Raw genomic sequence first — 70,502 nt, 5'->3', positions numbered from 1 at the left:
CAGTTGCAGAAACCAAAACCCCCTTCCAGTAGTATTCTTTATGCCTTTATTATTACCAGTAACAACCAAGATCCTCAGCTAGTGACTTCTGTTGAAAGCTATTAAGCTACAGTTGCTTTCATAACCACACTGGCTGGGGCTTCAGTCTTCTTTTCTCTGGAAGAGAACGCTGACTTTTAGGCAGGTAAACAGGATTTCCTTATTTTTATTTATTTTTTTTATTTTTCCCAATTAAGCCTCACCAGCAAGGAAAAATAGATTAAATCAAATTCTCATATTGAGGTTGGAAAAAAAACAAAACAAAACAACAACCAAACAGGGTTACTTCTGAATTGTGTTGCAACTTAACATCTTTGATTGTACATATCTTTATTTCAGATTTATCATTGCCTCACTTGGTATTTTTCCTGTATGAGACAGATTTTCATAAAATAATTAACCGAAGCCCAGAGAAAAGAATTACTGTAAATGGTTAGGACTGATGGAGGGAGGGGGACAGTCTCATAAAAGTCCACATTGTGCTAATAAACATGCCAAGAAATAATAGGATTATTAGACAACATCATGTCCAGCCATCAGGATTTATTTCCTCCTTTCTGGAGAGGAAAGGAGAGTGCATGAGCTGATCTTGGAGCACTGCCTCTAACTGCTTCAAGGATCTGTTCAGATCTCAAGGTACGGGGACAAAGAAAGTAATTATTTCCTGAAATGTGTACGAAGCAGTACCTAATCGAACGTGGCTTTGGCTGCAAGGTTTATTTACTGTAACATACAAAACCGATGCTGTAAGACATTGTACATTTCTCCCAACATTACAAGAGGAAGCTGACAGTCAGTGTCAAGGCGATGTGTCACTTGGGAAGGAGCTACTCCTCCCAAAATAGGAAGGTGCGATTCATGCCTCAGTTTCTCCCAGGTATAGAGCAGTTTTATAAGTAGTGCTGCTGTTCATGTAGCTGATGGTAACAGAACCGTGATGAACAAACCTGGAAACTAGAGCCTGAGGTGCTTGCAGGGGCACATGCAGAGGCACGCAATGCTCCAAAGAGTGTATGGTATCATCCAAACCTACCGAAATAAAAATAGTCCCAGATCCCTTCCCTTGGAAGCACTCACAGAAGGAAAGAGATAAAAGCTTGGTTCTTGATCTTCAATAACAAAAGGCTTTCTTGGAAGGAAGAGACAGCACGGAAGAGCTGGTAGGCTCCCACAAGGAGACATGTCGTGACAATGTGCAGTGGGGTGTCCAATAAATCATCATAATGAGTTAAAATTATTATCTGCAACAACATTGTTTCCTGCCAGCATGCAAAGCTGGTATTGACTGGATAGGCCAAACCAAAACTGAAGGTGAACAAGTTTCTGATGCACTGTCGTTGACTTCAAAAGGCTGCAAGAAAAATCCAGAGCTAGCCAAGTTACCTGCTAATTTCCCCTGACTCTTAAGTACATGAAATATCTTCCTGAACATAAACTGCTGTCAGGTAGTCACACTGGAACGGCATGATTGAGTATTTCTGGGGGCTTTCTACTTGACGCAGACCCAGACTTTAATCGCAGAGACTGGGTAAAGAGTAAACGAGCTGTTTAACCTGAAAAATTAAACCTCCTCATATACAGACAGCATCCAGCTATGCCAGCTAGATGGCAAGTCTTTTACAGCAAACTGTTTATAGCCTACCTCTGCCAGGGGAACAACTTAAGTAGTAACAAAATAGGTTTTTTCTGTAATGCTTCCCATTCCCAGACTTCTTTATAAAGTCTGCGAAGAGCGATGCCAACATACCCCTTTCTGACCTACATAGAAAACAATTGGACTTGTGTTCCTGCTGCGTTATCACAGAAATGAATCATTGCTGCCTCGCCTAAACGTCCTGGCGAAACGGAGAATTTTCTGCTGGGAAGTGTCAGTTGTATCCCGCACCTACTGCTCTCACGACACTAACTGCATATTTTGTGTTTATCTCAGAGAAGAAAAACACACAGCAGAAAAAGGCTCAGCTTTAAAATCTGCTCTTTGCCAGTACAAACACGGGAGCAAGTGAAGCACAACTTTGAAAGCTCCAGCTTATTAAACTCTAGAAGAAAAAGAAAATCAGATCATCAATCTTTTTAGAAAAACAGAATAAAGATGCTAAAGAAAAATGTTCACTCCACCCTAGACATTCACATAAATTGCCCAAAGTTGGGGAATTGCAATGGCCATGTCATAACATCATGGTCCACTCTCTCTTTATCTGAGAATAATTTTGGGGTTGTTTCCTGCTATTATTTGAAGTCAGGAGGAAAAAACTTGCTGGGAATGGGGACCAGGGATGACAAACAGTTCTTCGCCTTCTCAGGCTTAAGAATCAGGTAAAACAAACAGATGACTTCAGAAGCCGCTGGGTCGGCTTGGCAATGAAAGGTCCCCACTGAATCAGAAAGATTAACTTCAGGGGAAGGCATCCCTACTGGGAGCGAGCAGCTGGCAGCCGTGAATATTTATAGTCTTCTGCAGCAGTGGTAGGTGGGGTCTGAAAAAGTCTAGGGGATTCAGACTAGGTGTCTTTGAATCAAGTCTGCATTAACCTATGTGATCTGAAGCTTCTCTCTTATCAGCATTTGGAGCATAAAATCATATCACTTATGCCTAACTGCCACATACTTGTAACCCTATACATGTGGGATAAAACTAAATCAAGACAAACTAAGAGGCCTGTATTCACCCTTTATAATTTATAAGGATAAAAGGCAAGTTTTTTGCCAGGGCAGGGTTCAGGAACTTTAGATATTCTGCTAGGAAAAAAAAAAAAAATCTTCTCTCCCCATTAAGAGATATCTTTCAGAGTTTGTCAGACATCCAAAAATATTTCTGCTCTCTTCATTAAAAACCATGCTTTGTAACTGACATACTCTTCACAGACCACCCTTTACTTAAACAGAATATTAAACATAAATTGAAGTTGGATCGCAAGAAATGCTGCATCTCTAATCATGACTCAGCGGCGGTGGCTTTGACCTTTGTTTTGTTTGGAAAATCCCAGAAGGTGAACACCTCTCGAGTGAATTTGAGCTGGCTGACAGTCAGGGTGGCTTTCTTAGGGTTTGTTTTCTTGCCTTTTTTGTGAGCTCTTCAGACATAGTTCCCCGGACCCTGAGGGATTCAGAGATCAACAGTTAAAACTCTTGCTCTGGGAAATGCATTCTCATTTCAGTATGCAACCAGCTTCTACCTGCATCCGAGGAAGGAAAGCACTAGATATTTTCTTCTTTATCTCAAAGACTTCAACAGGTCAATGGAACAGCAACTTACTGAACTAACACAGAGGAGATCTTTTACTTAATTTCGTATTTCCTCTAGGATATCAATAATAAACTGCTGCAGAACAATTCAGATTGAGAATATTGTCTATACTAAAGAGGGGACCTAAAATCTTATAAGTGGGAGAAGAGTGAAAGTTGGTTGCTATCTGTAAGCATTTGGATTTTTAGGGTAACCCAAAATGGCAAAATTCCACGTTCCTAAGCCAACTGCAATGCAAAGCCTCTTAAACGTGGGTTTTATTGCAGAGCTATAATAGCTAAGGTCTTTAGTGTCTCCACAGAAGATATCATGGTTGTTTCAAATAAGATCTTCCTTTCCAAGCTCATATATAAAAAGTATTTGCTATAATTGCTTGATAGGTGTCTAAAGATAATTTTCAAAATTGAGGGGTACGAATCACCTAAGGATGCACGGAGCCATTCTGCATACTGTATTTTTGGAGTCACTAAATCTCTGAATCTTATTTCAGGACGGAGTCAGCCTTGCTTCTTTTATTTACTGCAGGGGCTAAATACTCTCTCATATATTGAATACCATCATTTCCATTCAGTATGCTCTCTCAAATCCCATCCTTTTATAAAAGTAGTGCGTCACTGGGAGGACTACAGAAAATTAAGAGAGGAAATAAAATTGATTCAAAGAGACAAAGCAGTGTTTCTTTTTACTGCCAGATTGTTGTATGTAATGCTTTCCACTAGATGATTATTTTGGATGATTAATCTCATAGTAACTACCATTTATCTATGAAGCTTTTATGTATTCTTCCAATTCTTCTTTTCATCCTGAAATCCTCTGGCTCGTAGAAACGGACTTCAGAAAATCAAAGTTAAGATGTAAACATACAGAAAGTATTTAAATAATGCTGCTTTTCAATCTCACAATCCAACGTCTAAAGTACATACCTCCTCTCTGCAGCAACAGCAAAGTTTTGCCTGTGTCCAACATAAGAAGAGAGACAGAGTTACGGGAATTCTTCCATCCTATGGAGTGAGCAACACAAATGGGAGCCTATGCCTTTGTAATTTGTGGTGTTTTTACTTCCCCCATCGGGCTGTGAGGATAATACCTACAAGACATATTCTGGGAGTTGTTCCACGCAAGATTCCAATATAGGGCTGCACTGTTTACATTTACTACAAATTCGTATGCACAAGAGAGCTCAGCATGGGAACAAAAACCTATCTCTGAAGGCTTTCTGTAAAACTAATTGAACATAATGCTCCCCATAATAACAGGGGAAAACAGAAATCTTTTTAAAGGGCAAAGTATCTCAGAAAGTTTGCGTGAAACTTCTATTTTCTAATACCACAGGCAGTGTTAAACAAGTATCTTAAATGAAAAATGCTTCTTGAAAATGCATGCTTTGTATAGGCGAGGCCCATCGAGTCCAGCTAATTAATCTCCCTGTGGACCATGGAAAAGGCAGTATGGAAATTCAGTCTGCACAGGAAATGAAGCTGCAGAAAGTCGCACTGCAACGCGAGTGCCACATTTTAAAAACCACCCCGCTTTCCTTGAATGCGGCTGTATTCACCGCTGGTCCACAAACACTATGGGCCAAATGAAAATCTGCTGCTTATTGATCAGATTATATATGATGAGAAGAGAACGGCCAGGAGAAAAAGAAGTAGGAAGGAAGGGAAATATTTGAGATCAATAGCACTGAACAGAGAGAGTCCAAAAAGAACAAGTGAGGAGGGACTCGTGTACCTGCAGCAAACCCATCTTGCAAAGCAAACATGGCAGAGTAGCGTTTTCCAACACCGACGTTAAACACTTTAAGAGACAGTTAAAGTGTTTTAAAAAAAATCACATGTAATTAAGGATTTTTATAGTGTTATCAGTCGAGCTGCCTACTAGACGCAGAGAACTAGGCCCCATCTATTCATTTCAGAGTTGCAAAGAAGGTACCTTCTGGAGACCGTGATTTTATCTCCTGGCACAGGTTAGCCTTATATAAGTCCTAATCCTTGCTTTAAACTAACCCAAAATTACCCATGAAATTTAGAAGAATTTTGTACTAGAAGACAGCCTTGGTGATAATTTTGTGATAAGCAAGACAAAGCCTTTGGAGCAGCAAGTTTTCCGGCGAGCTGGATGATTTCACTGTTAAAACTTGCTAACTGTTGATTCATCAGATTTCCAAAGCAGCTCAGGCTGGAAATCCTAACCTTGCTTCAGCTGAACCCAGCACAGACCTTTAACTAGTTTCTTGGCAAAATTGTTGAAATAGAGAATTTTAATCTATCTTTCCTGTTCCAAAGGCACAGAATCGTGTCAAATAAAACATAGCCTGTACCCCCGAGAGAGTATAAATTAAACTGAACTTAGAAATAAAAGTTGCAAGGAGGAAGACACGCTCTGCTAGGAAGACGGCTCCTCGTCGGCCACCGATCCAGCGCGAGCACTGAGCGCAGCTCCGCTGCAGCCGGGAGAAGTAAAGCAGCAGCCACACGCCGCATCCAAGCTGGCAAGCTGTGCGGTGCAGCAGGGCTGGGGTGCGACACTGCACTTACACCTGAACTCGTGTCTCTGCGTGGTGCTGTGCAGCTCTGCAGCTGAGACCAGCTGAGGCGTGTGCACCAGGCTGCCCTGCAGAGGCACAAACAACTTCTGTCATGCCAACCTTGTATTCACCACCTCTTATTTTCCTACCAATCCTTTCAGAAATTGGATTTTTAGGCAGGATTTAAACGTCAAGGGAACTTCTTCAGCAGGATGAGAGTATTGGCTGTATGTTTCCAGGCCAAACTGGTGAGAACAGCTTCCAGCTATGAACAATAAGGTAGAATCATACAATATCCTGAGTTGGAAGGGACCCACGAGGATCATCAAGTCCAACTCCTGGCTCCACACAGGACCACCCAAAAATCAGACCCCTATATCTGAGAGCGTTGTCCAAATGCTTCTTCAACTCCAGCAGCTCGGTGCCGTGACCACTGCCCTGGGGAGCCTGTCCCAGTGCCCGACCACCTCTGGGTGCAGAACCTTTCCCTAACGCCCAGCCTGACCCTCCCCTGTTGCAGTCTCATGCCACTACAGCTCAGCAAACGATGAAGATGCTTCCAATATTTGACCAGTCTTAAATAAATGACTAAATCCAGGACAGACTCGCCAAAATATAAATGCTTATTTTACCAAGGGCTTTGATTTCCCTGGTTGGGAATGGCTGCATTTTAACACCATCTTAAAGAAAAGCAAAACTTGGAGCAAAACAAAGGAAAGATTTCATAACATGAGTAATGGCAGCCCAAGAGGAGCTCCTGGCAAAAAAGACACCCAAAGCTGGTTTGTGGTCTTGGCTTTTGCCACTACTCTCTGACCGCAGTAAACTCAAGTGTACAAAAGATGACAAGGACAATAAAAATATTTAAAAGTTTTAAAAAGTAAATCCAAACACCTTATAAAAGGCAAAGCACTTGACAAATAATGTGTGATACAAACAGGCGGATACCTTTGGATACCTCAATAGGCCCACTGCAATGGTCTCCAACTTAAGCAAGGAGGAGGGACGCAGCTCAGCCAACCTTTGGGCAACACCGCTGGCTGTGTTAAGGAGAAGAGAGGAAACAAGGTTATCCACGGAGGGAAAATGAGCCTGCGATTGTGTGGCAGCACAATTCCACTTGGAAAGTGAAATGGAAAGGGCCTGTTAAGGGAATGAAGATGAGAAGCACGTATGAAGGGCGAGGGAGTGCAGATCAGTAGGAAGGCAGCACTGAGGTGAGAACAGAACTGTGTAGGTGATTTCTTCTTACGTGGCAGGGTGACAAACCAGCTGGGTAGGTGACTAGTGTTTTTCTAACAGTCTCTTAGGTTTCTAACACCACTCATGGCTTTCTCACAACTATAACCCACAATTAAGTGAGGCAGTGGTGGAGAGTGATTGAGAGAAAGGATGCAGGGTGACGGGAACGAGAGAGACTTGATACAAAAGAATGAACAGAGAGCACCTCAAATGTATGGGTGCCAATGTGTGCAGCCTGGGGGACGAACAGGAGGAACTAGAGCTCTCGTGTGGTTACTACAGCACTGTGGGAGTAGCAGACGTGGTGGGAGCGTGGTGATGGATGGATGCAAGCTCCTTAAAGAGCTCGAAGGAAGGGTGACAAGGATGTGGGAGTGTATTACAGAGCAGCAGATCGGGGTGATGAGGACAGACAATCACTGGAACAGGTTGTCTGGAGAGGTGGTAGTTTCCACCCTCAGAAATTTTCAAGACCTGACTAGGTAAGAGCCTGAGCAACCTGGCCTGATCTCAGAGCAGACCCTGCTTGAGCGGGAGGCTGGACTAGATCCAAAGGTCTCTTCCAACCTGAATTATGCAGGGATCTGAAGTCCAAAGGACAGAATTTTTGAAACTGAGGCAGAGGAACAGGGCATCTGGTACCACCTACGAAGTCCCAGTTTTGCGGCCGTCTCAACCAAGAGCACCATGCACACGTCCTCACCCAGTAGCTGGCTGGAGACCATGCCTTCAGATCCGATGAAGCCACAGAGGAATGATGGAGCAGTGGCAACTGCAGCAGAACCCACTCCTGCAACTCTTGTGAGCATCAAATGTCTAGGAAAAAAAAAATCCCTAGCAATAAGTGTGACCTTGAAGTTAATGTCCCAAAGAGCATTTTCTCAGGGCAAGGAACTTTTGAACATTTCCAGTTTCCCTACCCAGTTCAGAGTCAGGGAACATGAGACTGCACTGAGAAGTACTCCCAGCGAGGGGAGGGGGCAGGGGGTTAAAAATGTGTTTAATTTACTGATGTTCCTTACATATGTCCTCCAACTGCACTGCCTGACAACGCAGCGTATCAGCACCAAGCCTGAGAAGCTCAGAGTCACGGCCTCGCTCTCACCGAGACAGTGTTTACATCTCCCCAGACCACGGGAGCAAGCTCTCCAGTACAGACTGCCTCCATCCTCCTCTCTTGACAAATACCCAATCCTTCTTTCTACCGACAGAACCACCCTGATCGTCTCTAACCATCTTCAGCGTGACAAGGCTGCTGCCCCCAGGAAATCCGAATCACATCTCCTCTCGGTTTGCTAAATACACCCCCTCAAACCTCAGTTCCCTTCCCCGCCTGGTTCTCCTCCCACAGGTGGCTGTGCTGTCCTGCGGCTCTTCCTCCAGCACGCGTTGTGGCTGGGAGAAGCTGACCGGCTGCTCTCCACCCCCACGAGGCAGCTTCCTCTACGAAAGCTGCCAGCAGGGCTGACTTACTCTGCCAACAACTGCTCCTCAACTCCTCCGAGCGTGGGTTTCACTCAGCAGCTGGCACCCGGAGCTTGCAGATACCTGGAACGATCACCTGTGCGTTTTCCTTGCTGCTGCAGTGCTTTGACTTCTGTCTTCTCTTTTCAGAACTTGGCCCGCGGCCACAACAGTTGTTCAGAGCTATTCCCAAAAGGGACAGACAGTCTAAACAGAAACGTGATGCTGAAAGGCTCTGTGTGTATACCAACCACGTCCTGCCCGGCCTTTTAAGGAACACCAAGCAGCCTGAACGCCTGTGCACATTCACAAATGAAGCGTTTTGACCAAAGTCATGTTTCAGAGCGGCTCAACTGTATAAGCAAATTGCAAAGTTTATTGGTATTTGGGTACAAGCATCCTGTGTCTGGGTGTTAGAATTCTTAAAGTCTTTCTTAGCTACATTAGAACGAAGCCTCCCAGCCCTTTCACCAGCCTCGTTGCCCTCCTGTGGATGCCTTGCAGCACCTTAACATCCTTTTTATATTGTGGAGCCCTGAACTGCACACAATATTCAAGGCGAGGCCGTGCCAGCATTAAATATAGCAGGAAAAACACCTCTTTTGGCAGGAGGCTGTCTTTACTGCACCCCGAAATGCTGCTTGCCAACTTGGCTGCCAGGGCACGCTGCTGCCAACCAGCACCCCTGGTCCCCTCCTGCTGGGCTGCTCCCAGCCACTCATCTCCCGCTGTGTACCTGCATCCAGCATTGCTCCGTCCCAGGTGCAGAACTTGGCGTTCTCCGTTGTTGAACTTCACACCATTGCTGACTGCCCGATGCTCCGACGGATCCAGGTCCCTCTGCAAGGCCTCTCACCCCTCCCGGGAGGCAACAGCACCTCCCAGTTCAGTATCAACAGCAAACTTGCTAGGGATGCATTTTCTAATCCCACATCCTGATCACTGATAAAAGCGAACAGAACCGGTCCTAGAACTGAGCCCTGGGGAACGCTGCTAGGGACTGGCCAGCGGCCTGATGCAGCCCCGCTCACTGCAACCCTTTGAGCTCTCCCCTTGAGCCCGTTCATCACCCAGCGAAGTGTGAAGCTGGTTGCCTCACAGCTGGACAATTTGCCCAGGTTACTGTGAGGGACAGTACCAAAGGCCTTACTAAAATCTAGAAGGCATCCACAGCCGTCCCTTCATCCACCACGGGGGGGGGGGTGGGGGGTGTGACCATGGAAGGGGATCAAATTGCTAAGGCAGGAGGACTTTCCCCTGATGCTCCCATGTTGACTATGCCTGATCATAGCTTTGTTCTTCAAATGCCTTTCAACATCCCCCCAGGAAATCTTCTTAACTCTTCCAGGGACTGAGATTAGACTAACAGCTCCACAGTTCCCTGGCTCTTCTCAGATGTTCTTCTCTTGGCTGCCTTTCAGCCAGCAGGGACTTCCCAGACTCACACCACCTTTGGTAAATATTGGATGTTATAGGTGGATCCCTCAACAAACTCCTTCAGTTCTCTGGGGTGAATCCCATCAGGCCCTCTGGACTGTGAACACTGAGCTGATACAACTGTTCCCTCACAGTTTTGGTGACCACAGATAGAAAATCATTGCTCCCCCCAGCTCAGGAGACCAGCAACCCAAGATTTATCATTAATATTAAACATCGAGACAAAAATGCATTACATGCCTCCACCTTTTCCTCATTCCGAGTTGAGGATTTCTCCTAGTTGCCTATGGAGTAACTCATCTCTGCTACCATCCTGGGCAGGTGATCAATAGAAGACACCCACGACAACATCTGCTTTGCTTTTCTTTCCCTTAATCCTCACCCAGAGGCTCTCCAGCACATCATCCCTATGCGGAGATCCCTGTGGTACCCATTTTGTTTGGCTGGAAAAAAGGAAACTTGCAAGTACTCAAGTACCACCCTGATCTTCAACAGCTTCAAAGTCTACGGCTCGGGAAACAGGAGAAAATTTATTTAGGTTCTCTAAAGATCAAGGTAGCAATGGACTGCTTACCACGCCAGTGCCAAGCTTGATATCAAAAGGTTTTGTTAGCACCAATAACAAGTTACAACAAACTTCATTCCAGCCTCTGAGAAGTTCACACAGTAGCACCAGGGATTTAAGTAGAAAGCTAAGTTTGAACTCCAATGCCCAAAGCAGTTAATACGAGAATTAATTCCTGTGACTAAGATAAAAACTGTTAAAATCATTTGATAAAATGTTTATGAACATGAAATGGACAGGTATGAATATTATTTTAAAGTCCAAATGAATTAACATCACATTGATCTGTAAAAGGGTGTTCGTGCCATTCCACGTCTAATTGATTAGGTTGCTAACTGCTGAACAGTGCTTCTCCCTGCCCAGTGGTATTTTACAAATACTTCATAATTACATGTTACTGCCCAAATTATTTCCGATAAACATACCTCTGGGAAAAGAGAGCACACTCTTTAACTGCTAATACCAACATACCAGTTCAGACTACACCAACAGAAAGTCCACACAAAATCATATACCGCTAGTGAATTAAAGAATCTAAATATACTGATGTTTATGAGTACTGTTTCTTGTTCAATATTGCATCTGTATGACAATATCTGAGTTACAGTAATCTCTTGCACAGAATTTCTTTAAAGAGTTCTTTTTAAAGTTCTGTTTTAACAAACAGCAGTCTGTAAGTTGTCCTCATCATGCCTGCCATTTAGTTTTAATGGATGAGTGGCTCTCAAACTGGACAGGTAGAATACTCCCAAATCTACCTGGAAAAAATCTGACATTTGACTGCTCTCTCTCCATTTCTCTTTCTGTCTTCCTTCCTTCCAGCCCTCTCCATCTTCCTCCAAAAACACTCTTTTATGGTGAAAGCATGGAGAACTCAATGCTTTCTTTAAGCCACCAATAAACATTTCTCACTGGTTTAGCTGATCTGGAAGAGGTACAGTCAGTACTCTCCTGAATATATGAAAAATAAGGCAAGACTGGGGACGGCACTCAAACCTGTTACGTGATTCCCCGTGGACCTCTGTAAAGAGCAGAGAGATACAGAGATCATGAGAGGAAGGCTTTGGTGTTGCCTAGTAGGCAACAACTTTGAGGGGAGTGATTAGGCAAGAAAAGCTCCTACTGGAACCTGAAATACAGGCTTAAAGTGAAGCTGAAGGCAAAACGAGAAACATGAGCACGTACGAGCGAGACCCAGCCCTATGGGTACAAATAATATAGGAGAGTGGATTGAAGAAGTTTGAGAACAGGTGGTAAACACAAGAGCAAACCCACATTTCCAACACAAAGCAGGTGTGCTATTTTTGGAGAGCAATCCAGTATGAAGCTGCAAACCCTACTACCTAATTCCATTCTCTTTATTTTTGTCCAGGCACTACCTACATGAATTGAAAACAATTACAAAAATAGATACACGCACTTTGGTTTTACTGGCTTCCAGAATGTGGTTGCAGTGGAAGCGATGGTTCTAATATTTGTCTTCTTTTAACATGTGGTTTCACTGGAAGGTGGTTGCTTCTTGAGCTTTTCCTTAACGCATCATTTGTATGCTAACCACAAGAATTCCCAAGGGCTTTTTCCCATGCTGCTCTTGTCAGTCCTTTTTTTTTTTTCCTTTTTTAAAGAGTGCCCAACTGAAGGATATTTCCAAAATATATCTGTAAAATTTGCATTTTAATGTTCTTCATTCATAAAACAGATGGAAGAGTGAAGAGTAAGGAGGAGACAATGTACAGAAGGAAAGCAGACCTGTACAAAGAACCATCACAATGAAAACCAGAGGTTACCTGACTCTCCATTTCACCATAATAGAAATATTAAAAGTAATGTTCTTCAGACAGTATCACATTCAATTCCTAAAACAGAATAGCAACTACCTTGGTTTTGTGCCGAAAGTCACTTTCCCACTGCTTTTTGTAGGTTGCTTGCATTACTTAACTTTAAGGAGTCTAAAAGGCTTCTGATTGTTTCACTTCCCAATCCCTTTGTCCTTCTCATCTTGTTTGGATTACTTTTTCCAAATGGTGTTAGTAGGGCTGCCAGTCCCCAGGGCTCTTTATTGATCATTCGCTGAGTTCTATCTTCCTTCTGTAAAATCCAGGCACTTTCTCGGGCCATAGCTACAAATTTCTCCAGCTGTGGCTGATTAACATTCTTGCTGATATTAAGGTCTTGTTCAAAGGGATTCCAGATATAAAGAGGAGACGATTCAGGTTTATTTACTTCCTTTCCCTGCAAATAGTGTAAAGGGAAAAAAAAAACAAACACAAAGTTGCACATACGCATTATATGCTGAGCTAGTAACAAATCACTGGAGTTATCACATCAGCGTTAAGAGAATTCTGACCTAGTAGAGAACTTTTTGGGAAAAAAAAAGTCATTATTAATCAAGTTAATTTTCCTGTCAATCTAACTGTATGACTCTATTCTCTAAATCCTCTTAGTGGTTGTTTTCCTTGCCACATTGAGATTAGACTTCCTTCAAGGCAAAGAATGTACGACAACAACTTACCCTGCCTTTTTGGCCACCCTCCTGTTTGCTTTTCCACAAACCTCAAACCTCACTCACTGCAATCTGCTCCTATCTCCATTTGTGTACGGGCAGCAGGAGTGTGTCATATTAACGTGCACAGCCCAGTCTGATAAGCTACTCCAAGCACTTACTCTGTTCAAACCATTCCCCTCACGGTGCTCACTAAGAGCTAGTATAACAAAGCAAGACCGCTGCCTTGGCTGAACTTCCCCCCCAGTTCAGTTTGTTTTTTAAGTACAGAGCTATTTGGGTCACGGTCCACTTTTGTGCACTCAAATAGTACAATACAAGTTGTTGACAACTACATAGTTTGCTACTGAAATGCACTTCCCATCACAGTGCTCATCAGTGCTCCTCAGCTAACTTGCTCTGCATTACAGAACCTCTGCAAGCTCTAGTAGGAACCTACCAGATAATGCTTGTCCAGGAAGAGCCCACATACTGACACACACCCTTGGCCCCAGGGCCAGGACTAGTTAAACAGAAAAACATCAGCAGCACAGACATTTCCCCTCTCCAGGTCAGGCTGTGGCATGTGGAGGCTTTTGCTCATCTCTTAAGCCTTAATGGCAAACAAAATTTACCCAGCTTAATTAATTAGTTTCTAGGATCAGCCTGTACTGGCAAAAGACCTTTCATGCCAGAAACCGGTAGTGCCCAAGTAGGAAATGGAACACAAACAAGGGTGTCTGCACAGCAGCACTGCTCCGAAACCCCTCATCCTCCTAGCAGTCCACCAAAAACAGGTGCTAGTTAAGGTACTTACATATATACACGTCTGTTACGCTTCCATACACACACACACACACACACCAGCAAATAACATGACTGATATATAAAAACCAAAGTGATAGTGCAGCCCTCTTGGCGAGCACAGAACGATCACGTTATCTGTCACAGAAATTCAATCAATAACGATAAGAGACTAAAATTCACTTACCCGTCGAAGATTTAAGGAATTCTTTCTGAAGTCAAAGTTTCCAAAATATTCGAAGAAGTCACAGAGCAGCTCATCTAAGGGAAAGAAAACCAAGAGCCAACAGTAACATCAAGGAATAATTCATCTTCTACACACTCAGAAAAAGGGAAGTTAATGAAGATTTACCTACCAAGTGTTTCTGTATTTTTTGTAGGGTTGATCTTGCTTAAATCACTAACAAATGAGCAATCATTTCCTCCAATTATATGCTTGTCTTTTTCATCTGAAACAAAGATCGCAAGCATGTTTTGAAGTGATAAACAATAAAGTGCCACTGTATGTAATCAAATTCAAATAGGAGACATGACTGAATTCAATGAATGCTATTACATTAAGCACAGCAAATGAGAAGTTCACAAGCGAATTTTAACCATTTAAGTTGAATCTTAACCCTAAAGATGGAAAAGAAAAAAATGTTTTGACAAGCAAAGCAAAATGAGCATGAGTAGATGACATATTTTCAAGAGCATCCAGGAATAAGGTATGTGATGACTTTCTATCTCCAAAGTTATTTTAAGAAACAAACCTGGTATTTCTGCATACAGAGCTTTATAATACACAAAACAGCACAAATTTCTGAGGTTAATAGCTATACAAGGGCATCAATAATCACACTCAAAATGTCCACACTTCTTTTTCTGTAAAGCTATTGAAATTTCTACAGAATATTCCTAAGACATGTTTCATTCCGCATATAAAAATTTCTGATTTATTTTGAGAACTTGTCTGTAACTGCTGATGGAAACATTTAACCTGATTTTAAAACATCGGAACAGACCTTTTTCTATACTCAAAGCTTCCAAGGAAGCATGTCAACAAGCAGAAGAAATAAGTGAGGAATCAAGAATTTGGGATGTCATTCTCCAAGCTTTCATTCAATTTACTGAAGATAACACATCCTGAAAGCTACGTATGAAACATCCAGAACACCTTGTTTGCTATGATATAAAAATTATTTGCAGTTGCTCTGAACAGTCTCAAGGATATTACAAATTGTGAGAAAAAAATAATATAGATACATCTGGTGTCCATAAAACAACAGACATCACATCAATCTGCGCAAAATCCTTAAAAACTGCAGAGACATGAGATCCTACAAGTCTGTAGTGGAACAAAATAAACAACAAACAGGCAGCGTGGGAGCACTGAGTAAATAAATCACTTCTAGTTGTCTGAGGCATAGAACAAGCCTAACCCCTGTAAGTAGAATTTAGCATTGCACTAGAAATGCAAAACTGAATCTATTTTAAGATGCATTCTTTTCACAAAAAATGCAAGTGAAACTTTTGTGTTCCTTCAAACTTAAGACATAGACAACATACAGTGGTATTTGAGAGCATACAGAAACGTCGTGGGTTTATTCATAGCTTTACAGAAGTTAAAATAAATGTGAAAGTCACTTCAACCTCTTTGATAAACAGCTATCCTTACCTGCCAGTTCTTTAAGTTGGTCTAGTGTTGGAATGATAGGTGGCGATCTCTTTTGCAGAAAAAACATGACCATCATGGTTAGAGAGAAGTTTGTAATCCAGGTACCAGGAACACTGTTGGTAAGTCCATGAACGCGGGCCCAACATCGCAAACTGAACACCAGGGCTCTTACACGGGAATCAAGATTGCCATAGATATACAGGAGTTCTGAACTTTTGATAGCAATACTGAAAAGAAAAGGTACGAGAGGTAAATAATAAGAGAATGGGAAGTACCAGCTGCAGTGCTGGCTGCTCTGCCCTAGGTTATCAATTATAAGGGAAGATGGTATCTATTAAACAACAACAATCAAACAAAACAACAATAAAAACCCCTTTTATCCATTAAAAAATAGAAAAGAATGTCTGAAATTGTCCAGGATTAAATATCTGATAGCTTTCTATAGTAAGAATGGTGCAGTTAAGGGTAAATAGTAATATTGCATTTGTGCTGTTTCCTGTTTCCTTGTTCCACGTCATAATGAAGAAGAAAAGAAAATCCAAAAACACCCATCACATTCTTGGAGTTAAACTATGCAGAATCAATGCAAAAAACATACACAGAATTTAGCCACAATTGCCTTTGGAGTGTTTTAGATAATATGTCTATTTTACTACATTATATACAATCTAGAACTTCTTTTACAATTTTATTCTAAGGACCTATCCTAATTTTCGGATGACTAACATTTGAAGCTTTATGTCCTTAGGTTTTTGACAGCGCAAAACGAACTTATAAATTTTAAACCATAAAGTGTTGAAGACATTATTAACGTGATCAGAATGAATTTGAAGTTGTTCTTCAGCAAATTCTTTAAACAAACACAAGCAGTAACTGCAGCTGAAAGCAGCAGCTTTGCTCCCAGGTGCTTGCTCTCATTCCCACACTGCCACATCCACTCTGTTGATAGTTGTTCGTAATATCCAAATCCAGGTCCTGCTGCAAAACAACTTATCTGGAAGGATAAAGGCTTTCAGATGGATCAGCTTTTATCCGTTTCATCACATGGTTGTACAAACATTCTTGCAGTCTATGAATGGGAAGGCAATGAAAAGCAGGGAAAAAAAAATGGAAGCAGGATGTAAGAGCAAGGCTTAATTTGGGGGCAATTTTAGTTTAAATTGTTTGTTGAACAGGAATTTTTACTCCCAATCTTACACTGAATTCCTCTAAAAATTCACCAAAGCATTTTGGGGAAGTTTGCCATATCAAAGTTTTGTAATACCTGGACTTGTAAGATTTCAGCTGTGAAGTGCTTCCCCCCTGTGTCCGTAAGATTTTGTTATTTCTCCAAAATAACAAGACAACACTAGTAATACTAGTATTGTATCTGTAAGTCATATCGAAACTATTTTGAAAGATGATCACTCATATTTTACCATTCCCTAACACTAACAAAAAGGGTTACATACTTTTTTTTCCAATTACGTACCTTACGTCAGTGCTACACGTGAACACTGGTTTAAGGTATGTATTTCAAAATAAGCGACAGCAAAACAAACTATATGCTTGACTATCACCCACTGGTCAACCACAAACTAAAAAAGTGAAAGAAGCTGGAAGAGGAGAAACAGATGCAAAGAGAAGTATTTCTAAGAAGCCTGCTCCCTCTATTGGGCACTACCGTGAAAGGCCCTAATGACAGTAACATTTCAGGCTGTTTTCTCATGTGGTGGGCTGATTTATCATTCCAGATACTTTGCCAGCAAACAGGCAGACACAGGCCCTTAAGAAATAAAAAAAATGGACCCCGAAATAACTAGAAGTCTAATGACCGCAAAGCAGCTGAAAGGCGATAATGAAAATTAGCATGATGCTTAACCTGAAGCAATCAAAACAAGGCTGTGCGTATACCCACATACATGAAGGGAAGTATGACTGAAGAACCACGTCTGCTTTCAATTCCCTACACGCCAAACTTACCATATAGAGTATTTTTCAGGCCTTCAGCTTCAGCTAGCAATTGTTTACTATACTGCAGAAAGAGATCTTAAGCACATTGGAAAACTGAGATCTGGAAGTCAAAAATATCCTTTTCAGACCCAACACTCACATTTAACAACAACACAGAACTGAGTAGACTAAATATTTTTCACGACAAGTTTCCAGAACATCAGTGCATTAGCATTCTGTCTAAAATTTTTAAAACCAGGTCTTACCTGTTGCTCACGGACAGATCACACTGGAATCCTGTCGGTTGATGGGCAAATTTCACCAGGGGGCAGCGAGCATTGAGTATCTTCTGTATGCTCATACATCCAGGACCAAAATTATCAAGGCAATCACCGATCACAGAAAGAATTTTCTGAGTTGCTAATCTTTCTGATGGTAATCTTTTCATCTGATACTCCATTTCAAAGGGACCTTTTTTCTAACACAAGATTTTTTTAAAGTAAGTTATTAGTTCTGGAAGTAAAGAGACATTTAAGAATAGTTCTGAAAGACAACAATTTGCAAAGGAATCTGCGCAATTACGGGCTAAAATAGAAATAAATTATTCAAAACAGCCTGCATAGCTTTAAAAAAGGTAGAAAATAAAAGAGAAAGTAATGTTTTTTCTCAGTGATTCATTTTTTCCAGGTTAATAGTGAGTAACTTACTGTAAAGTTACTTGTTTGGATGAGAGTATAATGCTACTACACCACTGTCTACAACAAGTCATTCTGGAATTCCCAAGACAGCAGACAGACTGACTGAAAAGAGCAGCACACAATTAAGTTAAAAAGTAAGAGGGACAAAACACAACCAAACCACTATTAATTTCTAACCACCAGTAATTCCATTTCATATCCTCAAAGTAGCAGTGTAAAGGAAAATCACTTTTTAATTTAAAAACTTAAAAAAAAAAAAAAAAGGCAGGCAGATTGCTTACTGCTTCAAAATGAAGGTAAGTTTCCTTAAAACTTAAAATAATCACTTCGCACCTGATGCAGTTTTCCCAACAAATAACAAAATTGTGGAGCTGCACTCTGAGCTCAGACATGAATTTTCCTATAGATCCTTGTATTTTGAATTGTCATATTTGCAGTTAACACCCAATAAAATAACTCCATACTGATGAAATCTCTGTTCTCTTTATACTCTGCCTCTGTTTTTAAGCCCCAACTAATTTTGCTTGCTGATCCTACACCTGACAGTGACTTATCCTCCCCTGTGAAACATGTAATGAATGTAGCGTGAATGGAGATGACACAAAGACCATTATGCAGCGACCTAATTAGTCTTCTAAGACATAAATAGAGGAGGTTACTCCTGTGTCACTGTGTTGGTGCACAGAAAACAGGCACTCAAACATAGGTGAAACAATTTGGGATCACGGACCTTGCAAATCGTCCCATAAACTTACTTCAGAAGCTGAATTTGTGTTGCTCTGATAACTAAGGTGACTCTTCCTGCTCTCCTCTTGCCCACAGTTCTCCCGCCAGCCCATGTGTTTGAACATAGCAGGAGAGTGGTCCCTAATCCCACTTGGCTACGTGACTGCATGCTACAGCAGGACCAGCTCTAAGTGAAAGAAGCCTACGGCTACAAACATTAGGGAAGATAACAGGAAAGGAAAAGATGGAGACTTGGCTGACACGTAGGTGTGCTGGTGCTCGTAGTTGTGTGACAAAAATAAAATCACAATGTGCCTTCCCAGGCAGCAGGTCAGTATCTCTAAGAACCTGGATGAAGACTTTTTTGTAATAATGAAAGAGATGCTCTTAATTGGTTGGACTTTCACATGGAGCTTTGGTTCCTCTTGTGCGAGAATGAAACACTGATACCACTTATTCACGCCCTGTGGAATGTTGCTCAAAACAACATATACGGACAAAGTAACTACTACCTTGGGGTAGACTGATATACACCCTCAAGCAAGAAGTGCAACTTTTAATACAATAACTGTTACTCTAAAACTATCACAAAGCTCTGTTTTAAGGCATTCCCTAATCTCCCTAACTGCTTGCAAGTCGAACACAGCACATCTGTGTTAAACACTGCATTGATCATCTGCTCTTGGTAAAGAACGCTCTGACTTTTACTGCCATCTAAGTCACAGTCGCTGACCTTTTTTTGCCACAAGATGTGGTAAAGAAATGTGATTTTAATGTAAATAGATGCTGAAATGCCTGGTCCTCTGTCACTGCTGGTATTTCCTGAAAGGCTGCAGCAATTCAGTAGTTCAGAAGATAACCTTCCCACTGCTGCTGCACCATCTTGTAACTAACGCTACCTTCCTCTGCCTCCGCTTGTCCTAGGAAAGACAATCAACTTACGGTTATTAGGAACACAGTTTGCCAGGGAAAGTATCATATCATCGTCCCCATAAATCACACTGCCACCTATATGAGATTTTTGCCTTCCTCTGAAGTATTAAGTTGTTGCCTATTGTGGGAGATACACCCACATCTTGTTTCCCTACGGAGTATAAAGCTCTCTAGGTGCTGGCACCTTCTTCTCCTGTACTCTCTGGCTGTGCTTGAATCAAGACAGGAGTTGCACTAACGATTTGCACGGTCCTTTGCAAGACAATGCTTTAAGAAACCTTACTTTTGTGCATACTTTCACTGTGATGGAGCAGATCTGCCCGCATTTTAACACTCGGAAGTTTCAACACCACCAGCAAGATCTTCATCTTCAGCGCATAAAGATGACATCTGCATACGGGACAAAAGCCTCGCTGCACCACAGAGCCTAAGTACGCCACGCAGCCCCCTGACCCGTCCCATAATTGGGAGACAGCAGTGCAAATAGCATCCCTGCTGGCCTTTGCTGCTGCAGCCCCACAGCACTAAGTCTGTCAACTGTCCACAAGTCCTCACAACTTCTAGTAACCCAGCCTGTTCTCACACCTCTCCGACGTTTACAACAGAGGTTTTGAGTAGCGCGGTTCATTTAGGGAATGGTGACAGGCAAATACGTTTGGACACACACTGCTAGCTTGTTAGTTTTTTGTTTGCTTGTTTTTATTTTTCTTGCAGCAATTTCTGCAAATGGATGACAAGACAACACAAGAACACGCATACAACTATCTGTCCTCACACCGAGGGAGAATACTCCTTATCTTTGGTGCATCTCGTAACACTCACTAGACCATCTTGATTACCACTGCAGAATTTTTCACGCCTAGACTTGCTGCCATTTCTATACACTCCTTACAGTCTTCCTGTCAACTACGTGAATCTGGTTCAGCTAAATTATGATTGAATAAAGCATGTTATATAGCCCAGTTCCAAAGAGCCTTCCGTAACTCACTGGCAAGAGTGAAGTATGGGGGAAGAAGTATTCTGAAATAAAAATTGGTGGTGGGAAACTATTTATCCAAGTAAGATGTGGGCTGAAATGTCTCTAGAGAGGCTAAATATTACGACAACTACAGTGGATTATTTCTCCTCCTCATCTTGCTGAGACTTTGCATCTTCTTACATGTAAAGAACATGTAAAGAAACACTAGTAAGAAAAACTTGAAGAATTTCTGTAGTTTTACTTTTTTTCTGTAGTTTTTTTCTTGAAGTTTTCTGTAGTTTTAATCTTTTATTAAAATGTCGTTGTTCGTTATGTCAATTAAAAAAGCTCCTTTACCTTCACCTCAATTTCAGAACTATTTTAGAAGCACAGTGAAGTTAAAGTGAGAATCTCTGTTCCCCTACTCATATAAAATAATCTGCAGTGACTGGAAGCATTCCATTAAAACTGAATTTATCAAGTATACTATAATACTCCATGATGTCTAGGCACGTTGCCGCTTCAAAATTCTACAAAAGGAGAAAAAAGTTATTAAAAATTTGGGCAACTGCAATTACGCTTGCCTCCCTGCTTGATTTGTAAAAGTTTTTCAAAAGGACAAATGAAAAGTTGACTATGCAGGAATAAAGGACATCAATGGTCAAATTTTGTTCTTTTTCTAAAATTACTGTACTACATGTTTCCTAGCATTGATACGGGACTGCTACAGAAGGATGATTGATTTGACATCTTTTCCAGCTCTCAAACATTAAGCAATTCATTTTAGGTATAGTCATTTTTTCAAGAAGTTGTATTAACATTCTACTGAAGTCCGAGTGCTCATGCTGATCACACACCTACCAATCCAAGTCCATTGTTAATACCAGTGTGACTGAAAAGATGATACATACATACAAAAAAAGGATCAAACCAAATATCAAAATGTGCGTAAGATGATTTTAAAAACTAAGATTTACAGTGACCCACTGCCTTTTATCCTAAGGTCTGGTTTATGATTCTGATTTCATCTTCTATTACAAGATTGCCTTCAAACAGAGTGTGCATTTTCCTTAGAAGGCACGACATGAAAGAAAGATTTTATCTCTGCAGAGCATCAATACCAAAAGAAAACTGCTACTGACAAAGCATGCTTTGAAAACAGACATTTTATACTTGAATTTTCCTCAAAACTCAAGAGGCTACTGAAGTAAAGGGTTCCTAGATTTTAACCTTTTCTACAAAGGCACAGTGATCCTATCCTTCAGCTGACATATCTGCTTTCATTGTGTTTGATCACTGCAGTAATACTGAAAACTGGGAATGTCTGAAGGCATATTTTAAAGAAAAATATGATACATGATAATATGTAAATAGCACAGAAAAGCTAAGCAAATTTTCAATCTCCAAAAGCTTAAGGCCATCGTCTTTTTTTTTTAAGGAAAACAAAGCCAGTTTTCCCCAAACTATTATCACATACATAAAAAAGCAGCTTTGGTAATTAAGTGATTCTGGCATTTTCAGAATCTATGAAGAACTCCAGCTTCTCCACAGGACACTTCTAATCCAAATCTCCCTTCTTCTCATCCTGATTTTCACCCCTTTCTTTCATATTACCTTCTCCGATTCAACAGGACATTTACACTATCCACAGTCAAAAACCAATAGCAAGAGACACACCTTCCAAAAAAACCTTCTCTAGCCCTTTCCCATTCGTTATGCTTTCACAAACCTGGACCATGACACAACCTACTCTAAGCTTTACAATTGGAAGCTGCCCCAGTCCGAACCCTGAGCACGTGACACTTGGCTATTGCATAGTACAGACTTCTGTATCCTGGTACCAGTGAAGACATGGGTTAGGAAGAAATTTAATTGTTGGTGGAAGACACCACAAACACGAGTGGTGCTACCTGCAACTATTCACCAATATTACTCCAGAAGGTCTTAACACCTCCATGCACTTTTACGTGCAGGCGTATGTACTCTAGTACATAATAATGTTTCTGTAGCAAGTCAACTCTTTAAACTGAGTAAAAGAATCTGACAACCCTCCCAAAATGCACATGTACAAAATTATTATGTACCAGGACATGGAGTACCTTAAAAATCACACCCAAGCTTTAAAATGGCATGGGTGAAGCCCAGCAGCTCCAGAGAAGAAAAAACAGTGGTAATAAGATAGGAAGGTCTGGTATTGCTCAATCAGCTTTGGAGGATGAGGGCTTTCTTCACAGTGAAGTCTGCCCTGGCAGTACAAACGAAGTCTGCAAAAACAGCAAATTATTTTCTTCCTATTACAAGGAGGAATGAGGACTGAAAACGCACAGCGTAACCTTACCATTTGTGTAGCATGCTCTTGTGTGTCATGGAAGTCCAGAAACATGTCCACATCGCATCCCAGTTTGCCAAAGGTGTTCACCGAAGAGCCAAATGGCTTTACTGTGCTGTCTGGAAAATATGCGCGTGCAAAATCCTGAACCAGGGAACAGGCCAGAAATCGGAGCTTGGTATTTTCTTCGGTAAGCTGATACTCATTCAGCAGAATGTACATTTGACTGCTTATCTATTAAAGAAAATAAATACTGTAAAAATACTATGACTATTTTCTATTAATATATATTTTCATCTACTTACTATCATTGCAATTAGAAGATCTTTATTAGTCTCAAACGTTTATGTCATATAGAAAAAAACGATTTTGACATTTAAAATAATTTTGTCTTTTTGTTTGCATGTATGAGAACCACTGACACAAAGTTCTAACAGAGATTTTTTTTTTAATAGAAATAAATCACTTTATATGCTTCACACGGCCACTTACAAATCTTAAGTGGACAGGGATCATTTTTGTTTGAGAAAACTCTAGAAATCTATACTTACACTGTCCGCACGATAAAGTTTTTGAATAAGCTCGTTCACTGGAATGTGAGATTGAGGGGAGAGATGAACCGGCGTTTCTTGAGCAGCTTTAGTCACTGGGTTTTTCAGTGTGAAGGTAAAAAGTCTAGATTTAAATGGGACAACATGATGCTCTGCAGCCTTCGGAATTCCAACAACATCCTGTAATGAGGCTACACTGCTCTTTTCAGAAAATTCTACTAAAGCATGGATTCCCTAAAAAATTAAGAATGGAAATAGACAGTGTTAGATAAACACATACAAGCCTTGAACTTGTTATACTGACATTACTCAGCCATTTGTGGTAGCACTGTGACATTTTAATGAGAGAGTCACAAAGCTGAATGCCAGCTTCTGTACCTCAGCACTTTTAAAATGTTTTTTTTTTTTTCACAAGAGGGCAAAAAGATTTAAGACATGCCATTCTTGGTGGTAAGCACTACATATTAGAGTTCTGAAATCTATTCACCTTCACAACTGTAATGTTCATAAAAAAAGTTCTATTTTAGGATAATTTACAGTGCTACATGAAAGTTTAAGATTTAATGTAAAACAGGTCACTAGAACCACTTACAACAGCTGTTGCTTAGCTAACTTACAAATAAAAATCTGTTGCTCAGCAACTTGTAAACATTAATAAAGACAAAACCTAGTTTAACATATTAATTGTCTATAATATGCTTGACCTACATGTATGAGGCCTTGACCAAATAAAAGCTTTTCTTTTTTGTCTGAGTCTAGATTTCAGTTTACATGGTTAATAACTCACCCGATTTTCAAAAAAGAAGTGACTGTTAATTTTTCCATGACTGGATAAATACTGCAGTAATTTTTTTTCATTAAGTCTTGATGGGCATTTAATTAAAACAGTTCGTTCCGCTTGCTCCAGTCGTTCTGTCTGAACCTCTGTGAATGTCTTCTTTCTGGTATTGACTTCAGTATCTGCAAGAAGAAATGAGCATCAAGTTTTTTTTTTCTCCATTAAGATTTAAAATTGATTTTCAGCTCCTCTTCAGCGATTGAACAACTAAAAGTTTTGCTTTGGCTCTCTGAGAGGATCACAGCAAAACAGCAAACAAGAAAGAATGAAACACATAAAGAAGTGCATTTCTCTCACAAACACGTATGTTCTCTTAGAACAAGGAATAGGAAATAGAGGATGAAAACAACACTGACTTTCCTTGATGCCACGGGAAGTTTGATGATACACAGAAACTTTGCTCCTCTCTGATTTGCTTCTCGCCATCAAACACTCAACACGTGAGTCTAGCAGCAAGGTACCCAGCAAGAGTATGAGGCAGAGCCAGACCTTTGGCAAGCCGCCCTAAAAAGACACTTTCTCTCTTCTACCATGAAAACAGAACTTTCACCTTGGGAACAGTTCAACACTTGCTTCTTTTTACAAGTCACCACCTTCTTTTACAGTAAACTCCTACACAAAATTTTCATTTGATACTATACTTCCATCAGCTCACATCAATTAAACCACAGATCAGTCATATCTCGCCATACTGCTGGCAAGGAATATTGCTGCTGACAGCCTACAGAGCCAACATGGAAACGAGACACGCTGGAACACGGAAAAACTCCGAAAGTTGTTGGTTTCTTTGACTGCAACCAGGCAAAGGGGCTACATCCCAAATGTGAAATCATAACCACATCCCTGCGTAACTCAAAATTAATCAGCTGACCACATCCCACTACCACAGGGTGGAAAGGTGCTCCCTGTTCATACGGCCATCCGTAACTCAGACTGGGAGGCAGGAGAGCATGCAGTTACCTCCCTGGGGCTACAGAGGGATTCAACAGAGAGCTCCTCGTACAATGCTTTTGAGGAACACGTAGGATTTTGTAGACTCAAGAGAATCTTACCTAATGAAGCTTGTTACTATTTATTCTAATTTAAAAGAAGTATTTTTACAATTTCTTTGTTTCTCATGCCAGCTCGCAAACAGAAACTACACAAAGCAGTTGTTTCAGCTGCTTAGTAGTACACAGCACTTTTCACCAGAAGAAACACAAGTCACAGCACATCAGCAATGGCTGGTCCTCACCGGTTCCTGCCTTGCACTAAGAACACGGCGACAATCAAACGTTTCAGCAGGATAACCGCTTTAATTTTTCTCTAGCCCATCTCCACGTGTAATATTATTTTTTTTTTTCTGGGAAAAACGAGGAAGTGTGAAGTGCCTGAGGCGCAGCAGTGACAGGTCCCAGGGACCGGTGCCACAACCAAGAGGTGAACACAGCTCTCCTCGCTCCCACAGCTCTCTGTATGCGGCTTGGCTGGCTAGGCACTTCTTCCCTGGTTTAATACCTGCATATTCTTAGCTACTACAGCAGAAGGTGTGCGCTGGTATCTCCTCCTGGTTCTAAGCCCTGCCCTTCCCTTCCCTTCCCCTCCTTTCCCTTCCCCTCCTTTCCCTTCCCTTCCCTTCCCTTCCCTTCCCTTCCCTTCCCTTCCCTTCCCTTCCCCTTCCCCTTCCCCTTCCCCTTCCCCTTCCCCTCCCTTCCCTTCCCCTTCCCCTTCCCTTCCTTCCCCTTCCCGTCCCCGTGAGGCACAGCCGCCCCCCCCATACCCTCCGCCGCCTCCGCGGTCCCCACGGAGCCGAGGCGCGCCCCGTGCGCCCTGAGGCGGCCCGGCAGCAGGCGCAGCGCCCGCCCTCCCGCTCGCAGCGCCATGGCCGGGCACGGCCGGGCACCGCCGGGCACCGCCGGCACCGCGCAGCTGCCGCCGGCCGCCTCCGACGGCAGCCGCCGAGGCTCAGCACTCCTCCGCCTCCCAGCGGCCGCGGCCCGGGCTGATAATGGGGCTGTGGGGGTTGGGGAGGGAAAAGGAGAAATAAAAAGAGTTTGGCTGGTCGGCCGTCGGGGCTGGGTGGCGTGTGTGAGATCGGGGGCGGTCGGTGGGTGGGTGTCCTCGGCCTGTGTCACGGTTCCCTGTACAGGGGGTGGAGGGGACGCGTTAGACGCAGCTGGCTTTGGTGTGTAAAGGCTGTCGCATATGTAAAAGTTGTGGGCACGTCTGTAGCGTAAATTAGGGCTTGTGTGAGTACCGTGGGGATTAGCAGGACTTCGCAGGTCAGCTACACTCTTATTTACCTCCTGTAGAGCCTGCAAGTAATTGCTGTAACTTTATTGTCTTGGTTGTATATCCCAGGATGTCCCAGAAGACAAGAGTAGATCGCTTTTAAAGTACTGCATTTTAATTAATATCCTATGTACCCATGCCACGGAGCAGAAATGTCGTTTTCCTCCATCCCTCCGTAGCACGTACATGAGTTTCCTCGGGAATCCTATGACGCATCTTTCCTAAATTCATTGATGTGGAAAGAAAGAAACTCCTCCTCTTTGCCCTTTGAAGCTGGACTAAAAAAGGAAAATGGTTTAATTAAAATTAATTTGGGGGTTAGGGAAACTAATAACCGAGGCATGTTCCTGAAAGAGGATACCCAAAGTACCCTAGCGTGTGAGCTGCTGTGTATTAAGGATGTGTTACTCAGCCTGAACCTCCTACCTGCAAGCTGCTGCCAATTCTGCTCTCTCCTAGGCCTGGCCTCTCTCCCTTTTGCCTCTCCTGTAGCCTGCCTTCTTCCTAAATCCCATTCGTTTCCTTTTTCTGTTTTTAGTTCCATTAATCATCTTCAACTTCCTTGCATTTATTCACAGGCTTTTGTCAGCACATGCACTGAATACAGCAATCGAACAAGCCCAGAAGAAAAAGAAAAAGAAAAAAGACACATGTTTCTTAACGGGGCTTTGCCAATGTGTTTATCACCTGTATGCTTTGCAGAAACAAACGTGTGCGAGCAGGGGTCAGCCCTGCCAGCAGCTCTCCACACGCTGGGTCGTGATGCTGAGGAAAACGAAGGCATCAGGTGGCGAGTCTGTCTGAACCCCTGTGCGTTCAGAAACTCATTTGTGTTGTTCTGAATATAGGGAAGTGGCAAACCTGTAACCTTTAAACAAGGTGGTCAGCGTGTCTGGATAACGTAAATAGTAAAGGAGTTACACGTACTCAAACACTGAAAGCTACCCTGAGTCTTTGTCCTGAAACTTCACTGGACTTCAGTCAGCAAAAAGTCCATTGTAATGCAAGTAATAAGCAGAAAATGCAGCCTGCGTCTCATGAGATTGTTAGGGAGGTTCAACTCAACACCTGCTACTGCTGCAGGAACTGCTTTGGGTGATGAAGAAGTCCCATTTCTCTCCTTAACCAAAAACTAATCGAAGAGAAGCTGCTGGGCAGCACAGTAGTCCTGCAAGAGTTACTGCCCTTTGGATGAGGAATAAAATGCAGTCCTGCCCCTTTTTGGCAATGGTCAAACGCATGCTACTGTCACCCGGAGTATTTTAATCCCAATGCCACTAGCAAATCCTACACATTGTTGTCCTAAATTCCAACAGACTCTCAGCTGAAGTTTTATTTAGATGATGCTTGAACTGAGTTCGTGCAGGAAGAGTGCACATCCTTCTGGAGTGTGTACGCCATGCGGGGGGACACGAGGGGCCGTGGGGCCGGGGTTCTGCGAAGCCACCCAGCTGTCCCAGCAGAAACCACCGCGGGCAGGGACACACGCTGGGGACACACAGGGGAGCGCGTTGCACCAGTGTTCTCCGAGACGGGAAAACCACCTCGGGTCCCCAGCCACTTCTGCTGCCTTTCGGGTTTCTCTTTCACCAAACGGTTCTTCATTCCAGGATGATGCAAGGGCCGCTCAGACGTGCTCTCTGCCCTCACCCCCACCCCACCCCACGATATTTGGGGCTGTTTCAACGGGATAACCAAAACCGAGGCGAGGTGGGGGGGTCACAGACACCCCCTTACCCCCCACTCCCCAACTCCCCGAGCCTCAGCGAGCCCCCCACCGAGGCCGGGAGGGCGGCGCTTGCTCTCTCTCCTTCCAGTAAAGCGAAATAGAAACCGGCGCCGGAGCCCGCCGCTCCCCCGCCCCCGGCCAGGCCCGGGCGGTGCTACCTGCGCCGTGCCCGCCCCCGGGACTTCCCCGCGGCCGCCGGCCGGCCCGGCCCGAGCGGCCCCGGCGCTGGCTGCGAGCGGACGGGCGGCGCGGCGGCTCCCGGAGCCCCGCAGGTAAGCCTGGGGGGGGGGGGAGACGGGACCCCAAAACCCGGCCGGAGGAAGGGGATCGGGGGGCTCCCGGCCGGCAGGTTTTGCTCTCGGGCAGCCCCCGTGAGCTGCCCCGGACGGGGAGCACCTGCCCGGAGCCCCTCGGAGCCCCCTCGTTGATGCTGTAAGCAAGGATTCGGGGGGTGTTTGTTTGCTTGTTTGTTTATTTATTTATTTATTCCCAAGTGGGCATCTGAAATTATGAAGAAGTTGAAATTGTGTGTTTTTTCTTGATCTGTCAATAACCTGAGAAGCAAGCGAGGCATTGATCTATTCATTTATTTGCCATCAGCGGTGGGCCGTCGCCCGCGACTTAGACCAGAAAATTATTCCCTACAGGCAACGCAAGAGACCTTTATTTTGGATATATGTCAGTTTTGAGCCAGTCAGCACAGCTTTTTAATTTTATTGAAGCTTTTTGGTCGAGTGGCTGACTCTTGACACGCACGCACACATCCCGCAGGGACTCCGAACTCGGTATCCAGTTACTCTTACTTTAACGTGGTGTAGGTCACGTCAAAGCAGCGCTCTTCCCAGAAAAAGGGTTTTAAGGAAATGCAATTCACGATAAATGGGAGAAATAAATCTTGGCTTGCAGATTGCTCATGTGATGATGTTGAAATAATGACAGAACTGGAGAAAGAGTCTTGTGCTTTAGCAACTGACCCAAGTGCTTGCACAGAGGTTTTTTTTTTCTACTGTAGGTAAAAACAGATTTTTAACTGAGAGTATAGGTAAAACGTACCTAGTGATGTAATTTCTTAATGTACCTGGATTGTAGAGAATGATTTGGATCATTAAGTTCCCACCACAGGTGTTAGTGGAGAATTTTAGGGGAAAAAATGGAGAACGGATTCCCTGTTGGTAAATTGACACCTTTTTGCTAGTAGTGGAAATATAATACATAACTTGCTGCATGATTTAAAAAATGAGCCTCACAGAGCCTAGACACAGCTCTCAGTATGTAAACGTGTACTGCTTAGAATTTGCTAGGTTTGGGAGAAGTGACGGGCTTGCAGGTTTTCTCAAGCAGGAAAAGCACAGAACTGAGAATATGCTGGTAGTAGACACCTCTTGTTATTCAGGCGCCTTTGGGTAGTAGTGGGGCTGTTGAGAGTAATAGTTTTATGGTGTAGTCTGGGAACATTTAGGGGAACAGAGCTGCTATTTAGGGAAAGCTGCATTTACTGTAAACTGCACTGTTGTCTTATGCATGAAAACATCATCAAAGAGTGAGTTGGTTTAATCGTGGTGCTTACTTGTCCATTTCCACAAAGGACTAAAGCTTCTCTAGGCTCGTGTTTTTCTTCTGAAAGTCCCTAAAGACTTGTTTCTAACTTGACCTTGCTTTTCACATGCAGTCCCTCAGTTCCTCTTATGACTGGACTGGGTGTTTCTTTTCTCTCCACCCCCATTAATTGAGCATCAAAAAAGCAATGAATAAAAGTCCTGCTGTGAGGAAAAAATAGAAATCTCCTTTATAATTAAGAGTAACCGCTTTCAGGCTTTCAGGGCAACCTTTAATTAGGGGGGTAGAACAGGAAGGCGAGATGCTAGGGGTTAGAAAACAGCCTTAGCTTGTTACTTCTTGTGTAGGTTGACAAAAACCCTGACCTCTCTCAGCACCCCAGATACGAGGTCTGTGTGCTCCCTGCTGAAGCAGTGCTAGCGACCGCAGGGGTTCCTCCTCCGCTTCCCCAGCGCCGGGGTCCCACACATGGACCAGAGGCTGGATGCACGCTGATGAAGCACGTTACCTCCGTCTGCCCAGGGCTGGGGGCTCGGGGCTGCTCTGTCAAAGCCACCACGGGGCTTTGAAAAGGTGGACGAGGTACCGCAGGCACTCCCCGTGCCTTTTCCTGTTCTGCCTCTGCCGAGTTTTCCTGCCCGGCCTTCCAAACTCGCAGCACATGGTCTGAACTTCTCTGCCAAGTTAGCCGTGTCATTTTACTCATTTTTCTTCAACGTTAGAGCTGACGTAAATGCTCTCTAACCCATGAGAAATATGTGCCGCAAAGCTTCCACGTCCTTGTGGGGAGGGTAAGAAAGATAATGATCATAACCAGAAACTGTACCTGGGTAAGCTGCATTGCTTCGTGGCCTCAGGGGACCGAGTCTGCTGCTTGTCCTCGAGATAAATAGGTTGTGCTTCTTTTCTTTTCTTTTTCCTTTTTTAAGTATCTTTTTGTCCGGTTGTTATCTTTTGCTAAGAATAGATGGCTGCAGTGGATTATGAAAAAGGGAAATGAGAGCTCTCAGTGTGCGGTATGTTCTGATAGTAGAGACAAATCTCATTTTCCTCCATCTGCAAGCATGAGGCAGAGAGAATAAAACTCCAGACCTAACCATGGAAAACTTATTTTTCACTACTACCTGGAAATCTGGATGACAATACAGTAGCTTAATTCTTTTTCGCAGTCATCTTTTTCTGCCAAAAATCCCCTGTTATCTCAGCCTTGTGATTACTACTTTTTCTTTCCGTGAAGCCTGTGAAGCAAACAATCATATGAATATAAACCAGTCCTTCTGCTTGAGCTGGTCTGCCATGGCTTTATTTGTTTTGCTTTTTTTAATAGACTGCTACGGAACGCTGTGAAATTATCGTCGGTGGTAAACACGGGTTCGAGAAACATGACGGCTTTGGGGATTATATTGAGACGTTTTTGATGGTTTTGTGTGATGTAACCAGGATAAATACAAGGTAAGTGCTCTCAGATATTTACATGTCAAAAACTATTTGTGTAAGTATATTAATGGCTGACCACGTATGTGTGTTTTCCACTGGAGCAGAATACCTCTCTTTGGCTCAAACTAGGAAACTGGGATGGGAATGGACTTCTTTGGATGTTGAATCCAGTTTCTCGTAGCTAAAGTCCACTTCAGCCAAACAGTCGAGGTTTATCCTAAAAGTTATTATTAGAAATAGCAGAGGCAGAACAAACTGCTGGTAACTGCTTCAAAAGCTCATTGCTTTTATGCTAGCTCCGTTTCTGACTTTCTTCCTAAATTGGTGAAAATTTCAGTTCAAATCTAGTTCTGGTCAGTCATTTGCAAAAAAAAAAAAAAAAAGGGTGGTGTATCTCAGCTGGTGACTGATTTGTGCTTTATACAGTGATACTAACAGGTGCTTATTACTAGTGGATGCTTATTAGCTTTGCTCTGTGACCTTCTCTTTCTGCACACATCATATAAATTGCTCACAGACTCTTGGGGATAAACTAATATGGTACATTTATATCTCTCTTTGTCATCCATTTCCAAATAATGCATCCTTTCATAGGCATTGAGGGTGCTCCTGCATTTTTGCATATCCAGCAAAATATAGCTGGTCCATGCTTCACTACTGTGTCAGTACCTCTAATTAAAAGCTTTGATATAAAGTAAATTCCAAGACTGAATGATGGGAGAGGTTCACTAATAACTTGCAAAAGAATTTCGCTACTAAAGTGTTTTTCTCCTTTTCCTCTTTACTCAGTCTACTAGTGATGATTTTTTTTTCTTAATACAAAACAATTTTAAATCTGACTGTATATCGATGAGTCATCTGTCGCTCTGATCACTTCTTTTCCTTATTGCTTTGCTGAAACAAATTTGGAAGAAAAGTGTCTTCAGGTTTGTTTGTTTCTCTTTTTTTCAGGAGTGGTTTTGCAAAGTGGACAGTAATGGAGTATATGAGCACGGGTAGTGATAGCAAAGAGGAAATTGACTTGTTGCTAACTAATTTAAATATGTCTGAGGTGATAGACATCATGGAAAACCTTTATCCAGGTGGAGACCTTGCAGTGTATGAAGACAGCTTAATTACGATGTGTGAAGAAGCAAATCAAAATGAAGAACACGCGGAATCTTTACTGTTTTGTGAACGAGAGGTTTCTTTGATGTCCTCTGTCAAGTACGGGACTGTGGAAGACCTGCTTGCTTTTGCAAATCAGGTGTCTAACACTGCAAAACAATTTAAAGGATGCAGACAGCAAGAATCTGGAATCCTCTTGAATATGGTACGTTTCTTTTCTTTTTCCTTGAGAATAAGTAGGTATTAGGTATATTAGGTGTCCAAAGTTACTCCTGAATCTAAATAAAGATCACCCCCAGTCCCAGGAGTAACAGGCAGACTGTTGTTCCCTGTGGAAGCCTGGGCCTGGAGGGAATCCCTCAGGAGATCAAATCCAGCCCCTGCAGTCCAAGGCGGCTATGGACAAAGATCTGCTGTTCAGAACGATCCACTCTGTGTTGCCTCTTGGTAGCCCTGGAGATTAGAAAACATTTCCCAACACTGAAGACAAACTTGAGAGACACAATTAAGAAAGAAAAAGCCACAACTCTGAGGGCTTACAGGGGGAGTTTGGGAGATGGCGAGGGCTCTCCAGTGGCTTGTGCTCACGCAGTAACAGTTCATTACGCAAAATTCCCAAATAAAGGTCTAGCGTCTATTTTTGTAGAGTTGGTGAGTTCACTGTCTGCACAAAAATGTAAAACGTAGTAATGAGAGAGAAAGTACGTAGTATCAACTGCGACTTTCAGAATTACAATATTACCTAATATCACACTCTGCTGAATGCAAGCATGGGTGTGTTGTTTTGGGTTATGTCCATTTTTATTCCTGAAATGATTTGTATTCTACAAGCACATATAGGTATCAGTGTCGTTGAAGTTCTGTTAAAAATCAGTTGTTTTGGAAACAATCGATCATGAAATAGAAGTTTATTCATACATGTTTGTCCTGCTGCTTTGTTCTCTTGGTATGTTCTAGATCTATCATCTAAAATATCTTGCATGCACTATGTTTTGCGTGTGAGCAATGGTTGCTTGAGGCTTAATGAGTTTCTTAGGTGTGAAACAGCAAAGGGTAATGTTTTATTCTGATTTTGAGTATTGCAAAATGGTCACTTTTTGAACTGTAACACTGAAATGACACTAATATTAAATGTTTCCTATACTTAGGGTAGGCACTGTTCTACATACTCGGGGTTGTTTTGCTTGGATATTATTTCTATAGATGCATACAATTGGTATGAACCAAGTGTTATTAGGTGCACGTGACTTGTTGAGCAACTGAGGACTGGAGGCAGGGCCTTACCTATAGATGCGTTTCAACAGGCACATCTACATTGTAAATACCTACTGCATTTTAGTCGGGATCAGGCGTGTTTCTGATTGCCTGCTGACTGCCACAAACTGCACCGTGGCTTGCATCACGAAGAGCCTTGGAGCACACAAGCTGGATTTCTTTCAGCTGAAACTAAATTGGAAGATGATGGGCTATGGCCACAAATGAGCGTTCACTCCTCAACGCCAGGCTAGGAACTAGTCCAAAGCCTTCTGAAATATGAATAGTGTGATGTTTCCTGCTCTCCTTTGTTCTGCAAATGCGCTCCGCTCGCTCTGTGTTGCTTACCAGGACAGCTGTAACCCACGTGGACTAGCTAATCTCAACCCCGTGAAATGCAGAAGCGCGCAGGGGAGATGCAGGGATTGGTACAGTCTTTGCTTTGGTCCCGATGAGTAGCGTGGGGGCTCATTCTGCATATCAGCAAGACACCTTTGTTGAAAAGGCACTCTCCCCATCAGTTAAGACCTTATCCTCGCAAAAGTTAACAACTTCTAAGAATTAACTTATTTCATGTATTTAGATGCTGGTCACAAATGACGGTTTTAGCAGTCAAGAAGATGCTTTCCTAAATCAAAAACACCGAAGTAGTTAAAGCACGGAGAGATTACGTGCATGACATCTTAAAAAGAAATCTAAAACCGGTAATCTTCCTAAGATGCTGTTATCTTACAAAGGGAGGCTGACGAGCTGAGCACATTGAGACCATGTGACAGGCACAGTGATAAATATCCTTAATCTACTTTTACATGCCTTTAAGAATCTTGGTTAGCTATCAGTAAACAGGTTAACCATATTCTGGATACTGGCAGTACTGTGTATCCCTGAATTAATTAGAAGCATGTTCACTGGAAAGACTACTACTACGTTGGCTGAGAGAATACGAAGGGACTTCAGAACCAATGTCAATACTAAGGCAGGACTCATGTTGCTGCAGTTAGGAGTTTGGTTTCTCTGTCATGTGCAGAGGGAGGGAGCTCTTTCAGGGGAAGATTCAGAGCAAGATACTGACTTCAGTGCTCTGAACCGCTTCCTGAAGGACCCCTCCTTGCCCTGGTGATAGTGTAGAAAACCAGATCTCTGTACATTACCCACCTAAAGCAGATACTGTGATTTCCAGCCTTTTTTTCAGCTACAGTATAGAACGGTAAGAAGGTGGCTGGTGAGATGTGTGGCAGACCTCTTCAACTGCTTACTAAGCAGCAGAAATTCTGATACAAGACGGAAAATTAAAATGTGTTCCCCTAGCAGTCCATGTGATATTAGGAAATGCTGAAACTCTTGCTCACATCATATAAGATAGCCTGTGAGTAACAGGTATGTGGCATAACAAGTTAGCAGATTACAGGAAGGACAAACATGTGCAGGTAAATCTAATAACAAGAGGTGGGTAATTTCATTAACCCAGCTGCTGTTGTTGTTGTTTCAAGACAATTAATTGCAACTTACACTTTGTGAGTTAGTCACTCGAGAGAAACGTGGATGCCTGGGCTGTGAATGGATGCCACACCTCACATGCTGTTCCTATTTGGTGTTTCTAAATAAAGACTGCTGAACAGGTCACGTGCATCGTGCACATATACAAGTGATATTTTTTTTCCACAATGTATAAAATTAATTAGGCTTGAAGTGATTTTAACCTCAGTGTTGTTTTGCTTGTTGTTTTTTTTTTTTTAATTTAACTCCACAGATCACCCCCAAGAATGGCCGCTATCAAATCGACTCGGATGTGCTCCTGTTCCCGTGGAAGCTGACTTACAGAAATATTGGCTCTGACTTTATTCCTCGGGGAGCTTTTGGGAAGGTGTACTTAGCCCAAGATAGAGAAACCAAGAAACGAATGGCATGCAAACTGGTATGTTAGTTCAGTGGTTTTATCTCTGAGCAAACGCTGGGTGACATGGTACATATGGTATATTTTCAAACATGTCAGCATCAAATTCCACTGTTGGGCTGAATATTGCCCGGGTTTTGTAGGCCTACACAATGCAGGAGAAATGGACATTTTTAACTGTTGACTTGTTTTCGGTGTTTGGCCCCAAGACCTTAAAAGTTTCAGCATTGTGGAAGTATGTGGTAGCCCGTGTGGCTGCCCTGTGGGCAGGCCTGCTGCCCTGCGGCAGAAGAATTTCTGCTTGTCCTGCAGCACTCGTGGAGATAAAATATCAGTGTGGAATCACGTTCCTGCTGAAGGTGACAGCGAAACCCTGTTGCTGCAGATGGTTCTAGGATCTCACCCTTCAGCTGGAGCCTTCAGACATATGTTTTTGTTAGTCCAGTACAACTAATGTCTCTGTGAGCTCAGCTTACATGCAACTGTCATCGCGTTTTGGATGCTAACTCAGCATAAAGTTGCGAGGTGTCTCAAGACAATTGCTGAGCACCTCCGTATTTTTCTGCAAGCCAATGTTTTCTTTCGACCTTACCTTTCAACATCATATTCTGACTTGAGTAGTAAATGTTTAGGGCCAGCAAAAGCTCAGCTGGGACACTCTTCTATATCTCAGCACTTGTGAATAAGCACCTGCTTTGCTTCTGTGCATGACAGAGCTGGGGAGACAGTGGTGTGTCCTTCCCTTGTGGCCAGTGATGTGGGAACAGATTTAGTTTGCTAGCCCTGCATAACCCACTGCAAGGTTAAAGCTCCCTAATGCTTCTGAAAATGCAGACAGTGTTTCTCAGAAAAATATTACTGTGTTAATTGCTTCACAGCCACAAGTTTGAAGGAAAGAGAGTAAAAAGAGTGGTAATAGCCTTGCTCTGTGTAAACAAACACTGCCTATTGCTTTAATAATCTGCCATCAGTACTTTTTAAAGAAATAGTGCTGAGTGCTCACTTTAAGGCGGATTTCCTGTCTTAGAAACCATAAAAGAAAGCTGATAAGGACTTAATCAAGGTCAGTAATGGTCTGGAGCATTGTTAGTCTGCAGACCGTGCCGAGCGTTTCTTTGCTAGAAGCACTGATCCACGTGTCAAATGGGTGTACAGCTCCCGTAGAGCAGATTAGTCTGTGCAAAGCTAATTGAAAAAGCAGTGGGACTTTTATCTCCTTCACCAGGAAGTTTGCTTAGAGCTTTTGCGTAACCACTAGTTTTTGACGGGAATTGTTACATTGCTTTTTCTGGAAGATTGCACTTTTTATTTGGGCACAATTCCAAAAACTCTCAGTTTTGAACAAGATGTGTTCCTCTGACTTGGAAAGGAAGAACAAGTCACAGGATCAGAATAAAGCATCATATTTTAATACGTGGATAGGGGTGCTTTGCTTCCTTCTTCCGTTTCAATCTATAGGAAAACCAGTGTTAGTAGAGATACCCTGGGTCTTGAGCTGCTTGTATGTGGTTTTGTTTCCATCTCTTAGGTCCCAGTGGAACAGTTCAAACCATCAGATGTCGAAATACAGGCATGTTTCCGTCATGAAAACATCGCTGAGTTATACGGTGCTATTCTGTGGGACGAGACGATCCATCTCTTTATGGAAGCTGGAGAGGGAGGATCTGTCATGGAAAAGCTGGAGAGCTGTGGGCCTATGAGGGAATTTGAAATCATTTGGGTGACGAAGCATATCCTGAAAGGGCTTGACTTTCTTCACTCCAAAAGGATTATCCATCATGATATCAAACGTAAGTGTGTGATTCCTTGGGGTGCTTTATGTTCCAGGTCGGACTGGGGCTCCGATAAAAAACCTGGTGCGGAGCTGGGGTGCATTGCCTTGCATCACAGGGAGGGAGAAACTGGATGACGCCCAACAAATAACAAGATCAGGTTCTTAAGATAAGTTAGTTACACTATTTATTACTACTTCAGTGAAGAGGATGATTTGCAAGTCATAGTTCCTTTGCTTTCTTGAGCAACTCAATCCTGAAATAAAAACCTGAAGAAATAGAGCAAAATTATCAGTATGGATTAATCAGAAGTTTTCTTCTTTCCATGGAAATTTGCCAAGTATTTCCTTGCCCACCTTCCACTTGTGCCTTCTTTTAATAGTTTAGTGTTTGTGCAGGGCTGTTTCTCAGTTTGATTCTACTTTGGAACTAAATACATAATTTCTACTGCTTTTTCTTTTAACAATTATTGCAAATTTTAGCATGTTTGTTTTTAAAATCCTCTGGGCATTGACATGCAAATAATCAAAATGTATGGATATTAAAATCAATAGATGACTATTACATTGCTTTAACATTCAACTTTAATGCATTCATATAATTTAATATTAAATACTATTTCTCCCAGCAACTCCTCCCCACTGCAGACAGATAAATTGTGCCTGCCTTTCTCGTAGCAGTGCTTCTAATTAAGATGCATCCATCTCTTCTGCAAATTCACTTTTGTTAAAAATAGATATTTTTTTTTCTGTGAAGTAGAAATATTCAAACTGGAAGTGTTAGGATTATTAATTGGCAGAAAGCGATTATCAAGCATCGCTAAATTTTGTGGGATTTTATTTTTAGATAATACGGGTCAGTGCTTAGATGGAAATTAATTTTCATGCGTTTTAGGAGGAGGTAGTGGTGTTATGGGATATGTATGTGAAAGGAGCAGAGCGGGCGGTCTGTGGGGGTGTTCCTCGGCCTTGCACCCCCAGGACAGTTTGGAGGGAGCCACGAAATCCCACTTCAGCTGACCTTAGTCTCCACTACTCTGGGGCAAGCGGTTCCTTTTCACCTCATGCTTGCTGTGTCCGCTGCCAGCACCAGGAGAGCTGGCAGGGGGCCGCAGCAGAGGAGTAAGGGGCATCCTGTGTGGAAGCAGGAGCACCCTGTTTTTGCCAGAAGCACGGATTTAGATCCCTCTAATTCTGAAATTTCAGGCTGAGGCGTGTGGGGTGCACCTGGGCGCAAACACCAGTGCTTCCTGGTGATGGCCCGTAGGTGTTGGACAGGCTTTGTCTGAGGTGTCCGCACTCCTGATGGGACCCGGTGCACCGTGCCCCAGATAGCTGACCTAAACGCCCCGTGTTGGGCAGGGCCGCCTCTGCCAGAGGGAACCAAGGTGTGTGGTTTTCCTTGCCAGGCGGAGTCAGTAGAAACGGCTGTTATCCAAACATCTCTGATTTCTTCTTGGCCGAGTCCTCTTCTATTGAGTCTGTGGTGCTGACGCAGGAGGAGGTGGGGATTGTAGTGACAGAAAGGCCTCCTTGAGCCAGGAAGGAGGGGGGACGCTCTGCTGGCTCTGAGGAGTAGGTCAGTGCTGTAGCTGATTTTAACCCTTCGTTGGGAAACTGTTAAATCACGAGGTTATTTGAGGTGTGTGTGGAGGGGAGAACTTTAGTTCAAGGGCCTGCAGACCCTCATCAGCTTGCTTAAGTGAGTGTAGGGTCAGTGGTGGGCACTTTCAGTCATGTCAAAGGAGGAACTGTAGCAGAGCTGTCCCTCTCCGCGAGGTCCAGCTCTTCCTGTGTCCCAGCCGTGAAGCTAACATAGGGTGCAATCCCGAAGAAGTAGCTGCATTTATGGCAGTGCTGCCTTCTGCATCAGTTTTATGTGGTCTTTGAAATCTGTACCTTCAAAGTTAGCGCTACAGTTACACATTAAGTAATGCTCTTCCGTGGCACTTGTAAGTAGGCAACTATCTGGGAGATTACCTTGGGAATCCGTATGACCGAAATCAAAGTTTGTTTCTTCCCACTGTATGGTCATGGTGGGCATTATCATGATGGGAAAAGACCTGACTCCATGGTTTTCTTTAGGGTGAAAAAGTATTTTTGTAGCATAACTTGGAGACTTCATTTGTCTGTCTTAGAAAGGGTGAATACGAATTTCTCAAGGCTTACACAGAACATTACTTTGATAAGCACTTGATCAGAAATACAACTGCAGAGAAAGCCTGTGAGTGCAAAGCTGTGCCTTAGGCAGAGTTTCATGAAGGAAAGTGAATTAAGCTCCTAGATATTGCTGCAATTCAGTGGGAGTTTGAAATTCTCTCTTTTCTTACTTTTACAGCTGTCTTCTGTCTTCTCTTATATTGAGCTGACCTGTGTGGCTGCTGTGGCGGGGCCTGAGCTCTTTATTTCTGTCTTAATTTAAATTGCTAGTGTTAAGAAATCTCTTGGTGACCAATAGTTATGTTGTTTATAGCAAGAGCTGCACAGCATGCTCTCAGTTTGGAGACAATGAAAGGTCTTCAGAGCAAGCCAGGAGGCTGGCTGTGCTAAGATGTCCAGCAGTCTTCTAGCTTGCTCACTTACCCTCAGCCATTTTCTCTCTCTCTTGCTCTCTCTATTATTTTATTTTTAGCTAGGAAAATGACCGAACATTGTTTTCTTCTTTTACACAAACCAGTCTAGCTTGAATTTTTTTTTTTTAAAGATATAATTAAAAATTGGTCCCGATCACTAACAGACCTGTTTTGGCTAGGAGAAGGACTTTGTTGGCAGTTGGGACTGGTTGTGCTGGTCTCCAATTTCAGGCAAACATCCAAATGAAAGTCATGTTGTGAAATAAACGCTCAACATGCTAGAACCTTAAATGCCGTCTTTTTTGTTTTTCTTTTAGCAAGCAACATTGTCTTTATGTCAACTAAGGCTGTTTTGGTGGATTTTGGCTTAAGTGTTCAAATGACAGAAGACATTTACTATCCCAAAGACCTTAGAGGAACAGAGGTAAGGCACTAGAGGGACAAAAACCTCATTGTTGTATCACTCCAATTGCTGTGATGCTCAGGCTCAAATTTGGAGCTCAAGGGTAAATATATGTAATACTTTACATCATTGTTTGATATTAAGTTTTTGATAATCTCAATTTTTTTATTTTGAACTTGTTGAATGGAAAATCAAGTGTTACATTTTGAAAGCCTTATTGCCTTCTCTGCAGCCCCACTTTTTAGTGGTTATTCAATATGAAGTCAAGGAGGAAATTGGGATCCACTATAGCCAAACAAAGGAACAATACTCTGGGGAGGGTGGTTTGCAGCAAATCAACTGCTGGTCACAGACACTTCAGACTGGAATTTGGTTCTTTTGCTCCATCAAAGATTTCTTCTGAGATACCAGCTGTGGACTGGGGTGACCTGCTCAGCATGGTAGTTGGACTCCTCCTTTGAAACCACAGAAATGACAAACCTGTGGGTTTTGATCTTTGGCATTTCTGAGCCATGTTTCCCATATGTGTGTTGTCCTTATACGCTATGGGGGTTATGTACTGCGTGGTTGATGGTTATCTGGTAAAATGCTTGGGCATTACGGTGAAGGAGGTGGGGGCCTTGTAAATGTTCTCAAGCACTTGAACTCTGAACATGCAGAGAGGTCCTGCTCACGGCTTGGGTACTCTCATGCCACAGTGTTTCCAGGACTGGAGCTTTAGCAAACAATCAGGCAGGGGTAATTAGCACGGATAGCTGCTGCAATTGTGGCTTTGCTTGTTCTCTGTTGCCAGAGAAGGTTGTTCACAGGAAATGCTTCAGCTTAACTGTTGGCACTTACCATTTTGATAATCTTTCACAGCAGAGGCTTGTATTTGGAGGAGATACTCATATATTTGACAGAGCATAGCACTCCTTGGCAGGGTAGGGTAAACTAAGATTTCACAGAATGCCAGCCTTGTTTGTTTATTTGTTTTCAAGATATTTGAGAAAATACTTGAGCATTTGTTTGTGTTGGCTTTCTGGTCAGAGGAGTTAAGAGCTGAAAATACTTACTGCACTGGAAGTAATGTGCTGTTTTAGCATTTAATGTATATGCTTTGAACATATGTGCATGTGTACACTGTTAATAAAAAAATAGTGGGATGACGATAGGAAAAAAATGGGATGGAAGCCCTGGAGATGTGTGTAGGTGGGAAATTTGCAGGTTTGTGGAGCATCTGTGTTCTACTCTTGGCTGATGGAGGACAGGTCAAATTTTTGTTGGTAAGATTTTGTTTGATTTTCACAGTTGTTCTTCACTTAGTAGAAAGAGAGTCTGCATTGCTGAGTGCCTACAGTCATGTCCATGGAAAGCAGACAATCCACGCAACCCTGAAATGTGCAGGGGCTTGCTGTGTGCTGTCTCGGGGTGAGGGTGATGCAGTGCCAGTTTCTGGCACTGGCCATCCTGGTGATCTGCTGCAGCACTGCGGGTGAGAAGTAAGGCTGTGGAGAGGGCGCTGGTGAAGGAGATGTTCAAATGCCTATTGAAAACTTACAGGAACATCTTAAATGCTAGTGTATGGGGTTTTGTGCTTACAAGTTCTGTAGGTGCCCATGTTGAGCCTTGTGGAGTGCCTAATCCAGTTACCCATAAATGCCATCTGTAGTCTCTGATAGCACCGTTTTTCATGATTTTTTCCAAGTAAGATCTCGTCTCTTGCTCCAAAGTCATCCCTGAACTTTGCACCCTCTGTTACGCAGCCTTAAGAAGTGGTGCGGCTGTCCAGGAGTGCTGCTTCTGAACATGTCCGTGTAATGACCTCACCTCCTTAGGGCCACAGTGCTGCCATGCAGAGTCCTGCCTGGCTTCTCTTGCATCTGGTACTGCCTGGGACTAGTCCCCACAAAGGAAGCTACAGCTGGAGTTCTTTCTCTCCTGTGCATCTTGTCCTCTGAGGGCTTAGGATTTTTATTTGCTCCTGTAGCACAGAAGGTCTGTGTGTATGAATCCTCTTTGAGTTTATGAAAATGAATAGTTGCAATTCTGGGCAGGATAACTGAAAGATGGTTACATTTTGTTTAGTTTCTGTAGTGTGAAAAATCTGTGTTTTCTGAACTACTTTTGTACAACGCATGCAGCACATAACACCGGGGTTGTGGTGAAGCTGCTCTGCAGGACAGGCTTTCTCTAGGCGTTTGCTACACTTTCTGCTGTGCTTCTGTCGCTTTGTTAAAGTGCAGAGGCTTCAGCTGCAAACACTGGAGGGGAAAAAAGTTGTCTACTGAGGTTAATTGAACATTAAGGGTGTGACTCGTTTGCACGAATGCTGAACTAAGAGTAGGATAGCACAAAAAAATGGCCTGTGTTACAGCTGGGTTGTGTCTGACTGGCAGACAGCTGCTAGCCCAGTGACAGGAAGGAGCGGGAATGGGAAAGTATCTGGGGCTGGGCTGCGCTCTTTGGGGGCAACCAAGCTTTAGGCCAGACTAAATCAGTTTGCAGTCACAGCTTGGGTGCACGTCTTGTCTTTGCTTTTTGTCCCTGCAGTCAAAGTACATCTTGGCTTTTGTCACACACTGACTGTAACTGCAGACAGGTTCTGGTTCCAGCGTCCTTTTTCTTCAAGAAGGCAACTTCTGTTTGTCTCTACAGACTTCACTGCAGTTGCACTGTATGTGCTAATTACTTATTTTATAAAAAATGGGAACTCTTTTCTTTGCTCTGTACGAAATTTAACCATGGCAGGTGCCTTATTTTACCCTAGCTCTGAGGAAAGCAATGGACAGGGGTCAGTAGCAGCCCTAGACATCTGCTGAAGCTTTGTACGTGCTTCCAACCCGAAGCTCTGGTGGCAGATGTGTGTGATTTACTGGGAAGTATTCCTGGGAATTTGCGTGAGCACTGCAGCCGTTCTCAATCTGCGGCAGCCCGCCGGCAAACTAGGCAGCGATGATTTAACTTCCTGCCCCTGTGGCAGTTCATGGCTTTTAACGCGATGCGTTGTGGCAGGGCAACTTGAACTAATTAAAGATCTGTTTGGCTCCTTCAGAGGGAAATGGGGTGAGGGAAAAGTGGAAACCAGAAGCGAACAGGACGGCTTGCCGACCGAGCTGCGCGTGTTGAACCCCCCACGTGCCCACGGGCTGCGGCCGGGCAGCGCGGGCAGTTTCTGGCAGCAGCGTGGGCAGGGAGTGCCTCCCGCATCCTGCCCTGCTGGTTCTCCTCCAGCTGCAGCTGCTGGGGACTTCCCTTTGAGCACCCCTGCTGCTGTGACAAATCCGAGCTTTTCAGTGAAGAGTTCGGATGGAAATGCAGCTTGGTTTAGAGGAGATTGGAATTCCTGGTTAAAAAAGGGGTGGGAGAGAGACGCTTGCCTTAATAGCTGCTCTGGGGAGAAATCACGCAGCAGGACTCGAGACCTGGCTTTTAACCTGTGCCCAGCCTCAGACCTGGCTTGTGCCTGACTACCCTATTTCTTAGGGCAGTGCCCCAACGTGCAGGTTATTGGATAACGGGGGGAGAGAAGGCTAATGAAGACATGAAGGAGTGTACCTGCCAGTTCTGTCCAAAGAGTTGTGTATTATTCAGTGTAACAGAGCAGAAAATCTATTCCACAGCTGGTGCTCGGTCTCCAGGCTGCAGGTACCAGCAGGATTAGTGTCTGTGTCTCGGACAACAACATGTCACGATTGGTCTTTGCTTGTTGTTTTCCTCTATTGATTAATCTTCTCTGACTATTCTCCACAGATTTACATGAGTCCTGAAGTTATCCTCTGCAGAGGCCACACGACAAAAGCAGACATTTACAGCATGGGAGCTACTATTATTCATATGCAAACTGGCATCCCGCCCTGGGTGAACAGATACCCTCGCTCTGCATATCCATCCTACCTCTACATTGTAAGTGCTCTTAGAAAAGCCATAGCTCTGTTTCAGTCGAAGGGTTTCCTGTGCTCTTGTTGGGAAAGCTCCAGTCATATAAAGACTATCAAAATGTTTGTCAGAGAGATGATATCATCCTTTTTGCTTCGGGGGAGGGAGGGAAGAAGCGGGTTTTGATCATTTAGGGGAAGACAGAAGCTGAGCTGGAGTCATCTCTGTGGTCTGTGTTACAATTTACAGGCCTTGGGTTTCCTGCAAGGACAGGGTTAGAACAGCGTGAAACTTCATTGGAACAAGCCCATCTGTGTCCTACTAGTCTGCTTTGCTTAGAAGCTGCAGATAAAAACAGAGCTTGGCAAATTTGATTCTGTGGTTCGCCCACTGTGGTACAGAAGTCTGATGAATTTGCATCGCACTGGATTTTATACTTGCTTGGGGTTGCTTTGAGTTTTTAAATTTATGATAAAATCTGATAAAAGGTGGATTTTGTGTGGTTGCATATTATGTTCTAATTGATCAGCACAGCTTGGAAAGCTGGTGAGTTGTAAGCGGGGAATTCCTCGACCATTAATGTGATTATCTGTGACTTCCTTTTCCATTGTTTCTGGAATAACTGTTTCAGTCTTTTTTTATTCCAATAGATACACAAGCAAGCTCCCCCCTTAGAGGACATTGCTGAAGACTGCAGCACTTCCATGAGGGAGTTGCTAGAAGCAGCTCTGGAAAGGAATCCTAACCATAGACTGTCTGCAGCAGAGTTACTGAAACATGAAGCCTTACACCCACCCCCAGAAGAGCAGCCACGGTGCCAGAGTCTGGACTCAGCATTGTTTGAAAGGAAAAGACTACTTGCAAGGAAGGAGCTGCAGTTACCAGAAAACATTACAGGTAAATAATACCAGCCTTACTCACCTTGCACTTTGTAGATTTTACTTTGTGTTAAACTTTGATCTGACTAAGTGTTTAGAAACAAGCTATACTCAAAAAGCTTCTGGAAAGAGACCAGTAAAATCCCAATCAGATGAGGTCAGACCCAGAACTCATTAAGAGTTATGTGAAACGCCCGTTGACTTCAACTGGGGAAGAACTTAGCCTGCATTCTGCAGCTCTGGAAGGAATGGCTCATGAAAAAGCTGTGGCAATCATTCAGGGCAGTTCTTCATGAAGTATAGGTTGCTGTCCCAGTCCTAGAGATGTTTTACTGATGCTACTGATTTGTTTTTTAACAAAAAAAATTTCAACGATCACAACGAAAAGTATCACTTTTTGCCTCCTTAAAGTTAAGACACACACAAAACCATAACTGTAATGATGCTGTCAAAAGTATAAGCCCTCTGTTTTAAAAACGAAAATAACTGTGGGATAGAATTCAGTTCCCTTGTGCATTAATAATTGCTTTATTAACACATCAGTAATAACACGTGAACCATTTAAAAAACAAAACAAAACAACAACAAAACTTGGTGTGTACTCAGATAATATCAGGCCCAGGGGAGTTTGGGGATCAGTAACCTGCTAGCAGGCTTCAAAATGCTTTTCTTCTATTTCTAAAATATGTTAGGATCATCCTGACAAGGGGCATTTTAAAAGTGACCCCAAACAAATAGTTTATTTTATTGTGATAATTATTTGAAAAAATATCTATGCAAAATTTTGGGTGCTCTAGTGCATAATTGTTGCAATGAAACCACTTAACATCTAAAATAATCACTGCCTTTACATCTGTAATGGCATTGCTCCTTCTGGATTTTGCCTTGTGTGTGCATAATCTTTTGACTACAGGCAATATGAATTGATTTTTTGGTAAGAATATTTGGCTATTAAACTGGAATTCTAATTTAGGTGCATGAGATTCCAGGACACTCATTACACAAGTATTCTGGGGATGTTCTGTAGCTGCAAATTTCTTCAGATGGTGATTTAAAAGAAAAAAAATATCTGAGGATGATGGTCCTAGGTTTGTTCTGTACTGTACACCCAGTGGCACAAAGAGGATGTCATTTATTTAAATGAAAATTCCCCTCTAATGAAGGGGAATTCTCAACTGGCAGAAAACTAGTGGAGTTTTTTTATTTCCTGCACCAACCTCTCCTTTAGTACTGTGGCTCAGAGAATGAGGAAACTCTGTCTAGTTGTCCCAGCTGGTAGAGGATTTTTTGAAATCTTTGAACATATTTGCTGTTTGCAGAAGCAAGCTGCTTACCTTTCTTTGCCCTAGAGTTACGAGTTGATTTGGTATCTTTCGTTTTATTTTATATGAGATTTATTTTATATCGTCTTTAAAAATTGAGAGTTCTAAAGCACAAGTAAATAAAAGCAAATGCTAGGCCAATTATTCCAGTAATGCCTGTTACTGTGAAACTGCAGTAATGAAGCTGTTTGTGCAATAGTGACATGCTTTGTCTCTTTCCTTTTTAGATTCCTCATTGTGTACCGGGAGCATGGAGGAGTCAGACCTGCTAAAGAGGCAAAGATCACTCTACATAGACCTCGGAGCTCTAGCTGGTTACTTCAATATTGTCAGGGGACCACCAGCATTAGAGTACGACTGACTCAGTAACATTTTATGTCGGCAGGTCAGAAATGGACCTCTACCTCTTAAAACCTGATTTTAAGACTTTACTTTCAAATTTGTACATAAAAATATTGCCATTGTAGGCTGTAAAATGTGAATAGTGTTTAATTGCACAGATGATTAAGCTAAACCCTTTGGGGCTTTGATAAGCTGATGCCAAGCAATGATATTCGTGCGTCTGCTAACTGACCAACAAGAAGACGGCAAAAAGAACACTGTTGGGAGCGCCTCATTCTTGGGAGATCTTCCTGTGCTGGGTCTTGCACTTTCATAAAGCTTATATTATATGCTTGCAACTATTGCCATCAAAAAAAAAAAAAAAAAGAGCATGTGGCCCATAAGATCTGGTCTATCTGAGCTGTCCCTAGTGAAAACCTTCCTAAAACAAAGTCCCTGTTCAGTCTTTGAGACGTGGCCAATCTCTGGTCGTTCTCGATGTAAATCAGGACCTTCCTTAAGCTGAGCTAGTTTCTCTCAGCTGCTGTCCGGAGTCAGAGCATCACTTGGTCACAGATACGTTTCAGCTTTGCATCTTCCCTGTACCCCCTGCTCTGTAGGTGCAGGGAATCCGTCACTGGCTGTATCTGTTAGCTTTGGGAGTAGCTCAGCAAGCTGGTCCTGACAGCGCGCGGCAGTGACTCCACCTGCTTTCAATGTTACAGATGCTGCAAGGATATCTCAGCTAGTTTTCAGGGGTAGGGCAGATGTTATTTCCTATTGGTAACAGTGGACAAGCTCCAGACTCTTGCTTTTTAATACTACAAACTTGTACACGTGTATAATTGGCGTGAGCGCTGTGGTTTGGAAGGCGTGTCATTAGTGACAAGCTGTGTTTATGTTCCTATGGAAATGGAATTATATTGTTCTTGCTGTGCCTCATTCATTTGAAACACGATGTTTTGGATGATAGTAAAACTATGTGAACTGCATAGTTCTGTACATCCCATGGGATGAGAACGTAAACTTTTATAAAACTCTTTGATGCTTAGGATGACTCTTTTTAAGCGTTTGTGTTAAAATGGCATACTATGTATGTTGTACACTGAATCTTTTCTGAAGCACAGTCTCTTTTTCATACACCTATTATTTAATGCTGCTCCTATCTAACGTATAATCTTAAACAGATGATTTCTAGTTTGATACTGATACGGTCCAATGAATAAATCCAGCTCAGTGCCTTGAGACGTGGTCACTCTGTTCTTTTCTCTTTGAAATCAGCATGGGGCTGTGATCCTTCTACCTCCCCTTCCACGGCCCAGGTACATACGTGCATTGTTCCACATGCTGAGGTGTGGGGCGAAGGGTGCTGCTGACGCATTTGGGACTCTCATGACAGAAAACTGGTGTTTCTGACAAAATCTCACCTAGACCACAACACTCCTTCTGGACTGCCTGAACGTTGCACAGCAGTTGTGTGCAACATGCAACACCTCAGTCCTGATGGTAATTTCTGCAAAAAGTCCAGTTGGGAATAGCCAACCTGCCCCGTACTTACTGCGAAATCTCCAGATGGCTAGCTGCTTTGAGGAGAGCTCTGCAGGGGAGCCCTCCTCGTATTCATTCTGGCTGTAGCGATCAGGATATTTGGGGTTCAGACTTTCAGTGGAGCTGACTTACAGGAAAGGTGGCATAATGATTTGGATACTCACCTGTGCCTTGAGGCACGTGGGTGCAATTTTCTGATGCCTTGCTGCTGGTTTTTGATCTTTAATGAGATTCATAGAACCAATGGGAAGCAGCTTTGGATGGTGGTGGGTTTAAAATCTTTTCCCCAATTTCCCTTCTGAAAAATTAAGATGTTTATCCTTGTTAAACAGTAGCTAGATGTTACAGAAATGCTTTTCAACCACTGAGATACTACAAGGTGAGAATTACAGGCTGCTAGGGAGCTTGAAAAATGTTACGGTGATTTTGTTGTTGTTTAATGTGGTCCTCCTCTTCCCCCCACCCAGCTAAACAATTCAGCATGGGAATCTGCATGTGGGGGCAGGCTCACTAATTAAAATTTGTTCTTAGTGTGTGGCTGGTATGTGTCTTCACACCATGCAACTAATATCTGATCAGGTTATCCGAAGTAATTACACTTTACCTGTTGCCAGATATCGGTGATAAGGTCTGGCTGCGTGAACCAGTAGCTCTTTATGGTCACATCCACAGGTCTAAATCGTATGAGGCTGCATGATGAATATCACCTCAGAGGCCTGGTACACAACCAACAAGTAGCTGTTCAGGTGCGCTAAACACCAAGTGGTGCTACCAGTGCTGAGAACTTCCTAATAGCTGAGGATGATATTTCAGGTGAGCCGCAGGCTGCGGCTGAGCAGGGATTTCTCTCTGGCATCACATCTCAGGCAGATCATATCCCTCGGTGTATCCCACAGTGCTTGTTCCCTGTGCACTGGAGGTGGAGGGATGATGGGGAGGGAATGGAAAGGGGTGGTAGGAAAGCTGCCACCCGGGGGGATGGCTGGTCTGCCCCGAGCAGTGGGATTTTGCAAATGGGTTGCCTTTGTGTTAATGCCTGGCGTGTAAGTTTCATTTTCTCCTGGGGGAATAGTGAGACCAATGCTAACTGCAGAGGGAAATGTAAGTGTGTGGAGAAAAACAGCTCTGGGTTGCAGTTAGTGAAGCAAAACACTGTTTGGAGCCAGAGCATCAATTTCTTTTCCTTACAGGAAAGCCCAGCAAGGTGCATTTCTAAGACTATCCCATCCAAAGCTAATCATCTGGGCGATGGAAAAACAAGTTCTTTATAAACTCCGCATACTGGCAAAACTCAGCAACGCCCAAAAACTCCAGACAGACCTTGGGAGTGGCTCGTTACGGTCCCGGGCTGCACGCACGCTGTTTCAGGCTGGCCACTGGCATAGCCCTGCTGGCTGATGCTGGGGCACCGTGACTCACCAGGGAGGGGACGAGCGGCTGCCCCACGCCTCCCACAGCAGGCAGCACTGCCTGCCGCGTGAGCTGCACCACGGCACAGGACAGAAGGTGGGCTTGTCTGGAGCAGGACCGATGGGAGAGGAGGGAGGAGAGCTCGGGTTGCCCCAAGGGGAGCTGTGCAAGAGAAAAGGGGTGTGTGTACATCATGCAACAGCAGAGTCAGGGCTGCCCTTAAATCTGGTTGCAGACGTGGACCTTGTTTCTGCAGGACCCAGTTTCAGAGGGAGGATGCTGCCGCAGTGTCCACACACATTGGGCTATACTGCACTTGCAGGCTGCAACATTGAACATAGTTTTGACAGCCAAAAAAACCACCACCACCACCACCAACAACAACAACAAACAAAAACAAATGTTGGTGTCTGAAATGTTTTAAATCCCTCCTGGTGCTGACAGCAAGCCCCACACTGAAGCACCACACGGCTGCAGAAGGGTGACGGATGGAAATGAGAGACAAGGCAGGGAGCAACATGGAGAGGAAGAGGTGGCAGGAAGGTGTCCATCAAAGCTGTGGAGCCAGCCAGCAGCTAGGGGCCTGCTGGGACTGCTGGCGGTATGAAGGAAGGGCAACCTTTACTGCAACACATGCATACAGCAAGCCAAGACATTTCTTCTCCCCCCTCTCCAAAATAAAAAATAATTAAAAACAGCAGTTTGCCAAAAGTGGAAGTCTTCAAAACTGGGGTGAGAAATCACATTGTTGGTCTTCTCCCTTTGCCAGCTCTCCCCTCACCTGTCTTACACCACAAGGGAGCAGGAGCTGCTGTGCACGGTCCCAGCACACGCAGACCCTGGGCACACCTTGCAAAGGCTGCTTCAAGAGTCTTGATCCCCATTGGTATAAAGTTGCCCTCCAGCTCTGTTGTGCTTTACTTTTCTGCAAAATGCCCACAGTTCTTCTGTCCGCATTACTTGGTGTGTTTATGCCAGCTCTGTGGCTGTTGGACAAGGTTTCCAGACCTGGGATCCCCATTACCCTCGGTAGCTGCCCTCCTATCCCAAATCATGTCCTCTCCCTCAGCACCACAGGGACCGTGCTGGTGCTTTCTGGCATGTGGCAGCAGCACCAGAGCACCAGGGATTCTGGCAAAGGCTCCTGCTAAGGGACACGTATGAAAAATCATCCAACCCTGTGCAGCTATGGCTAGTCAGAGTGGCTCCTTGCTCGCCCGCAGACCTGCTGCAGCAAGGACTCATGTGCTGCATCCCCATGGTTCCCAGTGGCGGTGGTTTAGAGTGAACATAAAACCTCGCTTCACTGGTTCATCCAGAGTTAGCCAAAAAACGTTTTCATGTATACATTGGATTATTTTCAGGGAAATCTGAATCATTTTCTGTGTAAGAAAAGATCTTTTCATGCAAGAAAGGTTACCCCTTGAAGTCAAGTTGGCTCCCTCACAGGAATATGAAAACATTCTTGGCTGCAACACATCAATAATTCATCTTGCCAAAAGAGCAACATTTCAGGGAAGGGAAACGACCAAAAAAACGATAAAAATGTTCAGGAAGTTCTGGCTCCCTTTCTGCACATTTATGCAACTGCTACCACAGCTAGGGTTTATTTCCCAGCTTTGCAGCACGACTCCAGCACTAACCATGGAGGTAGCTCTTTGCCTTCCCTGTAACACACACGAATAAGCACATGTTTGATAAGAAGTCAGAAATGAGGTGGAAGGAGGAGGCCTTGAGGTGCGTCTCTGCGCGTGCACATCTTATGGAGAGGCGTGGTATTTCCTCCTGCACCCATTAAAGCTGTGCGCGGGGCCAGAAGCATTCCTGCCTCCATGACGAGCGCGGGGTGACTTCCAGCTCGCATTTAGCAGGCGGGTGCTTGGGCAGTACTTCACATTCAGCCACTGGCAGCCAGACTTTGGTGCGTGCCTGGCCCACGTGCCTGTCAGCAGGTGTCCCTGCACCCCTCATCTGCTGGCACACGAAGGGAGAGGAAAACCAGCCAGCAGGCCTCTTGGTGGGCCCGTCGCAGGCAAGAGTCCCTTCCCATGCAGACCTCCAGGCCGCATGGGCAAGGGGAAGTTGTTTTCTCCACATGTTTGAGAATCACAGATTGGTTAAGGTTGGAAGGGACCTCTGGAGGTCATCTGGCAGATGACCTGACATGCTCACAAAGCCCGCTTGCCAGGACGCTTGGGAGATGAAACCAGCATGGCCAGAAGGCCTGCTGGAGCTGACAGGCAACACAGGCCCTTCATGCTTCAGTGTGCTGGGAAAGGAGGAAAATTCTGGATTTAGGCAAGGAACTGTGATGCTCCTCGCAAACCTCAGTTGTAAACTGGAATTTACCTTCTCATAGACTTCAACTTTTTGCTCAGCCTTTATATTTCAGTTGTTGCTATTCTTCTAGGTTTCACAACAGTGACGGTTCTGGTACTTCATTGTGCCTTTTTAACCAGGAAAGGTCTTATTTATATTTAGGTAGTGGTTTTAGTGAACTGGGTAGTGATTCTATGTGAAAAGCCATCGAGGCAGAGCCAAGGTGCACACAAGAGCAATCGGTACCAGAATCCCTACAGACATCTTGTCTTCTCAGCAACGATAACATGGTGCCCTATTTGCCAACAGACAACATCACCTCTGCCCCTGAAAGATTATGAAATGAGACAGAGGTTAGGCACCAGGGAAACATGCCAGTGACTGGACACCAGCCTGCTGGGGCTGACTCACCCCCGCAGCATCCCTCCCGAGCGCTCCTCTCACCAGCGCCAGCCCGCGAGGCTGTGACTGTTGCTCTGAAGTCACACGCTCGCAGTGACATAACAGCTTCAGGCCTGGCTTCTGAAGACGTGAGCAACCAACTGGGCACATAAGGTTGCACGCACATTTCCCAGTGTCATTTATAAGGCCAGTCACCTTAAGCTTGTAAATTGGTATTTTTTTACAGATATAGGACGTGTTTTCAAAGCATGAATGGGCAAGGCCCTAAACAACCAGCCCTGCGTGGAGCAGGGGTTGGACTCAAGACATCTCTTGTTCCCTGCAGGCCTGAATTTTTGGGGGCTGCGCGCATCAGCAGAAGGCTGAGCCACACTGTACCCCATTGCCCACTGACCCACATTTTGCACGGAGAGCAGAGGCTGGTGCACAAAAGGGCAACCTGGTCCAAAAGCCGTGGCAGACCATGTCTCCCTGCAGCCTCCACCTGCACCCTCACATCTGCCTGGTGTCCCAGAGCAGTGGGACCTGTCTGCCTCTGCCTGCTCACCCGACCACCCTGGCTGAGCAACTACCTCACCTCACTAGGTCACAGGAATGGCTGTTATCATTTCCATCTCCCTGATACACATGGTCTTCTGCTCCATGTTTCCCCAGGCTATTCTTGAGGAGAAGCTACAGAAAGAAACCTTGTTTCCCCCATTCTTGCATCTTTAGAAGTGCTGTGGGGCACAGATGTCCCCAGTGGCTGTGGGGCACTGTCCCCTTGTCCCCTGTGCTTTCCTGCCTGGCTGAGTCACCTGCTGTCCCCTCTCCTCCAGGGTCTCTGGAGAAGGGACTACCAAGACCTCAGTGCCTTTCCAAGCAGAAACGTCCACCTAAGCACTAGTGCTGTGGTATGAGGATAGTGCTTCCTCCTACTAGTCCTTGTGAGGGATGTTTTCCTGGGAGAGGAACCAGGCAGAAAGCCTGGAAGCATCCAAGCCTCAAGCACAGGATGAGACTTGGCACAACCGTGTTGTCCCCACGACGTGCTGAAGATCAGAGGAGGCCTGTGAGGCTGGCTCCCACGCCGGGTGCTGGGGAAGCTGACCACCATGGGATCAGGTCTTGCGCTGCCCACGAACAGCTGAGCAGCCCCAGCAGGAGCACTGGTGTGCTGTTGGCACACAGAGCAGAAGGGTGACAGGTTGTTTTTTTCCACTTTCCCAGCACTGTCATTGCCTCCACCTCTTCTTTCAGAACATGAGGCAGTAAATCCAAAGTCGTTCCACTGCCAGCTCATGAGTCAAAGCCATAGGGTGATACATCCTTCAGAAGGGCACTGGGGAGGCAGAAGTGGAGAAAGACACAGGATGTAGTCCAGCTATATTTGTCTGTCTAATGCACTTATCCATAACATGAACACAGGTTTCTCTTTTCTTTGAAACAGATCTCCCCTGGTCCTCCATCTTGCGCACTCTTTCACACAGAACACTGTCTAGCAGCTTGCTCCCTGCTAGGTTGATGTTTTTATGCCTTTCACCCAAGCCTTGTGAAGTCTCTACGGTGTTATATAGCTAGCAAAAGTGGAAAGCTGCATGCATTCATTGAGCCTGCTCCTCCCCAGGACCCAGCCCTGGCATCTAAGCTGCCTCTGGCCACTCAGACACTTGAGCTCTCAGCTATTCCCCTGTGGCAGGATCCTTATAATTATTTCCACCTCCTCCTCGGCAGCCAGTGGCACAGACCCAGGCAGGCACTTCAAAAACTCCATACGGAGCATGTCTGTTCCACATCTGCTGGGACAACAGATAGCCACATATATTTAGGGAGCTATTTTCCCGCTGGCAACAAGCTTCACATAGCTTCCCATCACGGGGAGGTGCACGTTGGCTCCTTCACAGCCCCCACAGCCCCCCCAGGCTCACTCCAGCTGCTTCCCAGCATCATGCTGCCGACTGCGTGGGCATGGTGCCAAGGACAAGACATCTTCCTGCATTTGTCCCGGTTTGTAAGGGGTTTCTCAGCCACGTAAGGCTTCAGCTTACTTCCTTGCTGTTGGGAGCCAAGTGCAGCACGGTGTTTGTTTATTAGTGCCTGAAGCTTGTCTCACCTTTCACAGGGTGGGGAAGGAAAGGCTGGTGCCCGAGATCAGCATCAAATCCGGAGGAGATGGGAAGGCTGTTTTAGTAGCAGCAGGCTCTCTGTCTCGAGCCCTTTCTGGCCGTGGTTCCCCAGCCCTAGAGGGGCTTTCCACAGCGAGGTTTTGTGGAGTCCCTGTGGGGACGGAGGAGATGCCCCGGGTGCCAGACCTCACCACAGGCCGGCTCATCTCCAGGGCTGCAGGTGGAGGGGAAAGCTCCAGCGCAGGTCAAAACGAACAGAGTGAACGTACAAGATAGAGAGGAAGTGGTTCAGAAACCTTAAAACTAGGAGGGCTGGTTATCATCTTGTCTAACTTTGTGTATTACACAAGCTAAAGGTCCTCTCACACAAAGTCCCTCCAATCCTCTTCCCTCCCTTGCTCCCCGGAGCAGGTTTCGGATGAAGAACAGTGGAGGAAACACTTCAGGGACAGGAGAAGGCCTGAATGCCAGGGCTGTGTGACACCAGCTGCAAACAGAGGCCTCGCAGACCTCAGCCAAGTGGGCTTCTGCTGCAAGCCCTTGGAGGCATCGAGGGGAGAGCGGAGAAGTAGGCCTGGATGCTGAGTTGGCTGGGCAGGGGGGATGCCTCTGAGCACCCCTGGGCTGCACTACCTGGAGCAGAGGGACTTTGGGCATGAGGGCAGGGGCAGGGTGGTGACCTCAGCAAGGGGATGCCTCCGTTTTGTGCCCCCCTTGACGACTTTCTTGGAAAAGCCTGTCTCAGGGTGATGTTTCCTATGTACAAGAGCAGTGCAGAAATGAGCTGGCAGAGTGGAAAATTTACTTTAAAACCCACTTTCAGACTTCACCTGAATGCAGAGAAAAACTCTTTCTCTGTTACATTTTCAGGCACTTTTCTCTGCTCTGGGAAGTCTAAGCTAGTTTTAATTTTAAACCTTTCCAGCTGGGGGATTTCCTGAGAGCTTGAAGGAGGAAAGTGTCTGGAGACAGATCCTGAAAAGGACTTAGAAACTGAAGTCCAGCACCTGATCAGACGATGCCAGGCCTCCATCATGTCTAAAGCCTCCTCTTTTCTTTTCTTTTTTTTTTTTTCTTTACGCAGAGACTTCCCTAGAAACCAGAGGAAAACTTGAACTAATGAGAACTAAGAGGATGTAGCAAAAACACTGTCAGGGAAAATGTCTGCACAGCCCTGCTGGTTTGTGCAACACCCCCGACACTGCTACATCATGCAGCAGACCTTGCACAAAAGAGGAACTGTGGTGAGTTCTTTCTCCACTTCATTTAACCCATGCTTTCCTGTTTGTTTTGATGTCCTCTGGCTGGTGTGGTTGCCTCATGACAGCTCTCACTTTCCTCTTGCACTGTGAGACATCCAAGGCACGACCCCAACTGCTCAGTCCCTTTTCACAGTCTCTGCGGGTTCCTGCTTGCACCTGAAAGGACATTAACTCATCCCATCAGGGAGGCAGCCTTTCCAATCTTCCTCTTTCTCTTGAGGGGCATTTTTCCCAAACAGCTTCTGCATTTGCTACTTGGTGGATCACAAAGAATATGGTCAATAAGTTTGCCTCTTACACCTGGAAAGGGGATGGCCCTGCCAGCCCACAGTCCATTCCCTGCTGCTCTGGCTACCAAGGGCTCCGTGGTGTTTCTCTCCTACGTGACTTGTGTCCATGCATGCAGTCAAACAGAGACTTCTTTGGCATACCCTGGCTGACCATCCAGACACCTGGAATATGTGTGGGCATATGTGGAATACGTGGGAATATGGGAATATGTGGGCACTTCTGGTTCTGCAGCAGAGGACATCCCTGCTGGCTCTGCATTGTGGTTCATCAAGTCCAGGAGGAGAAAAACCTCCTGGCTACCACCTCCAGGCCGTTGCTGTTTTTTATTTTTATTTTTATTTTTTTGCCTATTCAGTAATGCAGGAGTTGAAGTTCCTCTCCAAAATTGTCATCTTTACCTCTGCTCTGATAAAACTTGGAGATTGCTATCACAATGCAAATTCGACCGGGAGGAATTTATGACAGATTTCTAAAACTGCCCTGCTAGCACTTAGTGACCAGTTCAACAAACTGATTTTTACACAGATCAAAATTCTCCAGTACCATTCTCTTTCCTGACCTCTATCAACCCTACAATCCTGAGAGAATTTTTCCCTGCTGTTATCTGCTTACCAGTGGATTACGTGTCTTTCACCGGAAGATCAAGGTCCTCCTCCACTTTATTAGCTGAGCTGCTTACATTTATGTACAATGCTCTTCAATTTCTATTCAATGCTCTTCAATTTCTATTCTTTCTTTCTTTCTTTCATTCCTTCTTTCTTTCTTTCTTTCTTTCTTTCTTTGTGTGTGTGTGTGTGGGGGGGTGTTCTTTCTTTCTGTCTGACATCAACATATTTCTTAGTGGAAACAGGCACAGTTCTGTCATTTACTGTAATATTTCCTTAATAACTAACCTTATCAGCATGACTACTTCCTTTCTCCTTGATACACATTCTTCTTATATCTCCTACTCTATCTTATTTTCCTCTTCCTGTCTCGTAAGACTAGGCAGAGCAAACACAAACTTTTTTTCAACAGTTGAAACTTGGAGTTGAATAGGAAGTTGTCCTGATAATAGGCTATAAGCTGCAAGAACAATTCCCTGCCCAGATCTAAATTTCAAAATAATTTTGTTTGTTTGTTTTTACCTTGAAGTATCCTGTAGGATCAGCTGGGCTGTATCCAGCCTCCAAAGGTAAGTCTTTCAGCTAGATGGATTTCATGCTGTGAATGTCTCCCTAAGGTCTTATATCTCCACACTGTCCTTAGAGCACAAAATCTGAAAACATCTGCTTGTTTTCACTGTGCAGCTAGGACTTTGAACTCCTTTTCTGTGGCCTGAAAACTCCACTGGACTCCACCTAAAACTCCTTTGCTTTAAGCATCTTCCATAACCTGCTCTGTGCTGACCCGTTCTAGTGTGATTTGCTCACGGTCATTTAGTATAACATAAAGAAAAACCCATAGGCCTTCGCTGCTCTCAAATATCTTTTCTGTTTCAAGTCCACACTTCGTATCATTGCTGTTGGCAAACGTGTTTGCTCTGCAAAAAAACAACTGTTATCTCCCCTGCAAGAAGTGTACGGTATATAAACAGATCTGCGTCTCATCTCCCCATCCTGGCCAGAGGCTCTGCCTCTCTGAGTGACCAACACCAAATCTGTATAAAAGTGACTTTGAAAAGGAGACAATTATAATTTTTATCCAAATCAGCCTACTTGCTTAAGGAAAATGTGCACAAATACTGATTACATAAGGACAGAGTGTATCTGGGCTCTATCCCAGCAACAGGACCTGAGCTTGGGCAGCTAAGGTAAAGCCTTGTGTTCAGAAAATCTGGTGTTTGTCTGCTCTTACTTTGTCAAAATTAGGTTATCAGGTATTTTCAGACCCTCAAACAGGAATTCCTACTGAAGAGAGAAACACTATTACTCAGAAACTTTTTCTGCTTGGCAAAACTGGAACAGACTTGTGGATGCTGACACCAAGTCGGTATTTCAGAGGGAGGAGAAAGTATGTGGCTCATTCACGGGGATAAGGAAGCGTCAAAATTTGCTTTTCCTTTAGCTAAGCACAAACCAAATTATCTCATAATTTGTTTCCAAAACCTCCTGACTCTGTCTGAACCTAAAATACCCTGAGAACTGACTTTCTTGCTGCCTCTCACTTCTGCTTTCAGTTGTAACTGGAAATCAGAAGCTTAAGAGCACATGAAAACGAAAATGGTGGTGACAGGAGAAAGACAATACATTTACTTTTTGAACTACCAATCAAAAAAAAAAAGAAAAAAAAGAAAAGGTTAAAACTTCCCAGACTGGTCTGAGCTTTCGGTGAAGCCTGAAGAGAGCAGCTGGTGCAACTTCAGGTATCATCACCAGAGCGAGGGCCAGGTCATCTGCCTCCAGGCTGCCTGGAGGCTGCCCATCCAGATGCAGAGATTAAATATTAAATTGCTGACATAGACTACAAATGGTCAAGACTCAGTTTTGCAGCTTGTGGGACTCTCCTTTGTCCTTTTATCCTGGTATGTTGTCAGGACACAATATCAGCAGTTTTAACACATCCTTCAGGGGCCCCACCAGGACCTTGCCTTGGCTGGGAGAGGGAGGCATTTGAGCCCAAGCCCCTTATTTTGGCAGAAGACTTCTTTCTAGCTCAGCAGGAGATCCTCAGGCCCATCAGGGTTTGTGAGCACTTCCACTGGTAGGAGAAGTGGGTGATGCAATCCCGACCTTTCCTTAGCAAAGCCTCTGCAACTGCAGGAGCTGCGCGGCAGCACCCTTGGCCCCAGGAGGAGTCAAGCCAAGCCGGTGGGTGAACATTCGTCATGCCAGCCCTGCCTGCTGAGGCACCCTGTGCTCTGCCCTTACAGCCACACCAGACGTGCTCCAAGTGGCAACGGGCTGGGGAGGTGTGTGGTTTGGGTTTCTGTTTCTGAGAAAAAACAGAGCAGCTACTGGGGCTGTCACCTGTGAGCACCGGACTTACCCGAAGCTGTGCCGGTATCAGGCTGGGGGCAGTGCCGACGCATTTCCCCGTGGTGCTGCACGGCAATGTCCTGCTCATTGAGCCTTGCAAGGGTTTGCAGGGGGCAGTGAAGCATCTGAGGGGTCTATTTCCTTCAGCTCCATTTAATAGTTTGAAACCAAAACACTGTCATCTAAACCGCAGCCTCTTCTTCCTATCTCACGGGGCACGATTTCATCCAGATGCTCACTGAATGATGTGGGGCTGTGGGGTGTATGAAAACAACATGCTGTTTAGAGGGTGGTACATGGAAATGAAGCCCATGGCAAAGTGCTTTTTCTCTTGGTTCCACCCCAGTACCATGAGGACTCACTTTTATGCTGCAGAGAGGCCACGGATGCTGCATGTGCCTGCATGCACCCTGGACTCGAGGGAGGAGATGACCTGCCCTTAGCGAGGTGTGACATCTCCTGAGTCACTGGGCAGATCTGGGGCACAGGCACATGTAATGTCCATGAAATATATCCCTGCAAGCCCATGGAGGTGATGCTGAAGATGATGGCTATGGGGACTGGAGGAGCAGAGAACAAGTTTCACTGCCCCAGCAGGATCTGCTGTCCCTGCTGGGAGGCAGAGGGATACCAGAGCTTTTGGGATGCCACCTCTGCTCCCCTACCATGGCTCAGCAAGCAGCAGAGCAGAGGGCAAGCAGGAACATGTAGGAAACAAGCATCCTTGGCCTTGGAAACTTCACTAGTATGCCAAAGCAGCTTAGGTAACTAACCCTTGTGTGATTTCACAGTTGTGTGTGATGGGCCAGAAAAAAAACAAAGATTTACTCAAACCCTTTCTAAAATTCATCTGGAACTGAAACTCTGTGCATGTTGCCTGACAACAATGAATCATAGAGGTCATTTACACAGAAAAACAAGTTAATCATGTTTACAGCATATAATGAGGAGATACACCTCCCACAGCTTCCCTAGGGAGTACCTTAACACCCAGAATGGCGAGTGACTTCCCTGCAGAAGATTTTTACTGTATATAATACTAAATTTATTTTTTCTTGGATTCTTCAGTCTTGCAAGCAGGAGTGTCCCCCAGCGGTAGAGATGTGCTGGGGTGAAGACTCACGGGTGGGAAGGCAGCATGCTGTGTCCTGGAGCGAGCTTTTATTCCTGCATGACATGCCAAAGGATTCTCTGGGCACCGTGGTGGTGTTCTGGCCGGCTGGCCAAGCTCTGGTTACTTGGCCAAGATAATTTGCCCCACTGGCAAGCAGAGGTCCTCCAGCTGCCTCCATATCCCTGCCCCAGCATATCGGCTCCATGCCTTGAAACAAATATTAATATAATGCAGCTTACTGCCTCTCAAGGAGGGAACAGCGGTGATGGCCAGAGCTAAAGAGGCCCAGTAACAGCCCAAGCTACAGTCTCTGCCCCCTGGGGATATGTTAGCCTGTTATTCTGGCACTGTACAGGGCAATACTAACATATTATTTAAGGTCTTTCCTGCTCTCTCTGACTGACATTTGTGCAGATCAGGTGAGGTCCACATCAGCCCCATTCCTTGGGCAGTTTTGGGAAAGCCTGAGCACTTAAGCCCTGTGCAAAGCCTCAGACTCCAGCTCCGTTTGAAAGCTTCTATCGCCATCTAGTGATGTCTTTTGTAGAGGAACATTTTCGGGAACTTCACGGTTGGCACCAGCCAGTTTCATCCACTAGAGCCCAGAACGGGACAGGGAACAAACAAATAATAAATAAAGACTGACTGAGAGCAGGGCTACTGCAACTGCTGTCACCTCGCTGGGCTGGCTTTGGTTTTGCGGTGTGCCAGGTCCCTGCTGTCCTCTGGGGATGTCATCTTTCCAAAATGTGGCTGAGCCTGCGCAGATGGCCAGGATGGCACAGGGGTTATGTGCTACTGGTGCGTGCAATGCCCCACTTGGTCATGCCCTGCTCAGTGGGCAGCCACCAGCCACCTTATGGACTCACTGACTAAGGGGCAGGATCTCAGCAAAAAAGATTTTAAATCAGGGTTTAAATCCCCAAGCACAGTGTGAGCTCACTGGTGTTTCACAGTTTAAACCAGTGATGTACGTCTGGTCATATGGAGCATTTTACGGGCAGCCCAGCTTTGCTGCCACAAAATCCAGGACAAACCTTTATAAAGTCATCAAATACAAGAATTAATGTGATGCACAGAACTTAAACCACAGAGCAGTTAAATGTTCTCTTTGTAAAAATGAACTCACTAAACTGATCCATAGAAAATGATAAGCATTTGTCTATTATTCCTCCACTGATGCAGATTCATTCATTGCAGCTGAATTTTCTTAAAAGGAAAACTTTTAGGAGATGTCCTAAAATATTTGTGCCGCATGAGCAGGAGGATCCATAGTCACAAGATGAAAAAAAAGAATACATATGTAAAAGGTTAAATAACACCATCACTAGTTTGTTGGCTCTGCCCTTCGATGCAGATGTGTGGCAGTCACAGGCTGCCTCTTCGCAGGTGTCACGAGTGTGTCCCTGCTGCAAAGCTGCAACAAGGGACCCTTTGCCCTTCTCCAGGCACTTGTCCCCATCCCCATGCAGACCACACCTCCCTCTCACTCCTACCTGGAAATGGATCTGACTAAAAAAGGATCTCACAATGAAACTGAATAAATCTGGGAGTGAGCAGGCAGGGATGGGGAGCCGGGATGCTTTCAGCTGCATTGCTGCAGAGCCTCCAGTCCCAAACCTGCAGTCTCAGTGTGCTGTGGAAAGGCACCCTGACACATGTAGCTTATCTTTTGCCTTCCGTTTGATTTTAAAATCCAATTTTATTTTCCTGGAACTTCTTCTAATTCCACTCTTCTTCCGTTCTAGTGTCTTCCTTCCTCTACGTCACCACGGGGCACCCAAGTGCAGCTGTGTGCTCTCGCTCGTGCTGGTGGCCGGGTGGTACCGAAAGGTCTCCGGGCACGATGGGCACATCCCCGCAGCTGATTCACCACGCTGTTGTGCAAACGCCATCAGCACTTTCTTCTCTCTGTGCCACTGCTGATACACAGCTTTTCTACTTCTCCCTTTCGTTCTTGGTCTCACTTTCACCCAAACGGCTTTTGCCATTCACTACCAACACCCAAAACTCCACTGGGCGTGAGTCAGCCCCCGGTTCCCTTTCCGTGCGGCGCTAGAGGAAGCAGATATTTGCTGTGGCACGCTGCGATCAGCCAGGCTGCAGCACTGCTCCGGTGTTGGGGGCCCTAATTACTGCACAGGGGTGATCAGTCTGAGAAGGCCTGAGCTGCCCTTTCTGCCTGCTTTTGCCCAATTTCCAGCTCCCCAGGTTTTGCCCAGCCTGCTTGCACGTGTGCTGTGAGCAGCCTTCTGCTGCCACCTGAGGATTTGGTGACTTCACCATGGCTTTTTCCCCAACACCCAGCTGCCTCACAATTTGTGAAAAATACAAATACAATCAATATAAAAATATAAGATACAGTTGATGTTTTGTTTAACAGCTGAGGCTTGGAAGATTTTTGCTGGCGCTCCACCCCAGAACTGGAGCTGTTGTTCCCTTGTAATTGTATCGGCCTTGAAAAGAACATTTCTGGAACCACAGTTTACAACCAAATGGGAAGTAATGACCATGATTTTTTTTTTTTTTCCTTGGGAGAACTCACAAACTTTATGGTGAGGCTTTCTTGGACTTTCCAGTGAGGTAACTCGTGGTGGAAGGGAGGGAACAAAAACATAAAAGCTGGGATAAAAATAAATAAACTGAGGGAAGTAACCAGTAACCCTTGAAAACAAGGAGAGATGCAAAGAGAAATGGAATTGAAAAAAAGGTTTATTCACTGTTACCAGAGCTGGACTGGTTTTATTTATTTATGTTGTAATCTTGGTCAGAATTTTAAAACAAGGGCTCTTGGACCTCACTTCGCTTGTGTCATCCCTTTTATGTAGTATTTTAGAAAATGAACTCACTGCCAGAAACTGCCCAATAGGTGCAGGGGATTTCCAGTGGATTTCAAACCAGTAGTGCTGAATAGTTGTAAAACGTTAGCTTCAAAAACCACAAGCCATTTGCCAGTGAAATCTCTTTCTGAGGTCTTTCAAAGCAAAAGTGTTCATCACCTCTGTTTAGCCTAAAGAGATCAAAAATTTGGACACTGTCCATTCATTCTGAAATACACAAGAAAGCAGCCTACAGACCAACACTTACTCAGGACTCCTCCAACATTGGGAAAATAACCTTAATGAATGAAAAAACAACCCACCTCTGCCAATTCACCGGTGATTTTTTGGTCAGAAAAATAATTTTCTGAGTCCTTCTCAAGCACTGATTTGGCTCTCGGTAAGAAGACAACAGGGCTGAACCTGGTTCTTCCTCTCCTGGCACAGGAAATAATTCAGGTATTCCTCCTGCATTCAGAAGCCTGAGCTGTGCAGACATCTCAAAACATCACCGTGCTTTAGTGGAAGTAACACTTATGCTGTGATATAACTGGTTTTTAGAGCAAGTGCTGTAGGAAAGGAGGAAAAGGACTAAAACTAGCACAGAAAGCCAGCCATCCTCTCTCAATGGCGGTCTGTGACCATGCACACCATGGTCACTGCCCTGCACTCATCCTGAAACCAGACAGTGGGTGACAACTGCAGCACTGACCACCACTCCAGCTCAGGACCAGGAGGGTAAGCAGCACCAGGAACTTCCTACAGGCCCCCTCCAACCTCCCCCTGCAGCCCAGCGGTTCTGCGCCAACAGAGCACAGGAGGCAAACCTTGCATCATTTGGGACTTCTGAGTTTTGGAAGGCTTGTCCAGCATATGGTATGGGAAGGTTTCAAACACAGCACTCATTCTCAGTCAAAGGTCATTATGAGAGAAAAGTAGTGTGCACTCAGTTTTGAGCTAGCGTGAAGACCTACAAACTGCTATAAGTGCAATTGGCTGAATGCATTGGTGTTATGTGATGAGCACATGCCAGTAAGGATAAACAAAGTCAATATCTATGTGTGCGGCTCAGATGGAAAGATAATACACCTGGCAGGAATCAAAACTCATCCCATCCCAGTGGTTATTATCACTGTTCATCCATATAAACATCACCTTGCTTGCACAGCCACACAGTCCACTTGCTTGTATGGGCCACACGACACTGTGACCAATTGACATATTAAACAGGAACTATGGGTTTCCCAGGAGCTCATGCCACTTCCTTGACAACTGTGCAAGGACTTAAATATATATGGAGTGTGTCTCCCTCCTTCATCCGCAGGCAGGACTGTGAAGGCTGAGCGGGGCTGTGTGTTTTTTTTTTTTCTTTCCTTTTTTTCCCCAACAAAAGCAAACAGCTTTGCTTTTGTTGGCAAGGGGTTCCTGTTCCAGGTGAAGAGAAATCATGCAGTAAGGAGCCGCCTTCTCTCAAAAAGTTTATTAGTTTATAAAAAAAATGCCCAGGAAGTTCCTCCCTGCCTGGCTATAATGCTGCTTCCTTCAGCCTGCAAATTAAAACTGCCCTTTGGCTGCTCTGCTTTGTATACAGTACAGTGCTTATTAAATAACATTTGACTGCAAAGGATCTGGAAAATCAAATAGAGTTTACAAATAGTTGATAGCGATAAAGGAAGCTACATAAAGATAAGCGCTTTCATGTTTCAATGGAAACAACAAGACCTATAAAAATAATCTTCAGTATACAATGTCATTTCCTTGACGTATAAACCACCGGTCCTGTCTTCTACAAGCCTGGAACTTACATCTCAATAAAAGTCATACACAAACCACTTATTCGCCACTGGCATCTAAGCAAAAGCCATTGCTTGCAGTGGTTTCTGATGAAAAGAGTCCTCAGTCATTTGAAGTCTTCCAAATCTTTTCACTACTAATATTTTTTGTAACCGTGTTGGTTTAAGGGCCACTACACCTCAACGCCTGTCATTAGCAGCTGATTTTAGAAGCAGCTCTTAAATTGGTGTAAGTTTTTACAGACTTTCCCTTGCCTCTTTCTGAGTGACATTTCCTGGTTTTGGGAGGAAATTGGTCATTTTTTTTTTGTCATTTTTTTTTTTTTTCATAATTTGAGCAATAATGGATTATTTCTATTTAGGACCAAACGAAAATCATATGTTTCCCATTCAGACTGTTTGGGATTGAGGTGGGGATGAGTTGTCAGTGGGAAGATGGAAGCGTTTCCAGTGGTTTTTCATGCTGGATCGTGTGAGAACAGCATCTTGACGTTTTATGTGTAGGTGAGCTCACCATCTGGGCAGTCTGTGTTTGGGAATTGGTTTCGCAAGTATGTTCGTGTGTCACTTCTATATACAAGCATTTACAGAACTAAACACTACTAATGCTTTCATTAAAAACCCTTGCAAATCTCTCACTCAAATTCATTTATTTTGGAACTAAAATAAAACAAAGTGCCTGCTGAAATAATATACACCAGCAAAAAAACTGTGTGACTGTAGGGTGAAAGTCTTCAGACAGGGAAATTAATTATATTTAAAGACATTACATCCTCCCCTAAAACGCTTTGTACAATTTCCCTTCCCCAACATAAATAGCACTTCCCTATTTATGTTGTAGCAATGACAAAGCTTGCAAATTACCCCAAATTCTGCAATAAGCTTCTTTTTTTTTTTTTGACTCCCGTACAGTTGGAGTCGGCAGATATTTATGAAAATTTTCTTCCTTATTACAAACAGTCCGGTCCTGATGGCTGCAAGGTTTGGATGCTGATGTGAAGCTGATGGGCTGTAGAACCTCAGAGGCTGGGGTAACCCCTCCGTCTCCGCCTTTGGAAGGAAGAATGAAAGCCCTGTGCTCTCCAAAGCCTTTTAGGGCTCTGGAAGGGCACAGGCCTGACTGTGAGGCACCCCAGCGCTGCCCAGGCTGACTCTGTGCCCGTCTCCCCGCTCCCCGTTTCGCCCTGAGGCCGGCAGAGGGCAGCGCGCCCCCCTCGGCCCAGGAGGCCGCGGCCATTTTCCTCCCGCCCGCGGGCAGGGCCCGGGCAGAGCCGCGGCCGGCGGGGAGGGGGAGGCGGCGATGGCGGCCTCGAGCGGGCCCGCAGGGGGCGAGGAGGCCGGGGGCGCTCGGGGAGAGCTCCTCGGTCACCTCCCGCCGGGTGTTGCCACACGGGCTGGCGGGGACAGCCCCAGAAACACGCAGTCTTGCATCCCTCAGGGACAGGTTTCTTCACTCCTTTCCCGTCCTTCGAGGAAGTGGCCGTGGGGCAGGATGAAAGTGTTTCAGTGCCAAGCGCTTGGTGCCCTGTGGAAAGTACAGAAATTGCTGTAATACGCAGCGATGGAGTAGTTCGACTAACAAAAGGTTTTTTTTTTTTTTTTTTCATCCTAATGATGTATGTCTTCATATGGATCTCGTTTATCCTCTTAGAAACCTGATATAGGCATGGCTCAAATGAAATCATGAGGCTGTATGTGCCAGAGATAACGTGATATAACAATTCTTTTGTTCAACTTAAAATTATCCCTAAAAGTGTCACTTTTCAATTTCATTGAATTATACAGTTCCAGCGTTTCTCGTTGCTCTTTTTCTACCTTTGTAATCATTTTTCAGTTCCTGCCTTCTAGCTCCCACTGCCTCCACATCATTTCTTGACACTGACTGACCAGTGCTGACCAAATTATTCTTGTCAGGGCAGGCTTAAGGATTTACCCAACAGTTTGAAATGCTTTTTCATTGACTGGGCTAGAGGATATGTACTGGGGAGGGAGCAGGGGCAGCTAGTTCAGAGCTGTGGATCTAAGTTTTGTAGGATCTCCTGGCTGTTTGGTAGTTCCCTCCTGCATACGTGGCTCACAGCTTGATTTCTGTCCCAAAATGTGCTTTAATGCCATGATACCGCGGTCACCGTAGCGCCGTGAAGTGAGTATAGCCAGAGCTGGAGCAAGGGCAGGCTGACAGCCATCAGGGGAAGCAAATAAGTGACTTCATCCCTCTTTGCAACACGCAGTGGAAGTTCAAGTCCTGCTGTCGTCGTGCTCTGTGAAGGGCGTCAACACCTGCCTTGGAAGTGCTGGCACGGCCCGCAGGCACACGGTGACCGCTGCAGATGGCGGCTGGAAGGCTCTCATGGAGGGGCAGCATCAATTAGCACTGGAAAATTGGCCCAGAGGATGCTTCTGACCTGGGGGCACCCAGCTCAGCAGTGCGCTGGGTCTGGACAAGTGCAGGTGTCTAGACTTTGCACTGTGCCTGTAGCAGTTCTGCTGGATGTAAAAATAATCTGGCATGTTTTTAAGGGGGAGAAAATGACCAAGGCAAAGCTGTTCCTCCAACTGAAGGATATGAGAGGAGACACTTTTATAACCATCGGAGTAATCCTAAACAAATCCTGAAATTTTAATGGGAGTCATTTTAGCATATTTCCTGTAATTTGTAATATTTATTTTGATATACGTTCAGAAAGTTTATGTAATATTTTTTATGCATGAGCTACTTTTGGCAAAATATAGAGATCTTCACATGCGTACAAATTTACTATTATGATTGGCTGAGCTTTAATAAATGATTTGTAATACCGAATATTGGACATGTGTTTGGAACAGAGATGTGCCAGGACCACATTACCTAGTGCTCCGGCATGGAAATATCTGCTTATGGCAGATGACCTGACCTCAGCTGGCCTTTGTGTGACCGCTGTAGGAATCGCTCTGACTTGTAGCCCCGCTTTCTACCCAGAAAGCTTTTCCAGCCTATACAAGACAGTAGATTTAAGGGGCAGATTCATCACTTATACTATCATACACACTGTCCCTATCATTTTCCTTTGACGTTGAGAGCATTTTAGTCTGGCTTTGAATATTCTTTGTACACCATGAGAAACACTGTCGAATGGGCCAGCAATTGATTTCGCTGTCACTCATAAAATCAGAGAAACCATCTGTCATCAGAGTAATTCTGAATTAAGGTCTGAATCTGAATCCAGCTTGTTCTGTCCATTAGCGAGTGTGATTAATTTCTGCAGGAAATTGAAAGTGGTACAGGGAAAAAACGAAAGCTGGATTTGGTAAGAAACATTTAGAAACAGGAGTTTCTGTGTTACCTGCATGTGCATCCATGAGAAAGCTGCGCCCTGTATTAACTTAACATGAGTAATTGTTATTTTGTGGTAAGTGCATTCTTTCAAATAAGAACAAACTTGACAAATGAACTGTAATGGTTTTCTTAATACATGAGAGGATGTGCTGCAGTGCTTGATGTCCTCAGTCTGCTGGGTCCCCTTCCCCACAGGTCCCACTCGGGAGCCCTACTCAGGAGGAAGATGTCCTCTCGTTCCCACTCTGGGTCTGGGGCTTCCACACATCACTGACCACTGTTCGCCGAAGGAATTTTCTGCTGGCCACCACCCATCTCAGTGCCGGCTTCCCAGCCCTGGGGCTGCTGCAGAAATGACATATCACCCACATCCTTCATAAATCAGTTTCCTGACTGACTTTCTTGGACCATGAAACAGAGAGGAACAGTGCAAAGCCCATGTCTACAGCTGCAGATCCCATGGGGATGCTCCCGCCTGTGAGCACACATCTCCGTTCTGTGCCAGGTCCTGGCAGCGCTTTCTCCTTCAGGAGGCGTTTGAGAACTTGGCCGGCTGGAATGAAAGGCTCTTCTCTTTTGCTGGTTGCTGACCTTTCGCTGAAGGCCACGCTGGCCATGGATATGAGTGTGGTGCTGCGTTAGCCAGTGCCCAGCTCACCTGGGCAATGGACGGGGGAGTGAATTCTTGGAGCAGCGTTGCTACAGGTGAGGATCCTGAGCCTGCGTCCACGCCATGCACTGCACCAGCCTGCCCAGCATCTGCTGCTCATGAGGGTACTCAGTTTGAGAAAAACGGGAGACACTGAAGTGCATCTGAACTAAACCCTTTCTTTTAGGGCACATCTGTAAACTAAGCAGATCAGATCAGAGAAGAAACTGTGTTGGCTTCCAACTGCTTATAAGCTACACACTTTGCTCGCTGCAGATCTGTGCATCAGTGAAGCAGTGCTGCTTCAGCAGTGGTGCAGCATGAGAAAGGGCAGTTACATTATTTTCTAGCACCATCTAGTGGGCAGACAGGCCCCAGAAGTAGCCTTCCCTCACACTTCACATTAGCAAAATGTTTTCTCATTACTGCAGGTTTAAACAAACGGTTATAAAAGCTTGCACTTGACCTCTCCTCTTTTGTCCATTCATTCCTTACCAGCACTGTCTCATGAAAAGATGCACTGATCTATGAACAAGCTGTCTGGCCCAACCCTGGAGGCATGGGGCTGCTGAAGAGCACCAGAAGATCTCAGTTTATCATCAGCCCTTCACGGGAACTTGACTGGACAGGCTCTGACAGAAACTGAACATTTGGTAAGAAAAAAACATGTTTGACAAAGCTGCTACTGATGTAATTTTGCTGCCTGAAATGCACTGGACAAGCCATCTGCAAGCAGATATGAAAAAAGAAAGCATTAATTTTCTATTATTTATAGCGTGTCTGTCACACACACAAAACGTGCCAGAATTTTCTTGGCGGTTGTTTCTCCCCTTGGTTTAAAATGCACAAATAGTAAACAGAGAACAGATAAGACTCAGCCACTGCAATATATAAAAGAGGCAGTGAACAGCAAGGCTGCCTGCAGCCCCTGAGCGCTCCGGGAGCTGGGTTTGTAGATTGTGTTCAAATCAAACAACCTTTAAGCTAAGCTTTAACATAGCTTTTAAGCTGTCAGTACACGGAGAGCCAGGCTGACAGGTATCTTTCAGCAAAAGCTGTGCCTGCTCCAGATGTGGATGAAGACCAAGCCTGTTTGTTTCCATCCATAGGAAGGTTGCAAATTTAGGTGCTGCCTGAAGACATATGTGGGAGGAAATATATAGGAGAGCACGGGGTACTTGCTTGCTGAGTGGCACTCCCTGCAGCACAGGAAACTAACCAACGGGGCTCTAACCCCAAGTGTATGCTGCTAAAGTTTTACTTGCTTTAGTAGATTTGTACCTTGTTCACTCAGAGCTGAAGCAGGATCTGGCCTCTGGATTTCAAGGAGGTTTGGGAGAAGCCTGTCCTTTGTTTCTGTGCAGACTTTTTTTTTCTGCAAAACACTTGCATTTGTATTAGCTGTATGTTATCATTACACAGCAACTAAGTGCCTTTTTTCACTTCTATGCTTCCAGATCACCTGGTTTATGCCATTTTTATGTTGATATCTGGAGAATTATTTCCAGTTCTTGCCAAATGAGAGGACGTCTCACCCACTGTAAGTAACTTAAGGCTTAAATCAGTTGTGCAGGAATCAGTAGTGGAACAAGAGAGGACAAAGTCAGAAAAAGGCATTTGGCTGGATCCAGCATTGCACTGATCTACTAGCACTCCAAAAATGCTCTTCCAAATGTTAAGACTTCTACAGATAATGTTCAGTCAGATTCATGC

At 44.4% G+C, this 70,502-nt stretch overlaps 2 protein-coding genes and 1 long non-coding RNA gene across 4 annotated transcripts in view; 2 read left to right on the top strand and 1 right to left on the bottom strand.

Annotated features, from left to right (window-relative positions):
• Positions 1–10,467: 10,467 nt before the first annotated feature.
• MTPAP (mitochondrial poly(A) polymerase) lies at positions 10,468–26,335 on the bottom strand. The gene is made up of 9 exons (XM_083824614.1): positions 26,189–26,335; positions 24,379–24,551; positions 23,592–23,825; positions 23,050–23,274; positions 17,663–17,874; positions 15,465–15,691; positions 14,164–14,256; positions 13,995–14,068; positions 10,468–12,753 (listed from the first exon to the last, which is right to left on the bottom strand). The coding sequence occupies exons 1-9, from the start codon at positions 26,289–26,291 to the stop codon at positions 12,418–12,420; spliced, it is 1,677 nt and encodes a 558-aa protein (XP_083680740.1). The 5' UTR covers positions 26,292–26,335; the 3' UTR covers positions 10,468–12,417.
• Positions 26,336–28,546: 2,211 nt separating this feature from the next.
• On the top strand, positions 28,547–48,049 carry MAP3K8 (mitogen-activated protein kinase kinase kinase 8). Of its 2 annotated transcripts, none has more exons than XM_083824615.1 (9): positions 28,547–28,701; positions 31,314–31,438; positions 32,375–32,735; positions 35,535–35,699; positions 37,207–37,468; positions 40,340–40,446; positions 44,158–44,310; positions 44,934–45,180; positions 46,711–48,049. In XM_083824615.1, the coding sequence occupies exons 2-9, from the start codon at positions 31,404–31,406 to the stop codon at positions 46,842–46,844; spliced, it is 1,464 nt and encodes a 487-aa protein (XP_083680741.1). In that variant the 5' UTR covers positions 28,547–28,701; positions 31,314–31,403; the 3' UTR covers positions 46,845–48,049. The 2 variants fall into 2 exon arrangements, with proteins under 2 accessions (XP_083680741.1, XP_083680742.1); XM_083824616.1 differs by lacking the exon at positions 28,547–28,701 and adding an exon at positions 28,718–30,879.
• A 19,246-nt stretch (positions 48,050–67,295) lies between these two features.
• Positions 67,296–70,502, top strand: part of LOC310895745 — a 5,141-nt gene continuing 1,934 nt past the window's right edge. The window contains exons 1-3 of the long non-coding RNA XR_014580925.1: positions 67,296–68,845; positions 69,288–69,442; positions 70,247–70,502. The exon at positions 70,247–70,502 is cut by the window's right edge and continues 1,934 nt beyond it. This is a non-coding gene — a long non-coding RNA (uncharacterized lncRNA). The remainder of the gene's footprint in view (positions 68,846–69,287; positions 69,443–70,246) is intronic.

Source organism: Anser anser (assembly GCF_964211835.1).
Source record: "Anser anser genome assembly, chromosome: 2".
Taxonomy (NCBI): Eukaryota; Metazoa; Chordata; class Aves; order Anseriformes; family Anatidae; genus Anser; species Anser anser.
Note: the sequence above shows the minus strand (reverse complement) of the source record. Positions and strands in the feature narration are given on the sequence as shown.

Coding starts and splice junctions, on each gene's coding strand:
- MTPAP (XM_083824614.1), bottom strand. CDS start 26,291: ATGGCGCTGCGAGCGGGAGGGCGGGCGCTGCGCCTGCTGCCGGGCCGC. Junction 23,275..23,591: donor AACTTTATCGTGCGGACAGT/GTAAGTATAGAT, acceptor TTTCTTTAATAG/ATAAGCAGTCAAATGTACAT. Junction 14,257..15,464: donor CCAACTTAAAGAACTGGCAG/GTAAGGATAGCT, acceptor TCTTTGTTTCAG/ATGAAAAAGACAAGCATATA.
- MAP3K8 (XM_083824615.1), top strand. CDS start 31,404: ATGGTTTTGTGTGATGTAACCAGGATAAATACAAG. Junction 31,439..32,374: donor GTAACCAGGATAAATACAAG/GTAAGTGCTCTC, acceptor TCTTTTTTTCAG/GAGTGGTTTTGCAAAGTGGA. Junction 37,469..40,339: donor TATCCATCATGATATCAAAC/GTAAGTGTGTGA, acceptor TTTTTCTTTTAG/CAAGCAACATTGTCTTTATG.